This window comes from Macrobrachium rosenbergii, chromosome 27 (genome assembly GCF_040412425.1).
Source record: "Macrobrachium rosenbergii isolate ZJJX-2024 chromosome 27, ASM4041242v1, whole genome shotgun sequence".
In the NCBI taxonomy this organism is placed as follows: Eukaryota; Metazoa; Arthropoda; class Malacostraca; order Decapoda; family Palaemonidae; genus Macrobrachium; species Macrobrachium rosenbergii.
In genome coordinates, this window is record NC_089767.1 from 17,255,085 (window position 1) to 17,327,173 (window position 72,089).

At 37.2% G+C, this 72,089-nt stretch overlaps 2 protein-coding genes across 2 annotated transcripts; both read right to left on the reverse strand.

The window, feature by feature from the left end:
• Positions 1–11,953: 11,953 nt before the first annotated feature.
• Positions 11,954–19,444, reverse strand: LOC136853290 (uncharacterized). The gene is made up of 5 exons (XM_067128652.1): positions 18,656–19,444; positions 17,387–17,496; positions 15,760–15,869; positions 14,502–14,623; positions 11,954–13,875 (listed from the first exon to the last, which is right to left on the reverse strand). Exons 1-5 carry the CDS (start codon positions 19,442–19,444, stop codon positions 12,700–12,702), a joined length of 2,307 nt encoding a protein of 768 aa, XP_066984753.1. The 3' UTR covers positions 11,954–12,699.
• A 9,977-nt stretch (positions 19,445–29,421) lies between these two features.
• LOC136853291 (uncharacterized) lies at positions 29,422–37,714 on the reverse strand. The gene is given in 6 exon segments (XM_067128653.1): positions 29,422–29,977; positions 29,980–30,333; positions 31,868–31,995; positions 33,608–33,717; positions 34,995–35,104; positions 37,076–37,714. Coding segments are annotated over 6 exon segments (1,704 nt in total). The 3' UTR covers positions 29,422–29,614.
• Positions 37,715–72,089: the final 34,375 nt, after the last annotated feature.

Genomic DNA, 72,089 nt, shown 5'->3' on the forward strand with positions numbered 1-72,089 from the left:
AGGGCACGGCATTCTAAGAAAGGTTATTAGGACCCCTGTCTCCCTACTCTGCCTCTGCTCCTTTATCGTCTTCTATGACACCTTAAAACGATATGTATTCTGCGGCTGGCTTAAAAATACTCCCCACTCTTAACGAAATTTTTTCCTTGCAAGAAATCTATTTCAGTTCATGACGATCCTCATAACTAGAATCCCCTTTTCCTACCCTTAATGGAATAAATAGTCGTTTCTTTCTTATATTTTTTCCTTGTGATTATCCCTCCTTGATTAAATGAGCAGTGTTCTTTGTTTTGGGCTCGTGGGTATGTTCTTTGTTTGTCTGTACCATCTACAAGCATACACACAACACACATATATATATATTTATATATATATATATATATATATATATATATATATATATATATATATATATATATATATATATATATATATATATATATATATATATATATATATATATATATATATATATATTCAACTAAGGCCACAGGGAAAAAACAAAGGAGGATTGCCAAGCGCTTTCATGTTATTTCAACACATTTTCATGGCACAATAATTGTTCCTCGAAAATGAGTTGAAATAACACTGAAAGAGTTTGGTACTCTTTTATTTTTCTTGTGGCCTTAGTCCGAATATATTGTCACAAGCTATTTATTGACATATAAATACACACACACATATATATATATATATATATATATATATATATATATATATATATATATATATATATATATATGTGTGTGTGTGTGTGTGTGTGTGTGTGAAGAGAAGGGTCCCTAATGGCTTAATTAACGATAATTTCGGAAAACGGGACTTTATTGTAACAGATGTAAAACTGTCCACCGATTTATGTAAACCGAGTTTCATTCTATTGAAAATACACGCCACTCCACCGTCCCCTAAACCCCACGAAACAACGGGCTCTAATATCTGAGTAATTACTTTATTAAAGACAAGAATCCTACTGGAAACTAGTATCTGGGAAGATACCAGCGGAAATGAACATAAATACCCAGTACGAGTGTTACTTGCCAGGTCATTCCATAACTGCAGCCTAATAACAGTCTGGTGATTTGACCATCTCCAACAGCCGTGTTCCATAGTTGATCTAAAAGACAGGAAAACCCGTGATCGATAGCTGGCGTGATGTTCCTTCCAGAAGACCCGATCGGCACAAACAGAACAGTGTTAAGTGTCCTCAGCGCGTGAAGTCAGTAAGAAACTGAGCGGAAATATTCGAGAGATATAGATTGTCATTTCATCCTCAGCAGGAAGCCTACGTTTCAGAAATGCCGAATTCAGGACAATCCTTCGAACCCTTCGATTTCCCGATCCCGGGCTTGATAAGGGAATTTAGAGAACCAGAGTTCAAGACCATGTTCGACCTAGACTTCACGAAGACGGAGAGGTGGATTATTTACGATACAATCAGGTGTTACTACTACTACATGAAGAGCAAATTCCGCGGACACATGGTCTCCTGCAGGCTGGTTCCCAGGACGCGGCGGGACATGGACAGCGACGGCGAGGAGAACTACCCGAGTGACGACGACACTGATAGGCCGTGTGGGGCGTGTACCGTCGAGGATATCCTCGAGCGAAAGTTCCAGCGCCCCGCGCATCGACCACGACGCCAACAGGGTCCTGCTCGACACCAGCCGGGCCCTGCTCGACACCAGCCGGGCCCTGCTCGACACCAGCCGGGCCCTGCTCGACACCAGCCGGGCCCTGCTCGACACCAGCCGGGCCCTGCTCGACACCAGCCGGGCCCTGCTCGACACCAGACGGGCCCTGCTCGACACCAGCCGGGCCCTGCTCAACACCAGGCGGGCCCTGCTCAACACCAGGCGGGCCCTGCTCAACACCAGCCGGGTCCTGCTCAACACCAGCCAGAGCAATTTCGCGGAATACACCTGCAATTTCGTTACCGTCCAGGTCTTTTACATCTGGCGGGACAAGCTGAAGGGGAAAACCAATACCAGGACATTTTCCGTCGTGTCATGCAAAGGTGAAGGCTGGCGGCTTAACAGACGGATACAAACAGACGCGAAAACGGCGATAGAACAGTTTTGTCCGATGCTCAGTGGAGGCACACACGTCGATTACAGTTTATATTTCCAAAGGACTTGATAATGTCTACAAGTGGTGAAATCCCCTCTCAAGATTTGTAAAGTATAGCGGGTGTTTATATGGAAACAGAAAAGTGACGAGTATTTTTATCGGAAGGGCAACCACTTGTATATACATATTTTTCCTTTATCACGACTAAGAGCAGTTTCCTTGTAAAACTCATTAATTTTTTAAATATATTTTGGAGTAAACTGCGATGGAGGCTTTTATTTTGGATCGACTATTTTAATAAAAGTAACAAAGACTGGATTCGCTTTCTTCTGTTCCTATATTTCGAAATTAAAATTAATTTTTTCTGTTGATTTAAAGTAACAAAAGACTTTTTTTTTCTACTGATTTAATTCAAGGTATCACGAATAAGTGCATTTATGAAAGGTGATTTTTAAAGAAAAGTAAATTTGCGAAGTGCATCGAGGAACCAGTAAACAAAAAACTTTAAGATTCACAAAACGAAAATTATTCCTCTCTCAACAACGGGTTGTTGTCAGCCAATGACAGCTTTTTGAATTACCTCAACAGTTAAGAGGACTCTTTTGAAAGAAATCAGCTTTTTGAATTACCTCAACAGTTAAGAGGACTCTTTTGAAAGAAATCATAGAAAATCTACACAGTAACTTGAATTCACAGATTAAAAATAAGTTGAAAAACGTATGATTTAAAAAATGTTTGAGAGTCTACACAGTAACTTGAATTCACAGGTTAAAAAGTTTAAAATGTATGATTTGAAAAATGTATGATTTGAAAGCAGTTACCATGTATGAATTCCATTCTGAAAATTCTATAGCACAGCTGGTCGTTTGAGAAAATCCTTTTACCCGAACCCAAAGTGCCTTTGACTGCTGACAAGTAAATCAAGAAATTTGCTAACTAGCTGGTCACTGATATACATACGTCATGAACAGAACATATCGAAATAGTTAATACATTGTATTTTCTTGTGCCTCAGAATTTGTTGCTGTAGCATTAAACGCTATTTTTCTTTCATTCTGGTGCAGTGAAAGTCATTTGATATGGCACCCCATAATGTTATTTAATTGTTGACGATTGTATGAAATAGTTTTAAACAATGTGTCTTAGTAAATCTTATAAGACACGCCAAGAAATATGCATCTTATAAGACACGCCAAGAAATATGCATAACTTGTACGATTCACTCAGCTAACACACACACACACACACACACACACACACACACACACACACACACACACACACACACACACTGTACTTCTACGATGGTTCCCATGTTTGGCAGTAATAGTTATTAAAAATTCATCAGTACTAGACAGATTATTGGTTAAAGGATGCCTGTTTAATTGTTGTAGAAACATGAACTTGAACGATGTTGGTCTTTTTAACACTGAAACAGACAAATAACTGAATAGTTTGATTCTTAAAGATTCGCAAGTAAAACAAGCTGTGGAACATGTTACAAACTGCTAATTTTGAAGTGTGATTTTAGTAATTGCATATTACACCTGCTATGTTTAGCTTGGAGAATTTTTTTTTTGCACAATTTAGTGGTGTAACTTGTTTCTGTTATGTTACCTTAAATTTTGTAAACTCTGTTCTTAAAGCTGACTTTATAATAATAGCTGAAAGTATTAATATATCCTTTTATTTTTTCATGTGAGACTATTATCGCATTCATACACACATACATAGGTATATATATGTATGCATATATGCATATATATGTATACATTACATATGATATATATGATAAAGTAACTAGAAAGAACCACTCAAATTAGTATTTCGCTCATTATATAATTTTAGAAAAAAAAATATTTGGAGGTGTTTAGTCCAGTTAGTAAACTTAAACGCCGGGTGTAGAATTGGTATGAATAACATGAAGGATAAATACACAAGCTAAAGGAAATGTAAAATATAAATGAAAAAATGAATTGCAATACGAAATGGTCTTTGCTTAATTCTTAGAATATATAATCGATTAACTGCAGAACGTTATTTTGAAGAACAAAGTCGTTTTTGCTGATACATATCCGGTGATTTATATTTTCTTAGTGGTCACTGTCGGACACTGAAACAGTGGAACCCCGTAGGAGGGCAGTGCCGTCAGTGTACCTCATGCGGTGCACTGTAGACATTACTTAAGGTTCTTTCAGCGTGCCTTCGGCCCCTAGCTGCAACCCCTTTCGTTCCTTTGACTGTACTTCCTTTCATATTCTTTCTTCCATCTTACTTTCCAACCTCTCCTAACAGTTGATTCATAGTGCAACTGCTTTGAGGTTTTCCTCCTGTTACACCTTTCAAACCTTTTAATGTCAATTTCCTTTTCAGCGCTGAATGACCTCATAGGTACCAGTGCTTGGCATTTGGCCTAAATTCTATTCAATTCAATTCAATTCAATTGAAACAGTGGAAAGAGTCAAGAAAATGATCGCTCAATTTATGAACAAACATTTAGCCTTCGCCGGGAAGAGAAAGGGAAGAAGAAGCCCAACATCGAAGTCCAGTTTGCACATCAAGAGTAAAATTTGATTTGACTTTGGATTAGCCTTTAATATGAAAGTTAAACGTAAAATACTTGCCTTCTTTTGAGATTTATGCTTTTTAAGTTACGGCTAAAGCACTTGGTAAGCTTTTTTGTTTTTTATCAAATTCAGTTAACTGTTTAGTGAATTTATAACAAGTAGTTCTATACGCAGAGTTTTTTTTTTTTTGCCTCAAGAATACGCGCTCATTTAAAATATCTGCAAAGATGTAAACAAACATTGTTCTTTGCGAATTACCCTTCCTTTCATGATCTGGGAGCCACAAATCAACTATGAGATATTCAACGTCTCCAAAAAGCTTTTAAAGGTTCCATTTTTTTGTGGAAGATCATCACATATATTTCATGGGATAAACTTCGCTGTTGTTTGCGAAGAAAAGTCCCGGTTGAAGTATAAGGGTGAAGGAATTAGCGAGGTCTGTCTACAGACCTTGGAAATTAGCATACGTCAAAAATTCGTAGCTTGCATTACCGACCCCTGAACCATTGTAGGTTTATTACTTTCAATCTTTTTTTAATCCTTCGGGAACTGTAGAAAAGTTAACCATGAACTGATGACTAAATTAGCTTTGTTTGTCACTTGTGAAAAATTTATAGTAAATTATTTCTTAATTAAAGATTTGTACTGAAAACAGTTTTGGAAAATTAAGATATTTTCTGAACGGGTGTTTCCTACAGTTGTTCCGAGCAATTCAGGTTCATTAGCGACGGTGCCCTTCTAAAATCTCTTACTGGAAATATAACAATTAGGCATAGTTAAAAATGATCTAAGACATGAAAGAATATTCAAGGCTGTTTCACTCATCTGCAAAAATTTGGTTGAATTTGGGATTTTAAGTATTCAGAGACGCTACCGGGGTCTAAGCGATGTCAGGCAGGGCAGCCGATCGAGACTACGGTCTACCCCAAAGCCAAATCAAAGTCCTCCTAAAGAGGGCACCGTGCTTACCCCATACAAAAAATGGGAAAAAGCACGTTTAAAAGAAGAAGAAGAAGAAGAAGAAGAAGAAGAAGAAGAAGAAGAAAAAGAAGAAGAGACGTTCAAAATATTGTTTACATGGAAAGGTGGCAGACCTTATCAGCTCCTCTCCCAAATCTCTGAAGTCGTTTTGTCAAGGTCAGAAAGCGTCACTCACTGCTGCCTTAGTACCACTCGTCAAACGCGTGGTTACGATATGCCTATTAATATTTACGTTGGATCGTGTATAGTAAAGTGAATTATATGTGGCGATAATGAGTCCCTGTATTCCTGAGTTCCTGTCCTTCGTTGGTTTTCGAATTATTATCAACTAAAAATTCCCCTTCGGTAACATATTTGAAAATATATTATTTCCGAGGTAGAGCGAATTGATATTAAAGGAGTAAAGCCTTCTGATTGTATATGAATCACGGTGATGTGATAAAAGTCATATATATATATATATATATATATATATATATATATATATATATATATATATATATATATATATATATATATATATATATATATATATATATATACACTGTATGTATGAATGTGTGCGTGTGTGAAGCCTCTCTCTCTCTCTTCACTGTCCGGACGCAAAATAAATGGTTATACATTTCAGCTCTTTGTGATACCAGAAAAAATATAGTGTGATGTCTCATTACAGGGAAAATCTTTAATACAGTCATCTTTGTTATTAGGGGAAAACCTAGCAGTTTCTAATCAACGCCTGAGTAAAATTTATGAGTATACAAAAATTTCCAATACTTTTGTAGTTCTGTTTTGTAGATAAATTCCTCAATGAGCCTACATTAATAAGTTTATGGTATTCATTTATTGATAATAAAAATTTCCATCTTTACATCCATGCACATGTCCTTCAATCTACAGAGAGAGAGAGAGAGAGAGAGAGAGAGAGAGAGAGAGAGAGAGATTTTGCATTCATGTATTGATCTTACTCAAGGGCAATTTCGAACAAAGCTTTTCTCACAATTCATGGTTGAATTATACTCTGCACGTGTAAGCAGTTACAAGTAAAAAACCCGTTTGTTCTTCCAGATTAAACGATGTCTTTAAAAACTGGTTTTTATTTGTATCTGTTTTCATCTTAAGTTACTTCTAGATTTGCGAAATACTCACTTTATTGTAAGCAGTCAAAAATAAAACTCGCGTGTGTTTCCAGATTAAAGCATGTATTTAAAATGATTTTCTGTTATTTGTATTTGTTTTCATCTAAGTTACTTCTAGATTGAAGAAAAAATCACTTTATTATTGAAATCAGAATAGGAAATTGGTCAAAGAAAAATAAAACACACTCAGGGTATAATTTAAAGTATCTGCTTTCTGAATGACAGTTTCAAGTTACTGTAAGATAAAGCTGGCTTTGCTCATGCCCGTGAGGTTTCAGACAATGGAGGTCACTTATACATGCTATCAAAAGAAAACGGATGGGGTCAGTAGGGAGAAGGACCATTTATTGAACTCCAGTGTCCTAGGATTAAAGGATTAGCGAAGGATTGCTATTTCAAGGATTTAAATAAGGCCAGCTTTCGCATTTTTACTTTACGTTGGTTAGAAAATTCTCTCTTTCTCTCTCTCTTTCTGTCTGTCTGCCTGTCTCTATCTGTCTGTCCGTCTGTTTGCCTCTCTCTCTCTCTCTCTCTCTCTCTCTCTCTCTCTCTCACTCTCTCCCTACACACCTTTCATTCAGTTCCAATTGTGAAAAAAATCTTGCTTGGATGGTTAAAGAAATTTGGATGTTTTTGGTACTTGAGAGAGAGAGAGAGAGAGAGAGAGAGAGAGAGAGAGAGAGAGAGAGAGAGAGAGAGAGAGAGAGAATTTCATGAACAGAAAACAAAGGATAATAGTAAGTAATCATAAGAGACGGTTTTGCAAAAATAGAGTTACCGAAGATGAACTATTCTTTTATATTTATATTTATTCATTGGCAAATTTGACAATTGACTGAACTTAAAAAAATAAGATAATTTTTAACAATTAAATCATCCACCCTGTGCATATCCTGAATCGATCTTTTTTATATATAAAATTCTGCTTATCTGTCTTTAATATTTTTCTTCAGAATATTTCCTGACTTCTTTGCTTACACGTAGTATAGTTTTCAAGGCCGCTATCCCAAGTTATTCTATGATTCAACTAAATGATGGTATTTGACCTAATATTATGGTACATTTACATTAATTATGGTACTTATCAAGACGCAATATATTCTCTCATTTTTATTGAAAGCTCCATGATAATGCTCAGAACAAATTAAATCAACCACCCTATGCATATCCTGAATCGATTTTTTATATAAAATTCTGTTTCTCTGTCTTTAATATTTTTCTTACGAAATATTCCTGACCTCTTGTCTCTGCGTAGCATAATTTTCATGGCCGCTAGCCAAAATTATTCCATGATTCATGCCAAATGATAGTCTTTGACCTGGTATTATGGTACATTTACATCAATAACGGTACATAGTAAGGCCAAATACATACTGACTCAATTTTATTGAAAGCTCAATGCATGATAAAATTCAGAAGAACAAAATAGCTTCAGTAACAAACAAGCAGCCTTTCAGTAGTAAGCACTTCATTTTCATTGATCATTCAACTATTCAATTCAAACTGTACTTAGAAGATTTTATTTCTCAGAAAAGATGTTTCCAGAGATACCATGACACGAAGGCTATTTCCTCTTTAAAAACTAAATTAATTTGATCGTCGATGCCTCTTTAGAAGGTCACAGAAGATGAAACAAAGAAACAAATGAAAACGCATAGAAAAAAGTCTACTGTTCGCTACCGTGAAGAGTATTTGTTTACCTAGAGTTCCTCATAGGTTCAATAAGAACAAAATTATATCAGTGGAAAAAAATCATGAATGAAAAGACTGAAATAAGCAGTTTAAGTTTTATTCTAAACAGCAAAACGTTTATTATTTAGTGAAGACCGCGCTTCACGCCCAAGGTCTACTACTGTTCAGCAGGACCCACTTTGAAGATTGCCCCAGGGGCGCCTCTGGGAAGCCTGCACCTTCCTGGACCTCCGAGAGCTGCTAAGCAATTAGTGGATTACTGTTTGGCAGAAGTTGGGACTCTTAAAGAGAGAGAGAGAGAGAGAGAGAGAGAGAGAGAGAGAGAGAGAGAGAGAGGTTGTATATTGATCTTGCAGGTAGTGTTAGACCAAGGGTTGTGAACATGGTACATGGTACGCAGACATCGAATTATGATGTATATATACACCATAATTGTACCACAGCCTTGCATCATGGTACATGTACCATAATCAAGTTAATCGTAGCAGTCACAGCTGCATATTTATTATGCTGGGGCCACTTTTAGTACAAGTGCATTCTTTTAAATAACACTAATGAGAGAGAGAGAGAGAGAGAGAGAGAGAGAGAGAGAGAGAGAGAGAGTCATCGGCTGGAAAATAGAATAACCGACATCATTGTGTGTAGCTTGAGTTTGTCTACTAGGTTAAAGTTAAGTATATCTTAGTTTAACCTGACCACTGAGCTGATTAACAGCTCTCCTAGGGCTGGCCCGAAGGATTAGACTTATTTTACGTGGCTAAGAACCAACTGGTTACCTAGCAGCGGGACCTACAGCTTATTGTGGAATCCGAACCACTTTATGACAAGAAATGAATTCCTATCACCAGAAATAAATTCCTCTAATTCTTCAATGGCCGGTCGGAGAGTCGAACACTGAGCCAACAGCGTGCCAGCCGAGAGCTCTACCCACCCCTCAATTGTCTACCGAGACATACCGTAATTACAGTATACCTGGATATATCTGATTAAATTTTGACTGTCCCTTTATGCACCTTTTTCCAACAACAGGTTTTGATAGGGTAAAAAGAGCAGTCAGTGAAAATGCTTTCTATGGGAGAACGTCACCGAAGACTTTCATGACTGAAATTGCCCTGGCAGCAACCTGGCCTGGAGTTCAACAGTTTCTGTGCATTTTTCACCTCCTTCAGCAAGTGTGGCGGTGGCTGCTTGACTCTAGGCATACCATCAGGAAGGAGGAGGATCGTCAGGAGCTGATGACTGTTGTGAAGAGCCTCGTGCATGCAACATCGAAGGAGGATGCTAAATCACGTGGAAGTGAGTTCTTCATTGGAGGGGTGGCTAGAGCTCTCGGCTGGCATGCTTGGCCCAGCGTTCGACTCTCCGTCCGGCCAATGAAGAATTAGAGGAATTTATTTCTGGTGATAGAAATTCATTTCTCGTCATAATGTGGTTCGGATTCCACAATAAGCTGTAGGTCCCGTTGCTAGGTAACCAGTTGGTTCTTAGCCACGTAAAATAAGTCTGATCCTTCGGGCCAGCCCTAGGAGAGCTGTTAATCAGCTCAGTGGTCTGGTTAAACTAAGGTATATTTTTTTCACATGGAAGTGGCCATTAAGGCATCCAGTAACCTTAGAAGAGTTGTTATATAAATAGAGAGTTTACGAAATTGGGAATTCCTTATTGTGCATGGGTCAGAAATTTTGTCGGTCGTTCTGTCTGTGTACACTTTTCCTTTTCCTAATTTGGTGTGTGGGTGTGTGTGTGTGCGTGGCTTTGTGAGTATGGGTTGCCTTCTATGGTAGGCACTGATACATAGTTTGAGAACAATTTATTAGCTACATCGTAAAAGCCAGCTTATAATAGTCTTTGTGACATACACACCATCCTTTCTCTTATTTTTAGTTATGCACTGTATTTAGCATAATAAATAAGAAATAAATACACAATAAATAAACATGAATTAGTATAATGAATAAGGCATAAATACACAATAAGTAAATTCTGATTGTTTGAATGCATTTTTATCATATAATATACTAAATAAATGCACAGTATTTAGCATAATAAATAAGAAATAAATGCATAATAAATAATACATAGTAAATATGATTTGGTATAACAAATAAGAAATAAGTACACAATAAGTAAATATGATCATTTGTAGGCATTAATATTGCATAATATACCAAAGATACGCACAATATTTAGTATAGTAAATAATACGCAATAAATACCACAATAAATGTAAATACACATAGGACATATGGCCATTGCGCCATGTGTGCTAGTTTGTTTGAGTCACCCATATAATCGTGAGCGCGCGGCCGTTTTCTGTCGTCTGGCCGAACCGTAATATAGTCTGACGTCATCTTGCCTCGAGTGAATTGAAGTTTAAACAGATACGCGCCGGTTATAAAAATTCATCACACCTTCGTTACTTATGATGGATTTCTACAATTAAACACGCAGATATAAATGCATACATACATTATATATACTGTATATATGTGTGTGTGTGTGTGCGCGTGTGTATAATTAATGTTACATGACAAGACCATAGTAGCTGTAATGAATACATGATAGTCACTTGTTTAATAAGCATTACAAATACCTGCTTTTTATTTATCTGTAATCAAGGATTTTAATACAGTCGTGTGCGTGAATGCACAGATCATTAGACATAACATTTTCTGTTATGTGCTTACAAATGGAAGGTGGACGTCCATGCAATAAATGCATAAATTTTCATGCAAATGTATGTTTGAAATATGCCAGGCTTCATATGCAAATATATAGCCTACATTTCCCTTCGTAAAACCATTCAAACCTGTGAATGGATATATGAACGCACTATAATCGGGGACAATGTTGTCATTAAAATATTGCTTTAAACAGAATATGAGAACATCAAGACAATGTGACGACGCTTTCCTCACGCGTTTGCCGGAAGGGGAATTTGCGCAGGAAAGTAATTATAGTTTTCGGTACAAAAGGCTAATTAAATTCTTACCTTATCATAATCCGGTCGTAGACATCGGCTGCAAAGTGTATGTTGCATGTTCGTGCAGTCTCAGCGTTAATAGGATCTTTTCGTTCATCCTTGTGGCGTCGTCCAGAGGAAATCCTTAATCTTCCGCTATTTTCAAAGCACCTGCAGTACAAGAGTTGGGCATATAGCTTAAATGATCACAACTGCAGTAAAAAAGAGAAAAATAAAAAGCCCCTGTTACGGACAGTATAGATATCAAATATGCGGATGCAAGGTCTACACACTGTGTTTGTTTGCAAACAGGCCGAGTAGTCAGAAATCACCAAGGATCGTGAGGCGACAGCGTGACGTCACGGCCTCTACCTGTGCACTTTTTAGATCCCAATTTTAGGTCAGCCGTGAGAAGAGCTTGTATTCTCTCTAGACCTTGATTGTGACAACCTTGGGAATACGTGAAACATAATAAAGCAAAATTAAAACTTTAATAATTGAAGTAAATCTAACAAGATTCGCAAATTTTGCAAATAAGGTAGAAAAAAACTAATTAAAAAATTATGAATTTACAAGACTTCAAATAGTAATTCTTAAAGGGTAGAGAGAGAGAGAGAGAGAGAGAGAGAGAGAGAGAGAGAGAGAGAGAGAGAGAGAGAGAGAGTTAATTGGAAATACTTGATTTTCAAATATGATTTAATTTTTGCTTACATATCCTCATGTGAGTGATAATTATTTATCGTTTTCAAAAGAAGTTTTAACTCTAAACTCCCCTGATGATGAGAAAAACAAAACCAGGAAATACCACAGAGGATAATAACAGGTCAAAACATTTTGGACACAAGGTACCCCCTTATAATGTTAAATCCTCTCTGATCAGTCACTAAAGAAAAGGTCAATCCAGGTCACTTTCATCCTCAGAGTATGGCCTTTAGTTTTGTTGTCGGTCCGTAACTGTTTAGAAAATGCTGATTTTTAGTTTTTTTTTTTTTTTTTTTTTACGAAATACCATGTTTTAAATCTCTGCAATAAATTTGGAACTTATGCAATGTAAATTTTATTTTCTTCACATATAGGCTAACAATTCCGTAAGAATATAGATAGAAAAAATTATTGATATGGTAAAAACATTGTTTGCAAAATTCAATGTGCAGGATATGGTTCGTTTCATTTTGTTTAGACTGGGCAACTACAATAAACTTGTCATTACTAACTTCGTAAATTATGATAAAACCTGATGTAACTTTAAATAAAAGTAACTCCAGCCATTATAAAAAACAATGAAATACATTAATCATGAACAACAATAGTCGCCGCCTGCTTCAAGCACAGTATTGCATAAGAGGTTAAGCATCATTGTAACTAAGTCACTGTAAGTGACGTCACCGGCATGCACATTGTCAGTACATAGAAGAGATGAATTTCGATAGAGAGGGTGCTCAGACAACCCTCTCTCAAACATTTCTTGGCATTCCTGAATTTCAGCCAAGTTCAGCGGAAGCATGGAATCCCACCACCAAAGTCCCCAATCCTCTGTTGAGGGGATTAGATAATCATGGAATGGGCCTAAATATTCAGTTGGAGGGATTACTTGTTCAGCAAATGTGGCTAAATCTTCTGCTGGAGGGGTTGTAAGATCAGGAAATGTGGCTAAATCTTCTGTCGGAGGGGTTACATGATCAAGATGTTTGGCTAAATCTTCTGTTGAAGGGGTTGTAAGATCAAGAAATGGGGCTAAAACTTCTGGTGGAAGGGTTGTAAGATCAGGAAATGTGGCCAAATCTTCTGGTGGAAAGGTTGTAAGATCAGTAAATGTGGCTAAACCTTCTGTTGGAGCGGTTGTAAGATCAAGATGTGTGGCTAAATCTTCTGTTGGAGGGTATGTAGGATCATGAAATGTTGCTAAATCTTCTGTTGGAGGGGTTACATGATCAAGATGTGTGGCTAAATTTTCTGTATGAAGGGATATATGATCAAGATGTGCGGCTAAATCTGTTGCAGGACTTGTATGATCAAGAAGTGCAGAGGCTTCGAGAGCCAAAGTTCTTGAAATCTGCTGACTTATCTCAAGAGGTCTGACAGAAAAGTTTTCCTTTTCAGACTTTGGAGGCTCAGTATTCGGTTGTTTTGATAATGACTCCGAGGAAGATGACTCATTTTCGGCCTCTTTTGTTCCTTGGGAAGGGTTCCCAACATCAGGTACTTCCGCGTGGGCAGAGCTGGAATTCCCAAAAACATCTTCAGTGTTGTGGAGAGAGATTCGCAATAATTCTTGTGCTTTAGCCAGGCGAGATTCAAATAAGGACTTGAAACCGTGGTCGTGATAGTGTCGCAAAATATACAAAAATATGCTTTCGCTCCCGTCTATATTGAAATCGGCCGTGGAACCACGAACATTGGGAAAAAGCTTTTCTGCATTTGGTCTCTGTCGGCTCTGGGACAAAACCAGCACCCTCGTCCTTTTAGATATCTGAAAGAAGTAAAGAAGATAACGGACCAGGGAGAGACAATGAGGTAGGAAAAGAAAGTCAAATATAAACATTGTACAGTTGATGATTAATGAATAATATCTATATTTTTGGGGATTTTAAGTCTCTAAGTTGCTTGTGTGTTATATTTGACATATGGCTCTGGTGAAAATTGGGCACAAAAAATGTTATGATAAAAACAAGAAGGTTTAATAGAAGTGTTGGGAAAAACGAACTTCATCGTAGTGACGACAAAGTTCAGTAATTACTGGAATGAACATTTTTTTGGTAGCTATGTTAAAAATTTTGTTATTTTTATGACAGCAGTAGTATAATCGAAATTCGTATCGACAAGTTAGGTCTAAAAGAATAAAATTTACAACCAATTTCATTTTTATACCGTCACTGCGAAAAAGTACGAAGAAACAAGATTAACATCTTGGCTAAGCCCAATTCAATTATAAACTCTTAATCAACTCGGTATAAAAATGCTACAAAAATATCACTGCCTGAATGCAAATCAATAGTAAGTTCCTAACATTCACAACGAAGATGTAAAGAAATTAAGGCGGCCCAAGCACTACAAAATATTTACGTTAATATTATGAAATTTACAATTTCTCCTTACCTTGTCTAAGAGAGGCACCACTTTTGCGTGCAGCTCCAGCAAAATCGCCAAAATATCGTTGGTGTGTCTCGGTGGGAACGTTCCGAAGATGTTATACGAGGTGAAGACCCAGGAAGTATAGCCTGAGGAGGGAATTTATATATCCTTATGTAATGTTGACTAATGAACATTTCTTGAGGTTAGATGTCGTCTGTGAATTCTGCTGTTCAGACTAAGTTGCTACAGAGAGTCTTCCAGAGTCCATTGTTTTGATGCTAGTCATCAAGTCTTTTAGTCTATTGTTTCACTGACAGATCAAGTCATTTGGTATGCTGTTTTATTGCTAACCACCAACTCTTTTGGTCTATTGTCTTATTTCTAGCCACCAAATCTTTTGGTCTATTGTTTTAGAGATAATCATCAATACTTTTGGTACGTTGTTTTAATGCTAGCCACCGAGTCTTTTGGTCTATTGTTTTATTGCTAGCCCCAAGTCTTTTAGTCTATCCATTTATTGCTAACCATCAAGGCTTTTGGCCATTTGTTTTATTGCTAGCCCCAAGTCTTTTAGGCTATTGTTTTACTGCTAACCATCAAGGCTTTTGATCTATTGTTTTATTGCCAGCTCCAAATCTTTTAGGCTATCGTTTTATTGCTAACTATCAAGGCTTTTGGTTTATTGTTCTCTTGCTAGCCCCAAAGTCTTTTAGGCTATCGATTTATTGCTAACCATCAAGGCTTTCGGTCTATTGTTTTATTGCTAGTACCAAGCCTTCTAGGCTATTGCTTTATTGCTAACCATCAAGGCTTTTGGTCTATTGTTTTATTGCTAGCCCCAAATCTTTTAGTCTATCGTTTTATTGCTAACTATCAAGGTTTTTGATCTATTGTTTTATTGCTAAACCCAAAGTCCTTTAGGTTATCGATTTATTGCTAACCATCAAGGCTTTTGGTCTATTGTTTTATTGCTAGCCCCAAGTCTTTTAGGCTATTGTTTTATTGCTAACCGTCAAGGCTTTTGATCTATTGTTTTATTGCCAGCTCCAAATCTTTTAGGCTATCGTTTTATTGCTAACTATCAAGGCTTTTGGTTTATTGCTTTACTGGGCGCCATGAAGTCTTTTAACCCACTGCTTCATTGCTAACCATCAAATGTTTTCTTAATGAATAAAAAGCTTGTCTTTCCTGACAAGCTTGTATTAAATTATATTTTCTAAAATTTAGCAAATAACAGCAGTTACAGGAATCTTAGCTTAAATCGTAATTCGATTCGTCATACCAACGATCAATAGATCCGGTGGTTGCTCCTCTAAATTGGCCCACTTCTTCAGCTGCTGAATTTCGGAAAGGTCTTTCAGCAGGACCGGCATATCCCTAAACTTGCGAAAACTGTAAAATAATATATTTATTTGATTATTTATATAATAAAATAAATATATTAAAAGTATATAAATATATAAAAAATAAATATATAATATATAAAAAAAAATTTCAAATGATAATGGAAATGAAACAGAAGTACTCTGTGGGAACGATATATTATCTTTACTGGATTCATCACCAATTTCTGGTTTTAAAAGCAAGTTTGATATATATTAACTAGGAATGTTGTAATGTTAATAATAGCAGCAATGTATTAATTAGATTCATCACATGCTTCCATTTTCCGAAAATGTCCATACAAGCGACGCACCAAATTGAAGTTTCCTAGCTTATAAATGAGAGAAACGAACCTTCAAAATAAAATTGAAAAGTTCAAGACAAAGTTACTAAAGAGAGAGAGAGAGAGAGAGAGAGAGAGAGAGAGAGAGAGAGAGAGAGAGAGAGAGAGAGAAATATATAAGCCATATCGCCAATGACAATTACATTTGGCATATTTCAAACTTCTCATTTTTATGTATAGGTCTCATTTTAATTCTCTTCTTGAGGCAACAACCGTATGATACCCCAAGTCAAAATAAATGGTTAACAAAAAGGGCAGAGCCAGTCCTCTCTCACTGACACACTTGGCAATTCCACCTTTTTAATTGTCTGTCCGTCCGCACTTTTTTTCTGTCCGCCCTCAGATCTTAAAAACCACTGAGGCTAGAGGGCTGCAAATTGGTATGTTGATCATCCACCCTCCAATCATCAAATATACCAAATTGCAGCCCTCGAGCCTCATTATTTTTTATTTTATTTAAGGTTAAAGTTAGCCATAATTGTGCGTATGGCAACGATATAGAACAAGCCACCACCGGGCCGTGGTTAAAGTATCATGGGCAGCAGCTCATACAGCATTACACCGAGACCACCGAAAGATAGGTCTATTTTCGGTGGCCTTGATTATACGCTGTAAAGAAAACTCGATTGCGCCGAAGAAACTTCGGCGCATTTTTTACTTGTTTAGGAATGTCCCAAAAGATGAGGACTGATAAAATGTTGTTATTTCCTCTCTATAATGCACTAGACAGGTATATCCCTGAACCTCTCTCCAAACATTGAGTGGGCAACGAAAACTCTCAGGTTTTTCTTTAGTTTTTTAAAGAAAAAGAGCAAAAGTATAAATCTACTTGTTTTGACATAAGTAAGCAATACTTTTAAGTCTTCGTGGAGACTCTAATAAATAGGTTGATTTCAAGTGATCTGACTTGTCCAAAAATGATTATAGCCATGAGCTTTCTCGGCGAAGCAAGGTAAACTTATGGTGTGCATGTAATCTTAATGAACTGAGGCTCTTAACTGACTTCAGGTAATTTAAATGAAGCATAGGAAAAAATTACATCAGTTCTTACTGATGGAATGATGAAGAACATTTATGTACCCGAATTCCATTACTCTATGTTGTGATAAACACCATAACATTGTAATCACTACTATATAACTCAGACTTAGTTCCAATTAATAAAAGGAACTATCAGACTCACCTGAATGTTATCCGCAGGCTTGGCAAGGCTGGAGAAACAACTTCGGCATCTGTCCATTTGTTAAAAGTCATCAGGTCATTTCTAGCTTCAGTCCAGAGGCGTGTCCTGTTCTGGAGATAACAGAACTGATTCACATGTAGACACACACATATACATATACATACATAATAACATAATACATACACACACTTATACAGACATTTATATATAATTTATGCATATACACGCATATATATATATAAATATATATATATATATATATATATATATATATATATATATATATATATATATATATATATATATATATATATATATATAAATATATATATATATATAAATGTATAACACATATATATACCTATATATACATAGCTCTGCTCTGCGATTTGAATTTGTCGTAACAGTTCAGTTTATCATAGTGAAAGCGATAGATAATTTCTGTCAGCATCTTGGTAGCCGTATTGAATTTAAAAAAAAGGAGAGTAAATATATTAACAGTTGTTATTCGAAAAAAGATATTTTTTTAAACTTCAGACTACTGTAAAAAAAAAAAACTCTGATCATAAAAATTAACAGTCAATGAACACTGAAACCTTATTTTCTGCTATGAGATATTCCACAATTTGTAATTATTTTTTTGTGCATGATAATAATTATTATTGGACTTGACAATGATAAGTTACAGGCAACAACCAGAGAATAGACAGGCTAACCTTCAGAGCTCTCACTAACAAGGTATGGAAATATCAGAAGTTTCTTCGGCGCAATCAAGTTTTCTGTACAGCCAGTAAAGCGTGTAATCAAGACCACCAACAATAGATCTATCTTCCGGTGGTCTCGGTATAATGCTGTATGAGCCGCGGCCCATGAAACTTTAACCACGGCACGGTGGTGGCCTATCCTATATCGTTGCCAGAAGCACGATTATGGTTAACTTTAACTTTAAAGAAAATAAAAACTACTTAGGCTAGAGGGGCTGCAGTTTGGTATGTTTGATGATTGGAGGGTGGATGATCAACATACCAATTTGCAGCCCTTTAGCCTCAGTAGTTTTGAAGATCTGAGGGCGGACAGAAAAAGTGAGGACAGAAGAGTGCGGACGGAGAGACAAAGCCGGCACAACAATTTTATTTTACAGAAAACCAAAAAAATAAAGATTTAGGCTTTTATAAAGCAATGACAGTTAAGAACATTTTGTATGAAAGAGTTAACCTAACCAGAAAAAAGTAATATCTTATTCATATTAACAAGTTAATCTAAGCTCACCTTCGCTACAGTGACGAAATGAAAAATGTCGTTGGTTTGATCCAAGAACCGATGTAGAAGATTTCTTACTTTCGAGTCCCCTAAAAAGTGAATGGAGAGATTACCTTTGACGTCGAGCCGTTTTTGGAAGCAAGTGAAGACCTGGCGTTTGTCCTCATAGTCTCTGATGGAACAGGGAACGAAAGGAAGAATCCCTTCGACGATTCTGGAAGAGGTTCTCTGTTTAACATATTTCGTCCTTTGATTAGTTTTGTGTGCAGGTTCGTCTCTGGAATGATTTTGCTCTTCCTTCGAATCGCGTTGATTCTCGGAGGATGAATCGTATTCAGCAACGCGGGGTAACAGTTCAGCCAGAGGCTGGTAGTTCTCACCAAACAGATTTTCCGGCTCTGAATATTTCAACTTTCGAATAGTTGTTAAAACTTCATTGACCTTGCGGTCAATGCCTTTCACTTCTTCCTTTCCTTGTGTGCCTTCCTTTCTTTGTAATACATTTCCAACCGTTTCGTCGGGAAGAATCTTTTCCGAATAAATATATTCAATCTTCTCTTTAGGTGCTGGACTACCGATGCTAAAGAGAGCTTTACAATGTCTGTGCTTCCGATCTCCTCCGAATGTCTTTATCACCACTGCGTTTGTTGTCTGGCTGACGCTAGATCGGTTCTCAGTCTCTGAGACGTAATTCCTCAGAAACTCCTTTTCCAGATCATAACAAACGTTAACATATGAGATGAATGTAATCGTAACAATGGCAACAGCCTTTAACAGGAACCGCTTTTTGGTCAACATTCTCTAATGGGAATCAAATGAATTCTTTTCCTTGCAAATCACTCAAATTCTTCTCCTGATCAAAGAGGCGTTCCTCTCAATCTCTTTTATGTGCGTCGTCCAGAGCTTCCTCAAGCACTGCAGAATAGAAGGGCATGGGGTCTTGTTGCCACGAAGCAAAGGCGAAATTTACAATCATATTTTCCTGTTAGGAGCAATATAGATTATCCCGAGGGCTCATTCTTTCCTGCTCATTCGAAGATGAATAATCTTATCCCCATTGTGATCCGCGTGCTTCTGACTACAAATATAGCTTGTAATATATATATATATATATATATATATATATATATATATATATATATATATATATATATATATATATATATATATATATATATATATATCAGAATAGTTGAATGAAAATAAAATAAAAAAGCAGATGAACAACAAGTGAAAATACATTTTCCTCTAAGGAACCGCACTACCCCTGCACCTAATTCAATTTTGGCAAGATGCACAGTCACACCCGGAAAGGATAATTTTACTTCGTTATTTCCTATAACTTTATCGTATGATTCCTTTCGTTCACCGCCTCTCGTACTCTAAGACTAAATTCAGCCTTTCGGTGTTCGGTTAACTGAACAAGGCTAAATTCAGTCTTTCGGTGTTCAGTTAACTGAACAAGGCTAAATTCAGACTTTTGGTGTTCGGTTAACTGAACATGGCTAAATTCAGCCTTTCGGTGTTCAGTTAACTAAACAAGGCTAAATTCAGTCTTTCGGTGTTCGGTTTACTGAACAAGGCTAAATTCAGTCTTCCGGTGTTCGGTTAACTGAACAAGGCTAAATTCAGTCTTTCGGTGTTCGGTTTACTGAACAAGGCTAAATTCAGTCTTTCGGTGTTCGGTTAACTGAACTAGGCTAAATTCAGCCTTTCGGTGTTCGGTTAATTGAGCAAGGTTAAATTCAGCCTTTCGGTGTTCGGTTAACTGAACGATGTCGCAAAAAGTCTCTTGCTTGTGTGAACAGGAATATATGAACACATAATTGCATGAGTCAGCAAAATCATAAGAAATTTTCTTATTTTTTATGATGAATTTTGCCTGAAATGATAATCATATATATATATATGTATATATATATTTATATATATATATATATATATATATATATATATACATATATATATATATATATATATATATATATATATATATATATATATATATATATATATATATATATATATATTCAGAAGATGAACAATATTCACATGGAACAAGCCCACAGGGGCCATTGCCTTGAAATTCAAGCTTCCAAAGAATATGGTGCTCATTCGAAAGAAATAACAGAGGGTAATGGGAAATACAGAAAGAGGAGATTAGTTATTAGAAAAACAGATATATTAGCAAATAAATAAATGCATAAATAAGTAAAAATGTAAGTAAATTATTAAAATACAAGGAGAATTGTATTAGTTTAGTAATGCATTGCATCTTTACTTGAACTTCTGAAGTTTCAATCGCACGAAATAGGACAACTCATCACCGCCCACTCATCGCCGGCCCAACTCATCGGCCGCCCAACTCATCGCCGGTAAACCCATTGCCGGCCAACTCATCGCCTCGACTAACGCTAAAAATCGAAACTTTCTAAAAAATAATCAAAATAGAAAGAGCACAAAAAAAGAAACATTCAAAGAAAAAAAGAAAAAAATCAGTGGAAAAAGAAAAATTCAGTGGAAATGAAAAACTTTTATTTATTATAATACTGGCAAGATTATTAGTAAGTACAAAATATATTTAACCGAACTATATAACTGTCTTCGAGCCAATTCATAATTGGCATATGCTCTGTAGATAATTCGTTAGCTAAGGCACCCACATAGCATTCTATATGTTCAACAGGTACAATGCAAGGGCCAGTGTCATCCTTACTTGTAACGGAAAACTTCCTTCGTTATTATAAGAACTTAGACCCGAATCTGACTCGGGTTAAAGAAGCAACCTTTTAATTATACGATAGGAAATGCTAAATTTCTTTCATTATTTTAAATAACCTTGACTATGTAACTTTCTGTTTGTTAGGTAAAAGAGTATAAAGTACTGGGATGACACCTACTTTTTGAGCCAGTTCAGTATACACCTGAAAAGATAACTTTGGAGCTATCTTGAAGGTTCCATCTACATATCAAACTTCTGATGAAACCAAATGTTGCACCCAGCTTCTCCTTCCAAATAGCAAGATTCTGTCTCCTCCGGTACCACTGTCTTTTGGTAAAAAATCTTCTTTCTGGTTTGGCCCTATTTCGTAGGTCGCATATTCATCAGGGATTGCTCACTGATGGTCAATTGGTGTCTGGCGGAGGGACGCTCATTTCATTCCGTTTCCGTCGAGTAGTTTCCTTTAGAGCCCACGGACAAGGAAGCAGCACTCGCACCGTTGGGAAACATTAGTCAAAACTTCATTCATTACTATACTTGGGTTTTCCATTGTCTCCTCAGCTCGGGTTTTAATTTTTGTAATCGTCTTTGCCAGTTCTACTCTTACTGGTGAAGAGTCATGGGTGTGAGTATTTATGAATTTCACTACGTTTCCAAATCTTGTGTGGATTCTTGCTTTGCATGTGCTGAATTGTTCACATCGCCAAAACATCAGATCACTGTCTGTTTTACTAAATTGGCCAAAAATGAGCATACATCCATTATGTGAAAACTTCTCTTTGACTCGCTGGCTTAAAACTCCCTCCATTGTAAAGGGCTTTTTGGAATAATTTTAAACTGAAGTTGCCAGCATCGAAAGGTTATTAATGACTAAAGGTATCGTTTAAGTTGACAAATAGTTGATTTGGTAATTAGGTCATTTGTGGGTAATTGGGTAATTATTGTTGTTGTTATTTACTGCGTTTTAAATAAAGGTGTCTTTTAGTGAATTTCGATTTTTAGCCTAAGTTCGTTGAGGCGATGAGTTTGCCGGTGATGAGATGGCGGCGATGAGTCATACTAGACTCCCAATTGCACGACGCCCTCAGGGAGGAATAAAGGACCTTTGGAACTGAGAAGTTCGACAGCGAGGCCCATTTACTGCATATTGGTGGTGCTGTCCAGCAAATCTTGTCGCTCTCGGCAGGAAAAGGGCATCAGGGATCAATTGTGAATGTGAAAGATCTCTGTTAATATATAACTTTTGAAAAATTGACAAACAAGAGACCATCCGTCGATGGTCCAAGTCATAAGTATTACTATTAGGAAACAGAAACCTACCACCACGAACCACTTTATCTAAAAAGAGATAAATCTCTGGCAGAAGCAGACATCCATACCGGAGAACAGCATTCTAGTAAAGGAAGGTCAAATGACCTAAAACAGGTTGGATTGATTTTATCACTGTTATAAATATATATGAGACATTAAGAACAATAACCCACTTTCGCGCAGCATTTGTTGAAACTCTCATTAGATGTTTCTCAAAATAAAGATGTAAGACAAAAGTTACACCTAGAATAGTTAAAGCTTCAGACTCATTCAGCAGAGTTCCATCCATCTGAAGGGGAGGATGGGGTGGAAAATCTGTATGAGATCTACTAATCAATAGTGTTTTCGTTTTACTGGAGTTCAGCCTCATACCTCACCGACTACACCGTTCAGTGATCATGTCCATGCCCCGATTGAGGCTGAGGGCAGCCTCATTCCTCTTAAGTGGAGACTTTACGACATCCACAAGTGTTGCATCATCGGCAAACTAAACAATCTTGTTTTCTAGGCCAACAACCATATAACTTCTATACACTAAGAATAACAGTGGACCAAGAACACTACCCTGTGAAACCCCAGACACAATAGGTCTTGGTTCGTTAAAGATCCCATCAACAGCAACTCGCAGCTACTTAACCTGTGAGGAAGTCTTGAAGTAATCCCAAAGCATATCCAAGATTCTGAAGTTTATACATAAGTGCCTTGTGATTTACTAAATCGAAAGAAGCTCTAAAATCTATTTGAATTACTCTGCACTCAAAACCCTTATCAAGGTTCTCTTGCTAATGGCACGTCAAATCTAAAAGAGCATCGCAGGTACCTAAATGCTTCCTATATGCACACTGACCAGGTAAAATACAACGACCCAGTCATAGTATATCAGACAGGTAATACAAAAAGAATTAATTAATTCTAGCCACTCTACACGTTTGTTAAACAGACATGGCAACCATATGCCATCGCGGTCATGCTATATTTCATATGCGGTCAAAACACGAGATCGTTAAGATATAGCCTACATTTTTATCCTTGCTGCATATAACCCCCGATGTAGATGAGTTCAAGTCTTTGGGTTAACATCAGTAGGTTAAATAAACCATTCATCACTTATGAGAAAAGACACTGGTTACGAGGCCCCTTGTTTCTCTAAAATGAAGTATTTTAATACGTTATAAACAATGCCTGGTAATTCTAGAGATAATACGTGACTTTTTGAACTCCGACTGGAAGGGAGGAGTGCTTTTATTAGTTGAAAACCAAGCGGGCTTCGGTCCGTATTTTCTTTGGTCTGAGAGTGAAGACGCTGTCGGTGGGGACATCTGTTTCCTCTTGGACTATCCATACTGTCCAGTGACACTGGCTACTTCCGGGGACCACCCTCGTTGTTGTTTTGATCGAGCTGACCTTTTGAATGCCCTCGCTGACCACGTACCCGTAGTGGGCTAGTGCCGTCAGTGCACCTCATGCAGTGCAATGTAGGCATTACTTAAGGTTCTTTGCAGCGTCCCTTCGGTCCCTTGCTGCAACCTCTTTCATTCCTTTGACTGTGCTTCCGTTTATATTCTCTTTCTTCCATCTTACTGTCCACCCTCACCTATTAATTGATTCATTGTGCAACTGCGAGGTTTTCCTCCTGTTACCCCTTTAAAACCTTTTCCTTGTCAATTTCCGTTTCAGCACTCAATAGCCTTAGTTGCCCCAGTGCTTGGCATGCATGCCTAAAATCTATAAATCAATCAATCAATCGCTGACCACGTGTCGGTGAAACTGAGGATTGGCAGCTGCGACTAAAATGATGCCATATCTCTTTATTTTTATAAAAATATATTAAGTATGTACTGAAAATTTTAAAGTCAAATATGTTTTCGATATCAACTTTGAACGAGTTAATGTATTTTTAATAAAATCCAATTGAGGAGGTTTAACAAGTCCAAACTTTTAATTATAACACTGAGACTTTTGGCATGCACCAGTTACCTTAGCCGTCTTAGTGTGCTTGAAATATTTTTCATATACATTGATACTGACCAATAATCAAGATTACAAGTCAATATGTAGATCAACATTTTAATTTCCAGGTAGTGGGTAGTGCACCTCACGGGGTACATTGTAGGCATTACTAAAGGTTCTTCGCAGCGTCCCTTCGGCCCCTAGCTACAACTCCTTTCATTCCTTTTACTGTACCTCAGAGCATATTATCTTTCTTCCATCTTGCTATCCACGTTCTCCTGACAATTATTTCATAGTGCAATTGCGAGGTTTTCCTCCTGTTACACCTTTCAAACCTACCTACTCTCAATTTTCTTTCCAGCGCTGAATGACCTAATAGGTCCCAGTGCTTGGTCTTTGGCCTAAACTCTACATCCCATTCCAACATTTTAATTTGCAGAAAGTCTTGATAAATCTTAACGGTTAGGTATCCAAAGAATAAGGGCGTATTCCACAAATGTTTTTGTTACCTGGACCGGGCAATCTAATTGTCATTCTTTTACTTTCCTGCGATTTTGAATGCTGAATGAAATAATGTATGAAATAATAGTACTTCTAAAAGTAAAATCCCGACAGAAATTTAAAAAATACCAATACTGATGAAAGTAGATCCATTCGGAAATAAAAAATGAAACAGCAAAGCAGTGAATCGCCATATTCTGACAACTTGCACCTAAATTTTTGGTCTATATAATTTAGTCGGACGTGAATGGTCTGCAAGCCAGAATCCTTTTATGTGAAATGATTATAATCATGGTTAAACTCATGTGTTAGTGTCTTCAACACAATGGACGAGATGTTAATATTTAGATTTTACCAAGTTGTGATTCGGTCCGTGAATACTGGCAATGGACTCGTGTTAATTTCAACAGAAAATGGTAATCAAAGGCTTTTTATTTTATTATTCTACCAAAACATTTCATGCCCTCGCCACTAGCCACATAGCTATATAAAATAGATAATATAGAGCATTTGATTAATAAAATCTGATAAAATACCATAGCCCCTACTATTTCTAGATGACTTTTCCCTGAAAGAAGACACCAGCAACTCATAATTTTTCATATACCCATTTCATTATGTCTTTAGTTGACACCTCCTTGTGCTCCATACATTTATTAAAATGATTTGAGTAGCCTGTTGTATAGGATTTATGTTCCATCGATCATTGGCCCCTAGTAATAACATATGTAATAAAAACCTCATTACATATTCATGGCTTTATTCTGCTCATATCCGAGCACAAAGAATTACAGAAGTCGACAGGGTAGAGTATACTCGGAATGTCAGCAATAAACACACACACAAAAAAACCAGAAAACAAAACTATCATTTGTTAACGACAAACATCTGATGTAGTCAATCATTCTGACAAGTTATCAACATAAATGTCAATTAATCACATTCACCCAGGTTTTATAAACGTTATTATATCCTAGGAAACTAACTAAACTAACCTAACCTACCATCTTCTAATAATACAAGCACATTACTATATTACAAGAGTTTCTTGTTTACAAACCGGTATAATTAATGACAGGACGACGTATGAGCTGTGAGCCCCTAAGGGCAATTAACGAATTATCATCGCTATTTGAAGTTGCAGTGTGATCACTGACAGATTATTCTGTTTCTAGCGTTTCAGAAGGGCCGTTTTAGTTTTCTGTAAAAGAAAACTATTGTGCCGGCTTTGTTTCTCCGTCCGCACTTTCACTGTCCGCCCTCAGGTCTTAAAAACTACTGAGGCTACATGGCTGCAAATTGGTATGTTGATCATCAATCCTCTAGCCTGAGTAGTTTTATTTTATTTAAGGTTAAAGTTAGCCATAATCGTCCGTCTGGCAACGATATAGGACAAGCCACCACCGTGCCGTGGTTAAAGTTTCATGAGAGGCGGCTCATACAGCATTATACCGAGGCCACCGAAAGACATATTTTCGGTGGCCTTGATTATACGCTGTACAGAAAACTCGATTGCGCCGAAGAAACTTCGCCGCGTTTTTTACTTGTTTACTGACGGATTCAACTTTCTCCTCAAGTACATTTTTATCAATGTTTTCAACAACGAATACATGATCTTAAACAATTTGACAAGTCATTAGCATAAATATCAATTTGCCACAACGTATTTGCAGGTTCAGTCAAATGCAACCTTTCCTTAATAATGATAGAAGAAAATAGACCTGGAAAAATACACATTAAATACCAGACAAGCTCACTTATAATGTTCAATGAGACCTTAATTAACTGACAGCTATATCACAACTGAGATTTTCAATGCTGGTATGCAGCATTCCAAAATTCCAACCTAATAGTAGTATAAAGAAAGTTTCATCGTCATGTGAAGAATTATTAGAACTAATTTATCGAAAGCGTAGAATCAATTATAATATATCGACTTCAAAGAGATTCATAACCTCCTAAAACCTTAACCTCCTGAGTTCATAAATTTCCAAAAATTGTAAATTTAACCTCGTGTATAAAAACATCCAAGTCGGTGCACAATCATTTACTGGCAAGATGTGGAAAGGAAACGATAAAATTAAAAATGATTTCTTGGATACTTTACGTCTACAATATATCACACCCACGCACAAGTACAATAAATCTGGAAAAAAATAATCAGAAAGATTATTGGATTATTTATAAGACCGACACCACATGCTTCAAAACATAATGAACAAACAAGTCACGATACATTTGTGATATCAAATGTACTTGGGAAACACATTGAGCAAAATTTTGCCACATCCAGTACATCTGAGTCTGAAAGCATGACTTTTAAAACGCCCTGTGATCTGTAATATAAAAAAAAGGTTTTTACAATTCAAGAATTATAACTTACTTTTTCCCCTGGTCAAGACAACACCGATCTTGAAATGGTCCAAGGCCACGCCCCCTTGGGAAAAATTACCTCAGTCCAGTAGTCAGCCAAATATCACACTAGTTCACCAACATGCAGACCAGTTTCTCTTACAAGTAGTGTCAAACAACAGGATAAAATGATGAGGTCGAGACTATAACAAGGGCGAACTGAAGAAAGGGCTTAATGCTGTTCCATTTCAGGGACCGCGAGTTATCGTTTTTCTCAAATATCTTTCAAATTAATTATTTGATCGAAACGGTACTTTGACAGTGTACAAGACACCTCCCGCTAATTGGTAATATAGTGCATTGTCAAATGGTTTTGGTTAAGGCGTTTGCTTTTGACTTACATGGTATTGCCAAGCATCGCCAAACTATGCATTCGAACGTCCTTTCTCCCCATCCCTTCCCTCCCTCTCCCTTCCCCTCCTCATCCCAACCCAGTTCCTCGTTGGATGAGTCGGTAGAGTTGTCGGCTAGCACTCTCCTAGGACAGAGTTCGAGTCTCCGGCCAGCCAATGAAGAATTAGAGGAATTTATTTCTGGTGATAGAAATTAATTTCTCGCTATAATGTGGTTCGGATTCCACAATAAGCTGTAGGTCCCGTTGCTAGGTAACCATTGGTTCTTAGCCACGTAAAATAAGTCTAATCCTTCGGGACAGCCCTAGGAGAGCTGTTAATCAGCTCAGTGGTCTGGCTAAACTAAGGTATACTTTTTTTTTTCCTCCCTCAACCCACTTTCCTGGCCTCCCCATCTCCGCCCCCTTTTCCTGTCTCTGGAGGATAGCGGACGTTCGATTAAGTAATTAGTCTTTAGAGGGAGGTGTCTTGTACACTATGTCAAAGTACCATTTCGACCAAATAATTAGTTTGAAAGATATTTGAGAAAAACGATAACTCGCGGTCTCTGAAATGGATAATAGTTAACAAGAGAAGGTGAAAAGGTCAAGTGATCCACTCAGGCTAAAGGTTAAAGAGGGGCTTTACTTGGTGTTGAGGGAAGACTTTAGTCAATTACAGGGACAAAACTTCGAAAAACTTTGAATATGCCAGGGCAAAAAGTGTTCTATGAGTCTGAAAGGAATCGCAGATTTTATATCACAGGGTTCTTGACGCAGGAAAGGCAAATGACCAAACGATAAGTCAAGAGCGATTTTGGTATGAAATAATGGGGACTGCACATGAGTGATGCATGGGTTGTCATTTATAAATACAGAAGAATACAGAATCTATAAAGAAAAGCTTCTCTTGGTCTGGAAAGTCGGTACAGATCGTAGTGTTTTGATGGTCTGTAGGTTTATGTCAGTGTTCTGCTGACAGAGGGCGTGTCAAAAGGGTACAAATGTGAAGAATGTTACTTTTTCAGTAGCTATTTCAGCGTGTTGCAGAGGAGATGGTATAACAGGAAAAATAAACTTATTTTTGCTTGGAACTGAAAAAAAACAAGTTCTTCTTTTGGGAATGGATTATCATGGAAATAAACGACGACGAACACTGGGCTAGAATTCCAAAGGCTGGAAGTAAGGGGCAGGAAAATGTAACTGAAATTCGCAGGCAGAAGACCAGCGAATGCAAAAGAATGAACAGCTGAGTTGGGGTCTTTTTTTTTTTATATCTTGATGTCATTTTAATCGGAATAATAGCCAGAGAGTGAATAAAATCGGGGACAATTGAGCCGAATGATGCAATTGTCACGATTTCTCTTGACAGTAGATAAAAACAGTTGCAGCTTTCATGTTCCTCCTGGAAACCATTGCATATTTGCCACATGAAGAAAGATCTGTCATGGAAAACAATAAATGATTTCCTCACACCATAAACTTCACGCAAAACAAACATTTTATTATTATGAAAGGATAATAAGTTTAAAACATTGACAAATCTGTCATTTCTTCCTTTTACTTTACTTGATTTTCTCGCAATAACTTTATCCTTACAAACATCACTCATGGTTTTTTTTATCGTACATTACCCTAACATGAATAATGATCTAATTTTAAAATACGTGACTCTAACCAATATTAAGAGATGAAAAGATATTCTGTACAGACGATAAATAAAACGTAAACAAAAAACAATTCACGAACAACAATAATCTTCACCTGTTTCTAAAACAGTATTGCATAAGAGGTTAAGCATCATTGTAATTAGATCATGGTAGGTGACGTTACCTGCATGGGTCGAATCAAGACACCAGAGAGCAGTACTCTGGTAGAGAGGCTGGTCAGTTAATCCTCTCTCGAACATTTCCTGACATTCCTGAATTTCAGCCAAGTTCAAGGGGATTAGGGCGTCCCAAAACCACAATCCCGAACCCTCTGTTGCAGGGATTAGATAATCACGAAATGTTGTAGTCTCTGAGGCTTTCTTCAACTTTTCCCGGTTACCTGATGGTATCTTGTTGAAAAAATATCTGCAACAGACACAGGAGACCCAGTTTTCGATTGTGCTGAATACGACAACTCTGAACTCAATGAAGATTCGTTTTCGGCCTTTTTTGTGCCTTGGAAAGTATTCCAAAGAGCAGATGCTTTTGACTGAGCAGAAAGGGACTTCCAAACGTGCTCTCGAAAATAGTCTTCTGAGATCCTCAATAGTTCCTGGGCTTTAGCCAGGCGAGATTCCAACAACGACTTGAAGCCCAGGTCGTGATAGTGCTTCAGAATGTACAAGAATGTGCTTTCACTCCAATCCAGATTGAAATCTGCCAGTGCGCCGCGATTGTCGATGAAGATATTCTTCGCATTTATTCTCATTCGACTTTGTGACAACACCAGCACCCTCGTCCTCTTGGATATCTGAAAGAATGAGGATTATGAAGACAATGTTGATTTTGGAACGGAAATGAACTAGAAGAGGAAATTATTATAAATAATTTGAATATTAAGAAGAATAAAAAGTTTAAATCCTTGTATCCATATCAAAACCAAAAATAAAGAAATTTAATTTTTTTATCAGTTCTGCTAAATGATACAAAAATGGGTTATTTCTGTAATATCTGACAGAAAATTCATATACATAACTACAATGAATAAATGTACAGAGAAACAAGAACTAGAAAAAAGTTAAAAACCTCAAAATCGTCTTCACACTTTTTACCTTATCCGAGAAGGGAACTACAATTAATAAATGTACCGAGAAACAAGAACTATACTCTATTGAATATTTAGAGAAGCAAAAATTGTTCTTAAAAATCGTTGAAATCCTCAGAAAAATAAAATGTTTGCATCTTCTTACCTTATCCAAGAGGGGAACTATAATTAATAAATGTACGGAGAAACAAGAAATATACATTGAATATTTAGAAAGCAAGAATTTTTCTAAAAATCGTTGAATTCCTCAGAAAAATAAAATGTTTGCATCTTCTTACCTTATCCAAGAGGGGAACTATAATTAATAAATGTACGGAGAAACAAGAAATATACTTTATTGAATATTTAGAGAAGCAAGAATTTTTCTAAAAAATCGTTGAATTCCTCAGAAAAATAAAATGTTTTCATCTTCTTACCTTATCCAAGAGGGGAACTATAATTAATAAATGTACGGAGAAACAAGAAATATACTTTATTGAATATTTAGAGAAGCAAGAATTTTTCTAAAAATCGTTGAATTCCTCAGAAAAATAAAATGTTTTCATCTTCTTACCTTATCCAAGAGGGGAACTATAATTAATAAATGTACGGAGAAACAAGAAATATACTTTATTGAATATTTAGAGAAGCAAGAATTTTTCTAAAAATCGTTGAATTCCTCAGAAAAATAAAATGTTTGCATCTTCTTACCTTATCCAAGAGGAACTATAATTAATAAATGTACGGAGAAACAAGAAATATACTTTATTGAATATTTAGAGAAGCAAGAATTTTTCTTAAAAATCGTTGAATTCCTCAGAAAAATAAAATGTTTGCATCTTCTTACCTTATCCAAGAGGGGAACTATAATTAATAAATGTACGGAGAAACAAGAAATATACTTTATTGAATATTTAGAGAAGCAAGAATTTTTCTTAAAAATCGTTGAATTCCTCAGAAAAATAAAATGTTTTCATCTTCTTACCTTATCCAAGAGGGGAACTATAATTAATAAATGTACGGAGAAACAAGAAATATACTTTATTGAATATTTAGAGAAGCAAGAATTTTTCTTAAAAATCGTTGAATTCCTCAGAAAAGTAAAATGTTTGCATATTCTTACCTTATCCAAGAGGGGAACTATAATTAATAAATGTACGGAGAAACAAGAAATATACTTTATTGAATATTTAGAGAAGCAAGAATTTTTCTTAAAAATCGTTGAATTCCTCAGAAAAGTAAAATGTTTGCATATTCTTACCTTATCCAAGAGGGGAACAACTTTTGAGTGCAGTTCCAACAAAATGGCCAAAACGTCAATGGTATGTCTGTATTTCGGTGGAAGAAATCCGTAATAGTTATTCAAGGTAAGGGCCCAGGCAGTATAATCTGAAAAATACGTTTGAATAGTTTAACATGTGATGAGTGGATATGTCTAAAATGGAAACGTCATTAAATGACAAAGGTTTTTCAGTCTAAAATCTAGACCACTATGAAAATGTCTACCGAAATCTAATGGTATATTGGCTGATCCAGGTCTTCCAGCGTGTACAGCCATGCACAGATGTGACTCAACATGATTCTTTTTGTATCGTCTAAAATCTCAGATGCAATGTAAAATGTCGTACGGTTGCCAAGTAGTGTTAATCTTCTTATTCCAATGTCATACATGTCGATAAGTTTGTGAACTCACAGCTAATATTATTTTCCCTATGTATGTATAAAAATGATCTCTTTTATATCCTGGTATCTTTCGTAATCAACGTGAAATAAATTGAATACACATACTTTTTTTGCATTGCTAAGTTCAAAGTACGGGTTGACAAGATTGGTAGTTCTATCAGTGCCAGCTCGCACAATTTACTGCTTGCAGTGGTCATTGTAACTACCTCTGCAGTATATGACGGTAGTTCTAATCAGCTCAACAGTTACAATAAAAGTTCTTCCGATCAGAGTAAAGCTAAGAGATTTTAGCAAGCACTATGAAAATCGTGATATTTTTCATAAAAATGAAAATAGAAAATTTTGTCCAACATGCCAGTTATTCGATAGAAATGTATACCAGGTGTGTTAAAAAATATCCGACCTTTAATCATAAAAAAAATACTCGTATTCAGATACAACAATCTTACACTAATCTCCTTCAGAGTAGTTCCTTTGGGCTGCCAGGTACTTCTCCCAACGGTTCTGCCACTGTTGGAAGCAGCGCTGGAACGCCTCTTTTGAGATGGTGCGCAGCTGGTCGTAGCAGTCTTCATGATGTCTTCTTCTGGGCCCTTTTCATTAAAAAACTCTAAGGGATCTGCACGTCTTATTTGACTCGATAAATTACTCCAGAATGTGTATAAATGTTTCGTTTTTCTCGCTCTCTCTCTCTCTGCGGGCAGCGGACAATTGGCAGGTCCATCGCGATAACGCACCCGCCCATTCTTCACATTTAATGCAGAGTTCCCTGGCCAAACACAACATACCTCTGCTTAATCAGGTTCCCTACTCTCCCGACATGGCTCCCCAAGCTGAAAATGCCCCTGAAAGAGACCAGACTTCAGTTCAGAGAAGACATCATGCAGAATGCGACGGACCAGCTGCACGTTATCTCAAAAGAGGTGTTCCAGCGAAGCTTTTAACAGTGGCAAAACAGTTGGGAGAAGTGTGTGGTAGCCCAAGGGGACTACTTTGAAGGAGATTAGCGTAAGATTGTTGTATCTGAATACCAGTATTTTTTTATGATTAAAGGTCGGATATTTTTTTAACACACCCCATATTATTATTAATACGGAGAGCTAAATAATGTGATGCTTCTCCTACATGAAAACAGGAAGCATTGTATAGATTTAGATATGGAGATTTAGAAGTGAGGACCAACCGGCTTTTGTGCCTTTTAAAAAGTTCATGCGATTAATATATAACTCAAAAGTGTCAGTACTATTCACCTATCGTTTAAGATTGAAAAGGCTGCTACAGAAATCCTCAAGTGAAAAGCCAAGTTGATTTGTCATACCAAGGATCAAAAGGTCCGGCGGCGTTTCCTCCAAATTGGCCCACTTCTTCAGCTGCTGAATTTCGGGAAGGTCTCTTCGCAGATCCGGCGAATCCTTAAACCTACGAAAACTGTAACATGATAAAAGAAACGTTATTTTGTTTCACTTATGGAATTCACAACCAATAAAGGAAATGAATACAAGGTGGAAGAAGCAATATACATTACTCGACATATTAAAGAATTCTGGTTCTAATGATTGTTTCCATAAATGATTAAAATATAATACTGTGTTGATGTTATTAGTAACAATCCCTTTGCGTTTTCGCCATCTTATAAAATTTTTAATTTAGGGTGAAATGCCAAATATCTGCTTCATTGAAAAGTGGTAATCAAAGTTATTAGGAAGAGAGAGAGAGAGAGAGAGAGAGAGAGAGAGAGAGAGAGAGAGAGAGAGAGAGAGAAATTATTCCGCTTGTGAGCTAAAAGCCAAAGCTTAGTTATACTGATAATAATTCCCTCAGACATATATCTAGCCTTATCATTGCTATGTAAAAAGTTAGTCTTAAATGTAAAGGGGAATTTTTGTAATTTATGTTAATTCCCAAAACCATTTTAATATCTGAATAAAACTTGCTTTCTGTGAATGTCACAAAAGAGGAGTATTTCTGATGACTTTTCCAAAGATTTTAAGTGACAACGGACTTGCATACAATTGGGACTACCCTTTACTTCCTAGTTTTCCCTGATTTTACAGCCTTCCCTCTAAATAAAAACAGCAGGTATAAATCTACTTTGTATTTCAAATGAAAGATATTATTATTATGATTATTATTTCAATAGACGAAACCTATTCACATGGAGCAAGCACACAGGGACCATTGACTTGAAATTCGAGCTTCCAAAGAATGTTGGTTTCAACTTCCCACCGCAGCAGACTCCATACTGCAGCGTAACTGATCATGATACATAGCCAGTGATTTTTCATCGGCCTGGGGGAGACGCGAACCCGCGACATCTGAGTGGCGCGTCAACAAGACACTAACCACTATACCAGCGGACTAGTATATACTTTTAAGTCCTTCTGGAGAACCTTGGAACTCAAATATCATCAAGTGATCTGAGTCATCCCAAAAGCAATACGTCCATAGGTCAGAGCAGCAAGGCAGAGTAACATATCGGCATTCTAATAAAGCAAAATCAGGACTTACCGTAATATTACTAAGCGGTGCTTCAAAATGGCCTCAGGTCAGTTCAGAGAAGCACATAAAAAACATTTTTTTTTTAAATTTCTACTGATGGAATAATGATAATTAGTCATGTACTACAATTTCACTCAACCATTCAACGTTCTATTAAAATTGACTTAAGACTTAGTTTCTAGGTAAAAAGGAACCAATATACTTGCTTAAGTGTTATTTGCAGACCTGGCAAGCCTGGAGTAAATACTTCAACATCCGACCACTTGTCACCCGTCATCAAGTCAACTTTAGCTTCACTCCACAGACGAGTTACATTCTGGAAAATAAAGAATTACATGTGTTCAAAATGCTGGAGAAGCAACGAGACCTTACACGAGTTATTTAGTAAAAAAGTTTTCCTTGACATTTGTTCTTGAGTGCCTTGGGAAAGAAAGAGGTTCTTAGCTTCGATACCTTAGCTATTCCTTTCTATGGTAAAAAGGTTTCCTTGACATTTATTCTTGAGTGCCTTGAGAAAGAAAGAAATTCTTAGCTTCTATACCTTTCCTATTCCTTTCTGGGTCCTGTTCCCTTCATGTTTACATTATATATGAAAACCTGTTCCCTTAACAGTGGATGGCTCTAGAGAAACAAGTAAAAAATGCGTCGAAGTTTCTTTGGAGCAATCGAGTTTTCTGTATAGCGTATAATGCTGTATGAAACTCTCAGCCACGGCCCATGAAGATCTCAGCCGCGGTCCATGAAACTTTCAGCCACGGCCCGGTGGTGGCATGTGTTGTTGACACCTATAGCGGTGCCAGACGCACGATCCGGGCTAACTTTAACCTGAAATAAAATAAAAATTACTGAGGCTAAGGCTAGAGGGATGCAATTTTGATACGCTTGATGACTGGATGATCAACATACCGATTTGCAGCTTTCTCGCCTCAGTAGTTTTTAAGATCTGAGACTGGACAGAAAAAGTGTGACGGACAGACAAGGCCATGTCAATAGTTTTCTTTTACAGAAAATTAAAAATAAAGTAAGTGACTTTCTGGTCCTTTGGAAGTGGAAGCCACTTATTATTAATTATCTGGTCATTAATACCAGTGGAAATCGTCGACCTGAATGTCAGGTCATCACCTCAGAAGACATGAAGTTATTCATCTCAAGGTGAAAGACGTGCTCTGGCAAAATCTCTCTCTGAAGCTGATCTGAAGGATGCTGTTAACACTTATAAATTAGACGCCATCTTAACACTACTGTCGCATTCTAACAAAGATGCGAAACGTAATCTCAGAGTGACTTAAAATCTATCTTCATTTGCCTGATATAATCTAATCCTATTTTCCATTACATATATTTAAGTCACCCAGATTCTGATCAATTTCTGTGCTTTCCTTAAGATCACTTAGAGTACTTAGCTAATAACTGCAGTGAAGTCACACCTAGTGTACTAAGTTGTCCTGATTAAGTTGCACTGTTTGAAGGTAAAGTTCCGGATGATTTTGCATAACTTAGATATTAATATGGATGCTTCTATTTATATTAAACATACTGTCAAATATCCTATATAGGCATGTTTAGACAACACCTGTACTGTTCATCGCCTAAAATCTCTAAAAAAACAGTAAGATACGAGGTAAACCTTTTGTTAAACAAAAGTCGCCTCGGGTTACGTTGCATAGGGAGTGGGTTGACGTTGAACGCAGGTGATTGGCTGCGACCATACAACTCTCTCTCTCTCTCTCTCTCTCTCTCTCTCTCTCTCTCTCTCAACAACTACACGGACTGGGTACAGACTCGGACACTGCTACGATAACTTGTTTTACAGCAATATGCATGATTTAAGAAAATAAAATGCATGATTTAAGAAAATAAAATTCATGATTTAGGAAAATGGTTCCTATAATCACAACACATAATTAAATACAGCCTATCTTGGATATCCTTCTGAAGTGAATTCCATCCTTACCAGCAAAACTGAAACGACGGTTTAATATTTCTTCAGCCGGTAACACCAAATTCACCTCAAATTTGTGCAATATATCAGTTGTATGCGCCATCTGGGACTCAAGATTAATTTCATGTAATACGAACGCGTATAAATTAAAGAAATTAACAAGCAGGGTAAACGAAACCCTTTTTTTGACTTCAGGAAATACTGTCCGTAACATATGGTTGGTAAATAACTATTTTGTATATTCTTTACTTGAACTTTGTTCAAAAGGTTCATAACACCGTAAGCAAATAATTCTCGGCTGATAGAATTGAAATTTTATTCAGATTAAATCTAATTTAGCCTCACCTTTGCCACAGTAACGAAATGAAACACGTCGTCGGTTTCTTCCAAGAACTGGTGTAGAAGATGTCGTATCTTGGAGTCCCCCAAAAAGTGAATGGAGAGAGAGCCTTTGACGTCGAGCCGTTTTTGGAAGCAAGTGAAGACGTGTCGTTTGTCCTCATAGTCTCTGATGGAGCAAGGAACAAAAGGAAGAATCCCTTCGACGATTCTGGAAGAGGTTCTCTGTTTAACATATGTTGTCCCTTGGTCGGTTTTGTGCTTAGGTTCGTCTCTGGAATGATTTTGTCTTTCCTTCGACTCTAGTTCATTCTCGGAGGATGAACCGTATTCAGCAACGCGGGGTAACAGTTCAGCCAGAGGCTGGTAGTCCTCACCAAACAGATTTTCCGGCTCTGAATATTTCAACTGTCGAATTTTCCTTAAAACGCCGTTGATCTTTGGATAAAGACTTTTTGTACCTTCCTTTCTTTGTAATAGATTTCCAACCGTTTCATTGGGATGTATCTTTTCCGAATAAATATATTTAATCTTCTCTTCAGGCGCGGGACTATCGAGGCTAAAGAGAGATTTACAAAGGCCGTACTTTCTGACGTCGTCGCTGCCTGCATCATCATTTGGTTCAGCGACATAAGTCTTTGGCATCACTGTATCTATTGTATGGCTGATACTGGATCGGCTTCCAGTCGCTGAAACGTAATTCCTCAAAAGCACATTTTCAAATTCATAACAAACATTGACAAATAAGATGGCTGTGCATATAACAATGGCAACAGCCTTTATCAAGCACCGCTTATTGCCTAACATCTCACAGAATATTCAGCTGGTCAAAAAAAAAAAAAAAAAAGCTTCTGTGACTGTTTTACTATACGTGCGTTGTTGAACGTACCCCAAAAACACTGACTAACAGAAGGGAAGACGGTGTTATCACTGAGCCCAAGTTATTTATGAGCAGGTTTTCCTGCCGCGATTACATAACTATCTGGAGAGCAAAGCAATTTTACGGTTTAGTTTCATATTTTGTCCTTATCCTCCTAAACGTTCCTACACATAGCTATGCATACATTAAAGTTTTTTTTTTTTTAAATCCAGTTAAATGGAAGCAGGGTGTGTGATGGAGTGACACGGTCACCACAGTTTCGTCCTTTACGGAAAAGCCGTTTGGTGACGCGAAAACGCTCCGCCCCTTTCTACGTCTATACATACTGTAGGTTCCCTGATTGACCGCTAGATGTCAGCAAAATCCAACCAAATAGAAGCAGGGCGCGTGATGGAGTACTGACACCAAAGTTTTGTCCTTTACGGAAAAACCGTTTGACGCGAAAAGCTTCGCCTCTTTCCACGTTCATACGTAGGTTCCCTGAGTGACCGCTAGATGTCAGCAGTGGAGGGGTATAAAGAAAATGGATAAAAACTTCTCTGGAAGGACATCTGATATTTTCAGCAGGTTTGCTCATTTGTGGATTATATATGCAACGAATAGCTGTACTGCTGGGTACTTGGTGGCGCTCAGTAATCCCATTTATAATACAAAGTGACATAATGTTAACACATGACGAACGGATCACAGCCACAAAGTAACCATGCCATATTGGGGTCACATGTTCCAAATCTCGTAGTGGGTATAGTAGATGGAAAAGCTCATTTTTATCTGTGTTGCACATAATTTTTCTATATATACATTCTATTTGTGTGTGTTAACATATGTATTAAGGAAATAGGAGCTAAAAAGAATCATTTATGCATCAAATTCTTACAACGACTTAAACTTAAACACGCCCACTCTCACCAAATCATCGAAATCTTTTCCATGCAATAATGATTGCTGTTGCAAATTCTTATAAGCAGCGCTGAAACCTTCGCGATAATCTCCTTCAGAATACTGGAGATGATTTTCGGAAGGAATTTCCAAGAAAAAGTACATCGACATTAACAGGTTCTTACGTCATCATCTGAAGTTGAAGTCACTGAAACATTTGGCTGACAGAGACATCCATTATCGACTTCAGTACAAAAGGAAGGACTGCACCAGTGGTTCTCAACTTATTCACCCTTTCACCATATATCAGAATGTCATTCCCGGCCCCCCACCCCCCTTTCCAAAATTGTTTTTCTCAAAAGGTGCATTCCAAATAATATGCAACAAAATACTAACACAAACACTCAAGCTACCGGAGAGAAAGCCCAGCGTGACTTCTCAGTAATGCGGATCTATGCACACTGCGTTTTGTGTGGTCCTAGAGCCAGTTTGAGCCTGCCAATCTGTGGTCACAATCACCCCCCACACATTTGAAATTCCCCCTAGGGAGGAATCCCCACCGGGTTGAGAACCACTGGACTATACAGCGGAAGGAGTAATTTGATGATAATGAATCATTTATTACTATCATTCGACAATGCCGATGATATAATTTTTGGTATTATCACAACTATCATGTGAAAGTATCGTAGGATATTATTATTATTATTATTATTATTATTATTATTATTATTATTATTATTATTATTATTTAACAGTGTAGCAGGAAATATTTTCTGGTATTGTTATGATTATCATCAGAAAATAATGATTCTTAAACTGGAAAAAAACAATTACTCCACAATGACGAAGGATATCATGTTTGGTATTGTCAATATTGTCATTATCACAGTTATTATACGACCGAGTTGTAAGATATTATTATTATTATTATTATTATTATTATTATTATTATTATTATTATTATTATTATTATTATTAAGAAAATGATGAGGCTTGAAAAGGAGAAGCAATCCACAGTTATATAACAGGTCTAATATATTTGTTTTCAAAAAGAGACTCTTCACAGAGAACCTTCGAGAATCTATACTATTTTCCTTGTCAGTCCGACCAAGAGAGGAAAAGTAACCAACAATTAAAAAAAAAAGGAAAAATAATGGTGACGGTGATGGATCGGGTAGTGGCGACGTTCCCTGAAGATACGCCTGGAAGGCTCCTGGAAGGAAGCTGGAACGCCTAAGTGGTAACCAAATGATGCGGTAGCCTGGAGCACGGGTCCTGGAAGTAGCTTGACCCGGCGCTACTGTCATTCTGCTCTTTTTTGTTAAACTCTTTTACCCTGCAAATAAAAGCATACAAAAAAAAAATAAATAAATAAATTGATAAGTTACCTGGCTCTACCTTTGAATGCAAGTTGAAATGGAATAAGGAAAACGGTAAATAAAACTACAATGAATATAATTGTTCAATATAAAGATACCATTAAGCATCTTATTCATAACCCAGTGCACAGAATCCCAGCAATAAACACATTGGTGTGTATTGAATTCCTTGTACTGAATTTGATATGAAATAACTTACAATTTTCAACAGGAAAAACAATGGATGATTTATGACCCTCCATGGGCGAACCAAACCACATTTTATAGCTGCACATTCCACAAATCTTTTAGAGCCCACATCCCCGCTTATAAAAACTACCTTCGATCGTCCTCAGTAAATAACATGGTCGAGTTTCAAACTGTGAATGATTAGGCACTGTTTTTCTCATGTAAATCATATGCTCTTTTGTGGGCAACTATCTGCCGCTTCCCTATAAATTTCACGTCACATTCAGTACAGGAAACTTAATACGCACCAATAAGTTTATTAAGAAATACTCATAGTAGCAAGAGTCTTTATTGGAGGAACAAATCCACAGTTATGTATGGGTACACATAGTTGAAAACAATTCTCTACAGAGAGCTTTCGGGAATCTGTTCTGTTCCCCTTTACAATCTGAAAAGAAGAATCGAACAGGTTCCCGAAAGCTCGCTGTAGAGATTTAATTTTAAATATATGTACCCATACATAACAGCGGATTTGTTCCTCCAATGAATTTATTGTTAGTATTCTGAGCAGTAACTTATGAATAAGGAGATTTTTAATGGTATCTTCATATTAAATGAGTATACTCGTATTTATAGTAGTGAGTTTTATTTACCGTTCGCCTTATTCTATTCAAATTTGGATTCAAAGGTAGAGCCAGGTAACTTATAAATCTATTTTTTAATTTATTTTCGTATTGTTCTTCAGGGTGAGTCCACACCACAGTCAAACCTGCCGTAAACACTCGTCGGCACCGTTTCGCATACTATGACAAACAGGTTTTAGTTGGCTTATCATAGACAAGCCAACGACCTCAAGTGAAGGAGAATTCTCTAGCCAGAGGGTGAATAGCCAAGTGCGCTTTGTGGTCGGGGTGTTCATTGCTATACAGATGAGCCTCCTGTGTAGGTGTATGAAGCAACTTATGTTTATCGGATAAATTGTAAATGTAGTAGTGGCCCTCAGCATTTAAGAGGAACGTCAGCATATACCATTTACAGTATATATATATATATATATATATATATATATATATATATATATATATATATATATATATATATATATATATATATACATACATACATACATACATATATATATGTATATATATACATACATATATATATATATAAATAAGGATGTATGTATGTATATTAACTTTATCACTTACTGTACACAATCATCTATGCATTAATACAATTACTAGCAGGACCTCATTGAAACTGGATGGTATCTAGCGGAGATATTTATTGAATAAAAGTTACAAGCTTTCCAGGACTAACAGTCCGCATTATCAAGATCCGTATACGAGTATTCTACGGATACTTGACAATGAAGACTGTTAGTCCTGGGAAGCTTGTAACTTGTATTCAATAAATATCTCCGCCAGATACCATCCAGTTTCAATGAGGTCCTGTTAGTAAATATATATATATATATATATATATATATATATATATATATATTAATCCATTTACCACTTATAATTCCCTTTCATCAGATATTCCCGAAGTAGCGTGAATTGGATATTAAAACGACCACATAGCTTAATGAGTATATATATACATTATGTATATATATATGTATATACACACACACATATATATATATATATATATATATATATATATATATATATATATATATATATATATATATATATATATATGACTATTTATCACATCACCGTGATTCATATACAATCATAAAGCTACAAACGTCCTTTAATATCAATTCATCTATCGGATAATATATTTTCATATATGTTACCGAAGGAATTTATAGTTGATAATAAGTCCACCGTCCGTGTCGAACCAGCGACGGACGAGGAATCAGGACTACAGTGACCGACTGGTTAGTGTGTCACTGTAGTCCTGATTCCTCGTCCGTCGCTGGTTCGACCTCACGGGACGGTGGACTTATTATCAACTAAAATTCCCCTTCGGTAACATATATGAAAATATATTACTTCAGGTAGAGTAATTGGATATTAAAGGACGTTTATAGCTTTCTGATTATATATATATATATATATATATATATATATATATATATATATATATATATATATATATATATATTCATGTACATATATTATATGCGTGTATGTGTGTGAGTGGTGTGTGTATGTGTGTGTGCGTGTGTGTGTTTTGCGTGTGTGTTTTTGAATGATGAAAGAAATGTATTCTATGAAAGAATGCAATATCTTTTGGTAAAATGCCCAACAACACAGTGAAAAATAATAGTAAAAGTCAGACTGGATTTATTGAGAAATGAAAATAAAAACATCGGAACAGTTAATCACCATAATCTGACTACCTTCACATAAACGTTCGGTTATTAAATAATGCAATAGAATGTGTTTGGATTTCAAGCAAGAATCCTTTTATGTGAAAACACCGATTGTTTTCAGACTATGATCCCAAGTGTTAAAGTTTGCAATACACTGGACAAAGATGATAAAATTTAAAAATTCACTGTTTGGTGACTCAGACTATGAGAACTGATAACAAACTTGGAACAGAGTTTTAGTTCGCAATATATTCACATTACAAAATGGCAATTCAAATTTCTTTATTTCACCATTCTGTCATGATATTATGTCCCACAAATAGCCATATAACTGTACGTCATACATATGATTAACTGATCTTTATTTACATGGCATCTGGTTAATAAAGTATAACTTATCACAGCCACTGCTGTTCCAAGTGACCTTTGTTTAAAGAAGACAACACATTTTTTAAACACCCAAATCATAATGGAATTAAGTGACACCTCCCTATTCTCATTAATTATAACTAACAGATTCGAGTGGCAAGTTTTAAAGGATTCATGATCTATCGATCATCACCCAATAACAATAACATAGTTGCACAATAAATCAAATAAAGCCTTTTATCAGTAATGTTATAAGAGAGCAGACTGAAAAACAAATACACTTTAGATACGGAGAAACACCGACTTACGGTGGAAATCAACTTACAGCGTGTCGCTGGAACGGATCCCCTGCCGTAAGTCGAGGACCAACTGTAGCCCACTACACAATTTCGACCGGAAGTCTTGAAGGATACCATAATGAACTGACAACTTCATCACAAATTGCACCATTAATGCTGCAGATAAGTACACTGTAATGTTGTCACCTAAAAATAGTAGAAATTAGGTTTCATGCTGGTCTAAAGATCTATCAGAAAGAATTTATCGAAAACATAGAATTAATGACAATGGATCGACTACGGAAAAGATTGATAACCTCATAAAATGTTACCCTCTCCAAGTTGACAAATTTCCAGACATTGTTAAATTATCATTGTATAACAAAACACTGACACCAGTGCACAGTCAACTATAAGAAAAATTTGGAAAACAAGTGAAATGTGGAAAATTTTACGGAAAGAGTACATCTATGTGTAAGACATTAGGCAAAAAGTATTTAAAAAAATTGACGGGTCACATATAAGACAACCACCGCATCCTTCAACATATATTGGCCTTACAATTCACGATACATTTGTAATGACAAATTTACCCTAAAACCACAAAACATATTTTCAATTATAAAAATCTTGACGGATACATCTGAGTCTAAGTGTACAACATTTAAAACAAACTACAACTTGTAATAAAAAAAAAGTTTATTCTTTTCTCTTGTAACAACTCAGCTTCAGGTCAAGACAACATCGATTCTGAAAAGGCTAAAGGTCAGTTTCCCTGAGCAAAATGTTACCTCAATCCTGTAACCAGCTATGGTCAACAAACCTCTACCTTCAGAGAGGAGACATACAATAATCATAATCATATCATTAATAAAATCAGCCATAGAGCTCAGCAGTTCCTCAAAATGTAGACCAACATCTCTTACAAGCTGTCTTTGTCAAATTATAAAGATAAAGTTAAATAAAATGATAAACTCAACCAAAATGGGGGTCACTGATGGTTCCACCGCTTAAGGACTGCTGAAGAGCAGGAGCCTGGTTTAGCACAGGGCTGGCTGAATCTAGATAGGTTCCACTGGTGGCGAATTAAAGAAAGGGGCTAATGCTGTCACAGAATTACAAATAATGGAAAAGGCGAACAGATGAAGGGTACCATTCAAGCTAAATGTTAAAGAAGTGCTTAATTTGGTCAGGAAGAAACCTTTAGTCAATTAAAGGCCAATGCATAAGGATCTTGAATATGCCTAGGCAAAAATGGGTGCCCCATGAATCTGAAACGGAATTGCAGAGTCTTGCAATGAAACATATTATATTTTTTTTTTTTTTTAGCTGATAGGTAAGATGGGTGAAAGAAGAGTGAGGGCAGTTAGCTAGCTAACCATGGTAGGGAATAGTTTAGAAAGTTAAGTATAGTAAGAGTAATGTAAAGTGTGGTTTGGCCACAATTTTATTTAGATAAAGGTACAATTTTTCTTACTATGGCCTTAATATTAACATATTACAACAATGATTTTGCACTATACTGACATAGTGAATTGTACAGATTATGTATTTTACATTTTATTTCTTAACAGTATAATTCTATTCAGATAAGTTGCAATTTTTCTTATTTTACTCTTAATATTAGCTGTTATAATAATGATTTTACAGTTATTTACATAGTAAAATCTATAATTTATGTTTTCCACAAGGCATTTCCTAGTAGTATAATGGTTGAGGTTTATCACGATGAATATACGAAGATACTCTTCTCCACCATCTGTGGTCTGTGTTGTCTGGATAGTTTCTCTCTTCTGCTTCCGCTTCCTCCGTTAATTCTCCATTGTATTGGACTAGTTTACTCCATATTTTGGTTGCCAGTCTATACATTCTCTGATTAATTGGTTCTACTTTGTATTTTTTGTGTATTTGCTCTATATTCAGATTATTATCTTCTTGATTGTTTCTCACTGGGGACCTCTGTATCTTATTTTGGAATTTTTGTGATGCCCTTATATTTGAAGTCGATGCTAAACTCGTGGGTATTTGTGGATATTCCATTATTGGTCTTATTAGACTTTTATAGAAATGGATTTTGATATTAGTGTTCATATTCCTAAACCTTTTTAGCTTTGTATTTTGTGTTCTTGCTATTCTTAGTCTTTCTCTTACATGTCTTGATATTCCTCTTTGTCCGAATTGCGTTCCTAGTATTCTTGTGCTTTTAGTAAAATTCACTGGTTGTTGATCTAACATTATTTGTGCAATTTTGTATGCAGATACTGATACTAGTTGAAATTTAGATTGATTTGATTTCATCTTCCACTTCTTTTCAAATTGATTCATTCTTTCAATTTGGTCCATTGTTTCTTGTGCTACTTGTCTTTTCAAGGTTGGGTCCCTTCTTGTACGTTTTTCTGGGTGTATAACTATTTGAGTTATATCATCTGTAAAGCACACATCAGCACAGTACTCTTGTGGTGAAGTTACATTTGATGTATATAAAATGAATAATGTTGGACTTGAGTACAGATCCTTGTGGGACTCCACTTAGTAATGGGAATGGATTTCCTACGTAATTTTGTGACTTAATTGCTGCTGTTCGACCTTTAATGAAGTTGCATAGTATTTTCTCAAAAATTCCTGGAAAGTTGGGATGTAGTATTTTGTACTGAAGTCCTTGCATTCACACTTTGTCAAATGCCTTGGTTATATCTCTATATACTAGGTTGCATAGGTACTTTCTTCTTTGTGATAGTGCAATGCTTTCTATATTGTTGCTATTGCAATTTGGGTTCCTCTTCCTTTTCTAAATCCATATTGATTTTTATTGCGTAACTGATTACCTTCTAGGAACAACTCTAATCTGTTGTTAATTATTTTTTCAAATATTCTACCAGGCACTTCTAGTAATGATATTGGTCTATAATCCTCTACCTGACACGCATCTTTTCCTAGTTTGGGTATCAAAATCATTATTGCATCCTTGAATATAATTGGAAAATATCCCGTTGAGAGAGGCCCAATTGTAAATCTCTTTTAATGTCTCAAATGAAATGTCTGGTAAATTTTGAATTATAACCTTGTTAATTCCGCTTCTTCCCGGTGCCTTGTGTTTAAGAATTTTAATTATTGTTTTGATTTTCCATAACTCTATTTTCCTTGTTAGTGACAGTCTTCATTAAGTCTGCTAACATCTGCTGCATGATGCGAATTTGTTCTGTCTGTGTTTTTCAATGAATACATTAACTACTGCCTCATGTTGGTTGTCGAAATTTTGGTTATCCTCCTGCGTTTATTTGGAATATTTCCTGCCAGTAGGCTTTGTGCATTGCTTCTTTCTGTTGGTCGTCATATATTTTTTCATTCCTATGCTTTATGCAAGGTGATGCATTAGTTTTGTTTCCCATCAGTCTTGAAACGGAGCTCCAAAGTTGTTTTGGATTACTGTACTGTATTTGTGTATTTTTTATTAGGTCTTCCCAATTTTGGTGATATAATCTTGAGTTTTCTTGTACTAACTGTTCTTGTAGCGATACATATCTTCTCATTAATGTGTTGTTCCACCCTGTTACAAGTACTGTATTTTGAATGTTGTTGTAGTGCCACTGTATTAATTTTAACTTTTCACTATTAATGGGGTGTGGAAGTGTAGTGTATTTAATCATGGGAATATGGTTTTTTATAACTTCCTCTATATTTTTGTACCATTTTTCAAGTTCTTCGTCTACTGTTTCTTTTGTTATTTCTATTTCATTTGAATTTATTGTTGGTTGTCTACTCATTTTACCTTCTATTTCGTCTGTGAAGCTTTCCCAACTTGTTCTTTTCATATTTGGTTTTTCTAAGGATGGAATCACTATTGGATTTGCTGACAATGTAATTATTATTGTTGGTTGTCTACTCATTTTTCCTTCTACTTCATCTTTGAAGCTTTCCCAGCTTGCTCTTTTTATATTTGGTTTTTCTAAGGATGGAATCATTATTGGATTTGTTGACAATGTAAATGATATTGGAAAATGATCGGAGGAGGTTGCTGGTCCTTTTGTAATGGCAATATTGAGGAGAATTTTGTTATTTCCTAATATTATATCTGGCTTTCCTTTTCTGTTACTTGCTACGAAAGTATCAAAATCAGGTCCTAAATGTATGATATACTTTTTATTTGTTAATCTGACTATTTCTTTACCTGTGTAATTAGATTGCCTATATCCAAATGGTTGGTGTCTGGCATTTAGGTCCGCAATGAGAAACGTTGGTTCTTTCCTGTTAATTAACTTCATAACATCTGGAAGTGGGAAATAATTTCTTCTTGGCGACTTGTAAAGCTGTAGCGATCACTATTGGTCCTTTGTTAGTTTGAATTTGGACTGATAAAAAGTCGTTTTGGAAGTCGTCTGTTATTTTATGTCTAATGTTATTCTTGATTGCTGTTGTTATTTCTGCAAGAGGTTCATCAGCAAAGTTTTGCATGCATGTATTATACCCAAACATTTTCATAGCTTCATTTCGTTTCATATCATGCTCGTTGATTAATATTATGTCAGGGTCTTCTTCTCTATATATGTTAGACAATTCAAATTTCTTTGTTTTCCAGGATTTCACGTTATGGTGAGCTATTTTAATTCTTCGTAGAGTTGCATCCATCCGAGTTACAGTGATCTACTGATTATGTGTTATTTTTCTTTCATCATGTTTTCTGGTATTCCTGGCTACTTGCGTAGTATGTTTTGATGCTGAAGTTAATCCTTGTGGATTTTGCAAAATGGGAAAATTGGAGAAATCTGAGAAGCTCTGTAGTGAGGCTTGTATTTCTTCTGTTAATTGATGCTGTGTTTCTTGCAAATTACTTATACGTCCTGAGGGAGGAATTGGTGAGTTTGAGCCCGAATTAGGCTCATTTCCGGGTATAAAATCTTCATCTGATGAGTCGTTTTCTGAGCTTTATGCTGTGTTTTCTTCTTATTGTTTGCAGTCTTGCGCATCCTGAGTTGCTTGAAATTCTTCTGCTTTGTGCGGTTTTCTTGTCTTTTATTCCCTTTCATGGTGCTTGCTATCATGTATATTGTTTCTTCAGAGAAATGTATTGTTGGTAAATTGTTATCTGCCAATATGCTGTTTATTACTGAGGGGTAGAATCCTTCTTGTTGCAGCCCCAGTTTTATTGCTGAATTTATTATCGTAATTTTTGTCTATTCTTGTATGCTGCTTATATTTTTTTGGACGTTATTTGCATTAACCTGGCAATTTCCTGTATTAGTGGCTGTTACTTTAGCATAACTTCTTGTACCGTTGTTTGTAATGGATGTTGCATATCTGATCGGTCTGATCTCTTGCATTATTTCTTTATTAGATCCTTTCTCACTGGGCATTTCGCTGCTAAAGTTCTATGTTGGTGATTGCAGTTAACACGCTTCTTTGTATTTTCTTTGCATTCTCTGTATGTATGATCATATGATGAGCATTCAGAGCATATTTTAAAGTCTTTATCTTTAGGACATTCCTTATACAGATTTTCACAAAAGTAGCATTTATAGCAAAACGATAATTTCACAAATATATCCTGTTCAGTATATTGACTTGGAATGTATTGGTAGGCTATAAAAAGGCCTCCTTCTATGGCTCTCTTTGCCATCTTCTTCGTTTCAAACTTTATTTTCATGGTGTGGGAATTATTGGGAATTTTATCACATCATCCACGTTAGCCCAATCATTTTTCCTCTCAATGCTTTCTTTAAGGTCTTCTTCTCGTTATTCTGCCGTTGTAACGTCCAGATGTTTTGCTACTGTAGTTTTCATGGCATTGTATTCTGGGGGGAGTCTATCCCTTCAAACTGTTCACTGAGAAAAACAGTCCTGTTTCCCGACTTTAGAATCTTTTCTGAGTCATCTTCGTGAACATGGACAAAGAATGCTGTGTTGACTCTCTCCCCAATGGCGCCTATACACGTCCATAGCTTGAGCCGTCTACTTGGTTCGTCGTGCGGCCTGGGACTATTGTCTTTTATCTTGATCTTCATTTTGTACCATAGCATTGACTTTCTTGAAGTTTTGCCACAAAGAAGGGTGACACATAAACCTAACTATGCTGGCACTGAAAAAGAGGCCAGAACGATGCCGATGACCTAGAATCGAGGATAGTTTAAAAAACCTCACGAGCTACTTTCCTCGGGTACTAGGCAGTCATGAAGAGACGCCTTACCTCTACGGGCCATAGAGGCAGACTAAGTTCATAATGAAAAACCGGTAAATGACCAAATGATAAATCCTGAATATTTTCGCTCTAGTAAAGGATCTCGCACATGATTCATTAAACGGGTTTAATCTAGGAATACAGAAGAGTACAGAACCGATACAGAAAAACTTCTTTTGGGCTTTTGTGTCGGTACAGATCGTACTGCCTTTCAGGTTAACGCTCAGTTGATAAAGGTGGAATCAAAAGCGTAGAAAAACCCATAACGTAATTATTATCTACTAAAAAACTCTAACCATCATTGAACATGAGAATTATATCCAGTCAAGAAGACGAATAAAATATAAACTAAAATTATCTTCATGAACAGCAATAATCTTCATCTGTTTCTAAAACGGTATTGCATAAGAGGTTGAGCATCATTGTAATTAAGTCACTGTTGGTGATATCTATTGCGTGTGACGGGTCGGCACACCTCAGAGCACTGCTCTTGTAGAAAGGCTGCTTATCGTATCCTCTCTCGAACATTTCGTGACATTCCCGAATCTCAGCCAAGCTCAAGGGAATTAGGGCGTCCCAAAACCACAGTCCCGAATCCTCTGTTGAAGGGAGGAGATAATCACGAAATGGTGTACTCTCAGATGAGGCTTGCTTCAACTTTTCCCGAGCTGCTCGAGGATACCTTGTTGACAAAACGTTTGCATCAGACACAGGAGACCCAGTTTTCGATTGTGCTAAATATGACAACTTTGAACTTGAGGAAGATTGGTTTTCGGCCTTTTTTGTCCCGTGGAAAGAATTCCAAATAGCAGAAGATTCTGTGTTAGCAGACTGGGACTTTCGAGCGTAATCTTTAACATAGTCTTCTGAGATTCGCAACATTTCCTTCGCTTTAGCCCGGCGAGATTCCAACAAATGCTCTAAGTCCAGGTCGCGATAGTGTTTCAGAATGTACAAGAATGTGCCTTCACTCCAGTCCATGTTGAAATCAGCCATTGCACCACGATAATTCATTAAGAGTGTCTCCATATCTAGATTCAGTCGACTTTGTGACAACACCAGCACTCTTGTCCTCTTGGATATCTGAAAGAATGAGGATTATGAAAACAATGATTATTTTGGAACGAAAATGTGCTAGAAAAGAAAATCGTTATAGGCATTGCTGATTAGAGAATATAAGAAATATTTACATTTATGATTTGCATGCTGTGGAAGTCTCCATATATTCTTCGGAAGCTTGAACTTTCAGTCAATGGGCCTTGTAGTCCTGTTCCATATGGATAGGGGTTTATCTTCTAGATAATAATAATAATAATAATAATAATAATAATAATAATAATAATAATAATAATAATAATAATAATAATAATAATAATAATAATAATAATAATAATAATAATAATGAACAAGAAATCCACAGTGGTGTAAGTGTGAATATATATTAGAAATTTATGTACAAAATGAGAGCTTTCGAGAACCTGCTCGATTCGCCTTCTCAATCTGACTGATTGAGAATGGGAATCGATCAGGCTCTCGATAGCTCTCGTTTGTATTTAGATTCCTAATATATATTCACGCTTACACCATTTTAGTGACTCATGCTATTATGAGATTTTTATGAATAATAATAATAATAATAATAATAATAATAATAATAATAATAATAATAATAATAATAATAATAATAACAACTGACTATCTCGTATTATTGTCTCATATGAGAGCTTTTTGTGTTAGGAAATAATTTTCAGAAAATTATCTTCTACGACTACTGCTGTTGCTATTCGTAATAGTACAAACATTGATAGTTATAAAAAAGTCTTTGCAAGCCTGAAAAGTTCGCTGGGCTAACGAATCCACAAATCCCCAAAATGTCCCTCGTCCAGATCCTGCCTGACCTTTCCTGATATCTTACCATGGGTTTTAAGTCATGAGGCCCTCCTTTGTTAACATTTCCGTTAAAATCCAAAGGTAACACTTTGCATAAAACTACTAATAAAAAGAAAAGCAATGCATAAAGTAAACCGACTGATCCAGAATATTTTGATACATTAAAATATGAGATTATAAAAGAAAACTAACAAGCTCAGGATGTCATTCATCTTTTTTTTTTTGTTTACTAAAATTTTTTGCTCAATTCCAAAAGTAAAAAAAAAAAGAAAAAAAGCTTTCGGATCAGCCCAGTTAAATCATACAAAGATGTGTTAATTATTGTAATACCTCACAGAGTACTCACACACAGAGCCTAAACTCTCAATTAATGAAGCAGAGAAAACAAAAGTATTCCATGAATGAAATGAAATCGAAAACTCCAAAAGTATTTGCATACTTCTTACCTTGTCCAGAAGGGGAACTACTTTTGCGTGAAGTTCCAGCAAAATCGCCAAAACATCTGTGGTGTGTCTGGTCCCCGGTGGGGTAATTACGTTATAGTCGTACAAGGTAAGGACCCAGGTAGTATAGTCTGTGAAAGAAGTTTAACCACTGAGCCTTCTTAACTTTTTACTGCAAAGCAAGAATATGGAGTAATTCCTTTTCAGAGGTGCAAAACTAAAGCCTTTTCAAGTCGTTTATTCCAGATATTCTTAACATCTCTTAACTTCTTGAATTCTTCACAATTTTTGGGCATGCTTACCACGACAAAGCCTTAGATCTACATGCAAGAATATATAGTAATTCTCTTTCAGAGATGCAAAACATAAGCCTTTTCAAGTCGTTAAATTCCAGATATTCTTAAGATCTCTTAACTACTTGAATTCTTCACAGTTTTTGGACATGCTTGCCAGTACAAAGCCTTAGACCTATATGCAATAATGTGGAGTAATTCATTTTCAGAGATACAAAACTAAAGCCTTTTCAAGTCACTAAATTCCAGATATTTTTAACATCTCTCAACTTCTCGAATTCTTCACTCTTTTTGGACACGAATGTCACTGCAAAGCCTAAGATCCAAACGCAAGATTATGAAGCAATTCAGATGACTGTAGCAGATATGAACCCGCATCCAGAGTATCAGAACGAGGTCACGTTGCCGATCTGACCACGAGAAGTTTGAATAACTTGGTATATTATCAGTGGTGATGTCTAAAATTGGAACGTCATAAACGGCATCAATTGTTCAGTCTAGAGTTTAGACGACTAAAATCTGTCTAATGAATTATTACCAGAGCCAGGTCTCGTAGTCTCTATGCCAACTTGATAAAGAGAAAGCAAGCTGACTAGGAACCATTTAATTCCAGATTTCGATGGAAGTAAATCTGTTGACAAAGACTGAGAGATGTGACGAAAATCTTGAAATTAACGACTCGAAAAGGCCATTGGTCTGCATCTCTGAGAATGAAGCTTGCAGTGTAACCAACTTTCCTGTCCTCAATGGTCTGTTTGTAAAGTAAATTCAGCTGTGATCTCTCTTATTTAATGTTCTTAAGAACAACAGAAAAGTGGGAAAATTCGAGGTTTAGAGTAAAATGTATCGTATATTGATGAACATCGTAGGAGATTATTTACAAGGAAAATTAGAGCACTAAATAATTTATTTTAGTTTTTCGTGAATATCAAACTAAACATAAGTAAAGAAGATGAATAGATGAAAAATATGTTGTATATTTGATAAATGATATGAAAGGTAATTAGGAAACAACACTGGCGAAAATAGAACACAGCTTCTACAGATGATTTAGGGAAACTAGCGAAAGCATAAGTCTATTTCGAAAATAATCATCAGAATTATAGGGTGAGCTTAAGAACAATAATACAGATTAACCTAACAATTTTTTTTTTTACTGAATATTTCTTGGGATATGATGGGCCACTTAACTGAGTGAGTTATTCAGCAAAACTAGATCAAGTGAATGCTTTTGTAGATTCTACAGAAACGCGTGGAAGACTGACAGAAGGATAAGACGTAACCAGTATCACTGCAAATGATGTGAATCGCTGATCGCATAACTCACTTAGCGATGCAGTTATAGGTGACTGGGCATATTGGTCGTAAGGTAAATTGATGATCTGATTACAGCCAAGGTGGCAGACTGAACAATGATGTACATTTGCAACTTCATGTTGCCTTGTGGAATTGACTGTAATAAGTGTGAAACCAAGAGCCGAGTGTTCTTTAGGAAGCACATCACTTAGAAGTTTATAGAAATGATACTGATTCTCAGTGTCGTAAGGTCATTAATAAAAATGTTAGTCTTCATGAACATTGACATGTAAAATGTAATACTTTTCGTTCGAAGGCCATCCTGTCCTTTGGAAAAAGTACAGAATACTTCCAAAAATTGTAGATGCATAGAAAGCTCGCATTCCTTGACAAGCTTATTCTTCTCTTAGATTTTCGGAGGTCTATGAAATTCAGTAATAAAATTCAGAATTTTGTGCTATTCGAGAGGCTTCTCATTCACTAAGAATTAGAAACGCTACTTCGTCCAGATAAAAGCTTAGCGTTTTTGGCTGCTAAGTTAAACCTGGAATTTTTCTTGAAAATTTTAAAAGCCAAAATCTTGTTTCGTTGCTTTATTACTTCATAAAATTAAAAAAGAATCCTTTGGCCAGCATGTTGTTTAATCAACAGAAATGTTTTTAAGGATTAGGATGGAAAGCTTAATTAACCGGGGTTATCAGAAAACATAGTCTCTATAGAGACTTTAGGGACATTATAAAGATTCATGAGGGAAACTAAAAGCAAGGATCAGTCAGCTAGCGTAACTATAAGAAAAAAAAATTCATAAGAATCACATAAACCTCCAGAGCACCAGTTTCCTGACTTATTTGTCATTTAAGTATTAAAAAGGTGTTTCAGAAATCTTTTAATGGAAAATCAAGCCGATTTGTCATACCAAGGATCAAAAGGTCCGGCGGTGTCTCCTCCAAATTGGCCCACTTCTCCAGCTGCCGAATTTCGGGGAGGTCTCTTCGTATGTCCGGTGAATTCTTAAACCTACGAAAACTGTAAGAAGATAAAAGCAGCAATATTGTATTTAACATATAAAATTCACAAACAATAAGGGGAAATAAATATGAGTGTGTTTACATGTATTTAACAAATGAAATTCACAAACAATAAGGGGAAATAAATATGAGTGTTTTTTGAGAAGGAAGCAGTACTGGTTACTTGATTTATTACGAAATTCTGATTCCGATGATTGTTTCGATAAATGATTGTGATAATTGCTTTGTTTATATTAATAACAACAAAAATGTTGATGGAATGCACATTGTTTTGGCCTCTTTATAACATTCTGAATCAAGACTGGATTAGCAAATATCTTTCTTCTTGATTAGCTGGCAAACAAAGTTGATATAGAGAGAGAGAGAGAGAGAGAGAGAGAGAGAGAGAGAGAGAGAGAGAGAGAGAGAGAGAGAGAGAGAGAGAGAGAGAGAGAGAGAGAGAAATTATTGTTCTTGTAAGCTAAGAGCCGAACTTAAGTTAAATGATAACATCACCAACAGACATATTTCAGAACTTATCTTTGCAATATAAAGGAATGGTTTTAAACGTGAAGGGAAGTTTACATCCTTTTATAACTTTTCCAAGAGCCATTTCGATCTTAAGCCATGAAGAAGATTGTCAAACATGTCACCAAAGATGACCATCTCCCATGAGGTTCTCTCCAATGATCTTGAATAACAACGGGTGCGTTACCTCCTATTTTAATTTCTTCCAGGTTTTTCCTGACTTTTATCCTTTTTTTTAAATTTTCGTTTTGAATCAAAACATTAGGTATAATTCTTCTTGGTATTTCAAATGGAAAAATATGATTTCAAGTTCTCCTGGAGAATCCAAGAACTCAGATATCTTCAGCTGATCTGAGCTATCTCAAGGGCAATACGTTTTTGGGTTGTATTAGTGGAATGGAATATGAAATTTAGGCCAAAGACCAATCGATTGGACCTATGAGGTCATTCAACGCTGAAAGGGAAATAGAGAGTAAAAAGGTTTTAATGGCGTAAGAGGAGGAAAACCTTGCAGTTGCCAAGTTAAGAGGATGGAAGTAAAAGGAATGAAATGGGTTGCAGCTAGGGGACGCTGCAAAGAACCCGAAGTATTGCCTGCAGTGCATCGCGTGAGGTGCACTGACGGCACTACCCCCTACAGGGGGTCGCATTATTAAGACAGAATAAAGTCATGTCATTCTAATAAGGCAAAGAAAGAATAATATTTAAGATTACTTAAAGCTTCAAAATGGTCTCTGGTCAGCTCAGAGAACCGTATGAAAAACATCATCCCTCACTAATGGAATGATAGATATCTGCATATTAACATTTCATCCAGATATCCAGTGATATGATTCTCAGCTACCAGTCGAGAGGGCCGGGGCTCAAATTCTGCTGATCACTGATGGCTCGGATTGAGCCACTGTACAAATCTGGTAGCCCATCAACCTAACGGTCCGAAAAAAAAACCCGAGAGGTTCAGTAGGAGAATAGGTACTAGCCCTCAGGCTGGGGAGTTAAACAGTGGGCATAGCGACACACTGGCCACGTGTCATAGGCATTGAGTACTGTCCCCCACTGGCTGTCAGCCTAAGAAAGAGGAGATCAGTGCCTGCTCTATGAGCCTACACAGGCCCAGGAGGACTTTAACTCTTTTTTTTTTAACTAACTTAATTAATCTTAAGTCTTACATCTGGATAGAAAGGAGAGTATACTTCCCTGAAAGTTATTCGCAAGCGTGGCAAGGCTGGAGTAATGGCTTCTCTTAAGACCCTGTTTGGGCCGTGGTGCAGGTCTTTTGTGCACTCTAATTAAACTTTAGGTATGCTCAGTGATGTACACAGGTAACTGGCAGACAATGGTCAATGGAAAACGAAAACACTCGGGAAAACTCAATAATATTTATTAACAAGCAAAAAAAAAAACACCAAGTCAATTTTGCAAGTACCTAGGACTCACACTAGTCCTTAATTTATCCCGTGGGATAACCTAACAGCTAAAGAGCTAAACCCTAGACAGAAATGATAATAAAAGAAGAGATGCACAAATAAAAAAAAAAAAACTGACAAAAATAATGTGTTTTTCAGAGGTTGGCCAGACCCAAACTTAATACCAATAAATACCTATATCTAATAGTGGAGGAAAGAAGGAAAAGGTCGAAAAAGAGAGAAAACACTTAAATTCCTACCTAAACAAATTACAATCTAAACACACACCATCACTAATACTAAATATAGAATTATCGTAACAATATACGTATATATATATATAAACTTAAAGATAATAAAATAGAATTATAATTACACAGTTCAAACCTCCTCACTCAGAGACGAAAAGCCGTGATCCAAAATAAACTTATCGCCTTAAGGGAGGCCGTGTTCTCGACACAACTGGACTCAGCTAACAGGAGAGGGGACGAACACACAGGTAACCACAGATGAGGGGGAAGCTGGTGGCGAGCTTGCCCGCCAACACAAAAACAGACTCCTACCTGGTGCTTTTCTCCTACTTGCCACCTCACGAGCCAGATTGCTCCTTCAACTGCAGCTTATAAGGGCGTCCTTGAAATTATCATAGAAAGCTGCTCAAAACTCCGGGAGTACCGGGAAAAAGCGACGGCACCCAACTCCTTGGACAAGGATATCCACCAAGGTGGCAGCACGACAAAGTCGCAGGTGACAAAGACAGCTGCGACAGCTACAGGACACAAGACGTCGCAGGTGACAGAACTGTACCTGCGAAGGGCAGCTTCAAAAACAATTTCTGGTTTCAAGGAGTAATCCACTAAACGCCAACTGCAGATGTTTCAGGAAGCAAAGTACGGCCCGAACTGTTCAGACAAAACCCCGTCCTCCAATCGTCACCACACGGGAGTCGCACCACTCTCAAGAAAAGGTAAACAAAAGACCACAATCGTTAATACGATAGTTCAAACACTTTAACGAGCGGGGGAGGAGGCGCAAACTAACGAAACCAAAACAAAGCTTTCCATAAACTGCCTTAAAAATACGTCCTTACATATTAATTCCTTAAAACTAATACACTTAATACTAGATTACTTGATATTGCAAAATTGAATAAGTGAAACTCTTATATTTACGTTAACTCTAATACCTTCCTCCCCGGAGAAAAAAAAAAAAATTTTACACAATTTTTTTTTTTTTAAATAATATCGGAAACTGGAAATAAACACTAAAGTTAAACTACAAAACAAGAACACAGACCCTGAAAAGAAGAAACAAAGGTCATTATACAACAGACCTAAATACAACAACAGAACAGGACTAAAGTTAATGGCCTAAAAATAAAACTAGATTTATACACTAAACTTAAAAAAAACTTCGTACCTTGGAGATAAATAACTTAAGACTAAACCTAGATAACCGACAACAATAATATAATGCGACCACCATGGGGATAGTGCCACCTCAACCAAGGTCACCACTCATACACCAGCCTGTAGCGCCTAAAAAACGGCCATGCTGTGCTACAGACTCGTGAGCCCGTGACCTGGTTAAATTATTCTGAAAACATAAATATTAGTCAAACGAAAATAAAGACCAAAACCTTAATAGATTAACCTTAACTCAGTCTAGGTCACCACTCATACACCAGCCTGTAGCGCCTAAAAAACGGCTGTGTTGTGCTACAGACCCGTGAGCCCGTGACCTATCTAAGCTATGTACGACAACAAGAAAGTTTACACAGATCGGATCCAACCTTCACACAATGCATCAAACAAACATCCAACCAGAACAACCCAATCCGAGTCACAAAACTCAAGAAAACAAACTTACAAATTTTAAACTAAAGAAATTCACGTGCACACATATCAACTTACAATATACCAAAAACTGTTTTTATACAAACCCACAGGAGAAACGAGCAGGTCAGCGTACGAGGGAGGGGAGGCAAACATTTCAAATTCGTGAGAGAGCGTCAGGAATCTTATTTTCAGACCCCTTTATATGTTTAATAACCAGCTTGAATTCCTGAAGCAAGAGAGCCCAACGCAAGATCCTCTGATTGGCTCCTTTCATACGTTCAATGAAAACAAGCGGATTATGATCGGTCCAGATCTCTATAGGAAGAGAAAAATTAGTCACATAAGGTTTGTAATGCATCAGGGTACGGACCAAAGCAAGAGCTTCTTTCTCTATGGTTGAGTACCGCCTTTCAGCCGGCAACAACTTTCGGCTAAAATAAGATATAGGGTGTACCTCACCTTCATCATCCCTTTGGAAAAGGACCCCACCAATGCCAATGTCACTGGCATCAACAGCTATTATATAAGGTTTCTGAAAATCTGGGGAAGTCAAAATAGGTTTAGAAATTAGAACTGTTTTAAGCTTATTAAAAGCTTCCTCACATTGATTAGACCAACAAAACTTTTGACCCTTCTCTAAAAGTTTAGTAAGAGGCTGAGCAAGGTCTGAGAAATTTCGTAGGAACCTCCTGTAGTAACCTAACATACCAAGAACTCTTCTCACCTCTCTAATATTACCTGGCCTCTTCAAATTAATAATAGCCTCGAGGTTAGCTTGTTTCGAGCCACCTGACCCAAACCAACCTCGTGACCCAAATAACAAACCTTAGCCTTACCAAATTCACACTTGGCTAAATTAATAACCAAACCAGCAGACCTAAGGGCCTCAAATACCTTACGCAATCTTACCAAATGCGTACGCCAGTCATTACTATATACCACCAAATCATCAATATAAATTTCAGTTCCTTCTAAACCACAAATGACCCTATTCATAAGCCTCTGAAAAGTGCACGCTGCATTTTTCATCCCGAATGGCATCACCCTACATTCATATAAACCAAAGGGAGTAACAAATGCAGAGATCTCACGGGCTCGATCAGATAACGGAACCTGCCAATAACCCTTCAGCAAATCGAGCTTAGTAATAAATTTGGCAGATCCTATCTGGTCGAGGCAATCATCTATACGAGGCAAAGGAAATGAGTCATTCTTTGTGTGAGCATTAACCTTCCGATAGTCCACACACATGCGGAACTTACCGTCAGCCTTTTTAACTAGAACTATAGGGGAGCTCCAAGGACTAACGGATGGTTGAATGAGGTCGTGCTCAACATATACTTAATCTCCTTATCGACTATATCCCTTTTCACTGGATTCAACCGATAAGGACTTTGTTTAACTGGGGGCACTACCTACATCCACATCATGCTGTAGGAAATTAGTACGACCAGGGAATCCTGGAATAAATCTGGAAAGGAATAAATTAAATTAAGTATATCCTGTCTCTGATTAACATCTAAATGTTCCAGACCTTCCTGCAAAACTTCTAAATTTTGTACATTAGCAAAAAAGCATCTGAAGATACATGACACACTAAATCATCTGAAACCTCAGGAGGAAGTTCCTCAGTCACAGATCCCGGCTCATAAACAACTGCCAGAGGATCAACACTCTTACAGTGATATGGTTTTAGCCTATTAATATGAAAAATTTTACACTTCCTGCTTGAACCCGGAGCTTCAATTTCGTAATTGACCTCAGACAATTTCCTCAATACCTTCCATGGACCCTTATACCTTGGTTCAAGAAAATTGTCCGGGTCCATACTCAAAACCAAAACCAGTTCTCCGGGCTCAAAGGAACGAGCTTTAGTTTTCCTGTCAAAATTAGTTTTCATTACCATCTGGGAATAACTCAAATTATCACGTGCAAACTTCCACGCACTAAATAACCTCTTCTTCAAATCCTCCACAAACTCTCCAATTTTGACATCTCCCCTTCGATCGGACACTAGCTTCTCGCTAAAAATTTCTAATGGACCACGTACCTTATGTCCGAATACCAGCTCGAAGGGAGCTACACCTGTTGAGGCATTAGGATGATTCCTCAGAGCAAAGAGGGCAAATGGGAGTGCCTTATCCCATTCATTACCATGTTCATAACATTACCATGTTCATAACAATGTTTCTTCAGAATGGATTTGAGTGTCTGGTGAAACCTCTCCACCACTCCTTGACTCTCCGGATGATAAGGTACGCTGGTAATGTGCTGAATGGCCAGTTCAGCACATTTACCCCTAAATACCTTACTCGTGAAATTCGTACCACAATCGGTCTGAATAACCCGAGGGAGACCATACCTGGAAAAGAAATCCATTAATTTTTCAAAAACTATTTTAGAGGTTATTCGTCTCATAGGGAAAGCTTCAGGAAACCTAGAGGCTCTATCCATAATTGTTAATAAATAAACATAACCAGATTTAGTTTTGGGTAAGGGACCAACCACATCTATCACCAATTCCGAGAACGGTTCTCCTATGGCAGGAATAGGATTTAAAGGGGCTTTGGGAATAACTTGATTAGGTTTTCCCATAACCTGACAAACCTCACATTCCTTTTTACGAATTGCTTCACAGATGATTTCAAACCAGGCCACCAAAAATATTGTGCCAACATTCGAAAAGTTTTCCACACACCAAAATGACCTGAAAAAAATTATCGTGAGCGAGACTCATTACTGATTCACGGAACTGAGAAGGGACTACGATTTGCTCAATCCGAGACGTCTTGCTCAGATCATCAGTGGGTGGTCGACTAATCCTGTATAACAAATCTTTAATTAGGCAAAACCGAGGCTTGGTCAAATCATCAACATCACCTAAATGAAAGTCAAACTCTTTTTTCTGGGCTTCAATAAAAGCTAAACGGTCCCAATCAGATTTCAAAACACTAACAATATCATTATTACTACTACTATCTACTGACCCGGGCCTTTCTATATCTACTTCTAATCTACTAATCATCAAGTCATCATCATCATTAATTAAATCCGCAGCTCTTGCTGCAGCACGGGTTGTGACAGCTACAGGACTGGCATGAATGGACAATATAGGAAATAATTCCTGACCTTCGCTATTGAGCATATCATTGCCCAAAATACCATCAATACCAGGGATGGGGAGACTATCGACAACGGCCAACTCGGTTACACTATCGTATCCAGGAAAAGATAACCTGACATCCACCAACGGAGCAGAAACAACAGTGTTCGGGAACCCTCCCAGAACAACGTAATTACCTGAACACACTTTTAAACCATTTAGGGTCTCACTCAATACCAGAGACCGAGCTGAACCAGTGTCCTCAAAAACTTTACCTTTGATAGTTTTAGATCCATGAATTATTTTACCTGGCCACACATACTTGTCAAATTGAAGTCACAACTTATTGCTAGGAGATGAACTACTGCTACTATCATCAACACTACTGCTAACAACTACTGTCTTCTCAGCCTTATTATCATTAGAACTAGACCTGTTGGAAATTAAAGAAATTGGGTTCTGTCCATTCCTCTGGAGATACCTCCTACGGGCATTACACTGGTTCTGGAAATGACCAGGTTTGTCACACCAGAAACAGGTTCCTCTACGTCCAGTGCCTCTATTATCATTATTATTGTTATTATTATTATTGCTACCTCTGTTAACAAAGACCTTTGAGAAGAAGGAAGCCCTCCTGAGACTCCACCAATACTCCCATTACCTGGAAAAGAATTGTTATCCACAACTTTTAGGGAATATTGAAGGAAGACGAAGAGGTTTCTCCTCTCCTTCCATTACTGTTAACCCGAGAAGAGGGATTATTCAAAACTTTATAACCAAAGTTACTATTTCCAGCACGATGAGTTAACACATTCATCCGCCAACTGAGCGGCACTACTCAATTTCATGGCCTTGACCTCCTCAAGGTGGACCCTCAACTCCCTACTACAGGCCTTTTGAACTCTTCAAGGAGCAACAATTCCCTCAATGCAGCGAAAGAAACTACCTGACGGCTCTTCAGCCAGTCATCAAACTGTTCTTCCTTGACCCTAGCAAACTCAACAAAGGTCTGAGAAGGGTGTTTAGGATAGTTCCTAAACTTGAGGCGGTAGGCCTCAGGGACCAAGTCATAAGATTTGAGAATTAAAGATTTAACCTTTTGGTAGTCCAGAGCAATTCCTTCCTCCAAGGCATTGTACACCCTGATTGCCTTACCCACCAACCTACACTGTATCAACACTGTCCACATCTCGGTGGGCCAGGACAACCGGGTGGCGACACGTTCAAATGCCTTAAAGAACTCCGGGACATTCTTTTCGTCAAAGACAGGCACCAATTTTAGTGCTGCACCTAAATTAAATTTATCATTATAATGTACTCTTAGGGAACTGACCATATTTGACCCTGCAGCTTAGCCATTTCCAAATTTATTTTTGCCATCTCCAACTCGTGACGCCTCATCCTCTCGTTCTCCTCAAACTCTATTTTCTTCAACTCAATCCTTTTACAAATTAATTTATATTCCACCTCCTCCTCAGACGCTCCCAAAATATGATCAGAAGCCAGAGGTTCAACTGGAGCAGGATTTGGGGAGGCAAAAAGGATTAGTAGACACATTAGACCTTAGGTAAATTGAGGGACCTTCATAAATAATACCTGTACGGGAGGATCCTCAAACAAAGTCAAACCTGCTCTCATACTCAACTTGTCCTCCTCAGAACCATTACTAAACAGACTACCTTCACCATCACTTTCCTCTCCACTAACCAAATGCTCCGCTTCAGCCAAACCCTGAGAAATCCTATCCCTAACCACCACCAATAATTCCTTCTTAGTGTCCGCTGACTTCAGCGGACTCTAACCACTGGGCACAAGATACCAAATGTTTTTACTTAAAATAGACAAATACTTTATACAGTCAGCTGACCCCAAAAATTCAGCTGGATCAAAGACAAACTCTTCCATCTTAACAAAAACAAAGAAATCAGGGAGAAAGGCAAAACTACAAAATAATAAATATTACAAAGATCACCCAAGCGTCGCTCCACAGACCAGAACCACCAAGTACCCTGAGCAATCTATCCTGTCACGGTCGCCACTTTGTAAGACCCTGTTTGGGCCGTGGTGCAGGTCTTTTCTGCACTAATTAAACTTTAGGTATGCTCAGTGATGTACACAGGTAACTGGCAAAAATGGTCAATGGAAAACGAAAACACTCAGGAAAACTCAATAATATTTATTAACAAGCAAAAAAAAAACCAAAGTCAATTTGCAAGTACCTAGGACTCACACTAGTCCTTAATTTATCCCATGGGATAACCTAACAGCTAAAGAGCTAAACCCTAGACAGAAATGATAATAAAAGAAGAGATGCACAAATAAAAAAAAACTGACAAAAATAATGTGTTTTTCAGAGGTTGGCCAGACCCAAACTTAATACCAATAAATACCTATATCTAATAAGTGGAGGAAAGAAGGAAAAGGTCGAAAAGAGAGAAAACACTTAAATTCCTACCTACAAATTACAAACTAAACACACACCGACTAATACTAAATAATAAATTATAGAATTATATAATAATAGATATAACAATATACGTATATATATATATAAACTTAAAGATAATAAAATAGAATTATAATTACACAAAAAAACCTCCTCACTCAGAGACGAAAAGCCGTGATCCAAAATAAACTTATCGCCTTAAGGGAGGCCGTGTTCTCAACACAACTGGACTCAGCTAACAGGAGAGGGGACGAACACACAGGTAACCACAGATGAGGGGGAAGCTGGTGGCGATCTTGCCCGGCCAACACAAAAACAGACTCCTACCTGGTGCTTTTCTCCCTACTTGCCACCTCACGAGCCAGATTGCTCCTTCAACTGCAGCTTATAAGGGCGTCCTTGAAATTATCATAGAAAGCTGCTCAAAACTCCGGGAGTACCGGGAAAAAGCGACGGCACCCAACTCCTTGGACAAGGATATCCACCAAGGTGGCAGCACGACAAAGTCGCAGGTGACAAAGACAGCTGCGACAGCTACAGGACACAAGACGTCGCAGGTGACAGAACTGTACCTGCGAAGGGCAGCTTCAAAAACAATTTCTGGTTTCAGGAGTAATCCACTAAACGCCAACTGCAGATGTTTCAGGAAGCAAAGTACGGCCCGAACTGTTCAGACAAAACCCCGTCCTCAAATCGTCACCACACGGAGTCGCACCACTCTCAAGAAAAGGTAAACAAAAGACCACAATCGTTAATACGATAGTTCAAACACTTTAACGAGCGGGGAGGAGGCGCAAACTAACGAAACCAAAACAAAGCTTTCCATAAACTGCCTTAAAAATACGTCCTTACATACTTAATTCCTTAAAACTAATACACTTAATACTAGATTACTTGATGTTGCAAAATTGAATAAATGAAACTCTTATATTTACGTTAACTCTAATACCTTCCTCCCCGGAAAAAAAAAAAAATTACACAATTTTTTTTTTTTTAATATCGGAAACTGGAAATAAACACTAAAGTTAAACTACAAAACAAGAACACAGACCCTGAAAAGAAGAATTGAAACAAAGGTCATTATACAACAGACCTAAATACAACAACAGAACAGGACTAAAGTTAATGGCCTAAAAATAAAACTAGATTTATACACTAAACTTAAAAAAAAAAAAAATTTGGAGATAAATAACTTAAGACTAAACCTAGATAACCAACAACAATAATATAATGCGACCACCATGGGGATAGTGCCACCTCAACAAGGTCACCACTCATACACCAGCCTGTAGCGCCTAAAAACGGCCATGCATGCTACAGACTCGTGAGCCCGTGACCTGGTTAAATTATTCTGAAAACATAAATATTAGTCAAACGAAAATAAAGACCAAAACCTTAATAGATTAACCTTAACTCAGTCTAGGTCACCACTCATACACCAGCCTGTTATTAGCCTAAAAACAACTGTGTTGTAACTACAGACCCGTGAGCCCGTGACCTATCTAAGCTAAACAACAAGAAAGTTTACACAGATCGGATCCAACCTTCACACAATGCATCAAACAAACATCCAACCAGAACAACCCAATCCGAGTCACAAAACTCAAGAAAACAAACTTACAAATTTTAAACTAAAGAAATTCACGTGCACAAATATCAAAAAATATACCAAAAACTGTTTTTATACAAACCCACAGGAGAAACGAGCAGGTCAGCGTAGAGAGGAGGGGAGGCAAACATTTCAAATTCGTGAGAGAGCGTCAGGAATCTTATTTTCAGACCCCTTTATATGTTTAATAACCAGCTTGAATTCCTGAAGCAAGAGAGCCCAACGCAAGATCCTCTGATTGGCTCCTTTCATCCGTTCAATGAAAACAAGCGGATTATGATCGGTCCAGATCTCTATAGGAAGAGAAAATTAGTCACATAAGGTTTGTAATGCATCAGGGTACGGACCAAAGCAAGAGCTTCTTTCTCTAGTTGAGTACTTCTTTCAGCCGGCAACAACTTTCGACTAAAATAAGATATAGGGTGTACCTCACCTTCATCATCCCTTTGAAAAAGGACACCACCAATGCCAATGTCACTGGCATCAACAGCTATTATAAATGGTTTCTGAAAATCTGGGGAAGTCAAAATAGGTTTAGAAATTAGAACTGTTTTAAGCTTATTAAAAGCTTCCTCACATTGATTAGACCAACAAAATTTTGACCCTTCTCTAAAGGAGTTTAGTAAGAGGCTGAGCAAGGTCTGAGAAATTTCTAACAACCTCCTGTAGTAACCCAACATACCAAGAACTCTTCTCACCTCTCTAATATTACCTGGCCTCTTCAAATTAATAATAGCCTCGAGGTTAGCTTGTTTCGGAGCCACCTGACCCAAACCAACCTCGTGACCCAAATAACAAACCTTAGCCTTACCAAATTCACACTTGGCTAAATTAATAACCAAACCAGCAGACCTAAGGGCCTCAAATACCTTACGCAATCTTACCAAATGCGTACACCAGTCATTACTATATACCACCAAATCATCAATATAAATTTCAGTTCCTTCTAAACCACAAATGACCCTATTCATAAGCCTCTGAAAAGTGCATGCTGCATTTTTCATCCCGAATGGCATCACCCTACATTCATATAAACCAAAGGGAGTAACAAATGCAGAGATTTCACGGGCTCGATCAGATAACGGAACCTGCCAATAACCCTTCAGCAAATCGAGCTTAGTAATAAATTTGGCAGATCCTATCTGGTCGAGGCAATCATCTATACGAGGCAAAGGAAATGAGTCATTCTTTGTGTGAGCATTAACCTTCCGATAGTCCACACACATGCGGAACTTACTGTCAGCCTTTTTAACTAGAACTATAGGGGAACTCCAAGGACTAACGGATGGTTGAATCAGGTTGTGCTCCAACATATAATTAATCTCCTTATCGACTATATCCCTTTTCACTGGATTCAACCGATAAGGACTTTGTTTAACTGGGGGCACTACCTACATCCACATCATGCTGTAGGAAAATTAGTTCGACCAGGGGAATCCTGGAATAAATCTGGAAAGGAATAAATTAAATTAAGTATATCCTGTCTCTGATTAACATCTAAATGTTCCAGACCTTCCTGCAAAACTTCTAAATTTTGTGTACATTAGCAAAAAAGAGCATCTGAAGAACATGACACATTAAATCATCTGAAACCTCAGGAGGAAGTTCTCAGTCACAGATCCCGGCTCATAAACAACTGCCAGAGGATCAACACTTTTACAGTGATATGGTTTTAGCCTATTAATATGAAAAATTTTACACTTCCTGCTTGAACCTGGAGCTTCAATTTCATAATTGACCTCAGACAATTTCCTCAATACCTTCCATGGACCCTTATACCTTGGTTCAAGAAAATTGTCCGGGTCCATACTCAAAACCAAAACCAGTTCTCCGGGCTCAAAAGAACGAGCTTTAGTTTTCCTGTCAAAATTAGTTTTCATTACCATCTGGGAATAACTCAAATTATCACGTGCAAACTTCCACGCACTAAATAACCTCTTCTTCAAATCCTCCACAAACTCTCCAATTTTGACATCTCCCTTCGATCGGACACTAGCTTCGCTAAAAATTTCTAATGGACCACGTACCTTATGTCCAAATACCAGCTCGAAGGGAGCTACACCTGTTGAGGCATTAGGATGATTCCTCAGAGCAAAGAGGGCAAATGGGAGTGCCTTATCCCATTCATTACCATTTCATAACATTACCATGTTCATAACAATGTTTCTTCAGAATGGATTTGAGTGTCTGGTGAAACCTCTCCACCACACCTCGACTCTCCGGATGATAAGGTACGCTGGTAATGTGCTGAATGGCCAGTTCAGCACATTTACCTCCTAAATACCTTACTCGTGAAATTCGTACCACAATCGGTCTGAATAACCGAGGGAGACCATACCTGGAAAAGAAATCCATTAATTTTTCAAAACTATTTTAGAGGTTATTCGTCTCATAGGGAAAGCTTCAGGAAACCTAGAGGCTCTATCCATAATTGTTAATAAATAAACATAACCAGATTTAGTTTTGGGTAAAGGACCAACCACATCTATCACCAATTCCGAGAACGGTTCTCCTATGGCAGGAATAGGATTTAAAGGGGCTTTGGGAATAACTTTGATTTGGTTTTCCCATAACCTGACAAACCTCACATTCCTTTACATAATTGCTTCACAGATGATTTCAAACCAGGCCACCAAAAATATTGTGCCAACATTCGAAAAGTTTTCCACACACCAAAATGACCTGAAAAGAAATTATCGTGAGCGAGACTCATTACTGATTCACGGAACTGAGAAGGGACTACGATTTGCTCAATCCGAGACGTCTTGCTCAGATCATCAGTGGAAGGTCGACTAATCCTGTATAACAAATCTTTAATTAGGCAAAACCGAGGCTTGGTCAAATCATCAACATCACCTAAATGAAAGTCAAACTCTTTTTCTGGGCTTCAATAAAAGCTAAACGGTCCCAATCAGATTTCAAAACACTAACAATATCATTATTACTACTACTATCTACTGACCCGGGCCTTTCTATATCTACTTCTAATCTACTAATCATCAAGTCATCATCATCATTAATTAAATCCGCAGCTCTTGCTGCAGCACGGGTTGTGACAGCTACAGGACTGGCATGAATGGACAATATAGGAAATAATTCCTGACCTTCGCTATTGAGCATATCATTGCCCAAAATACCATCAATACCAGGGATGGGGAGACTATCGACAACGGCCAACTCGGTTACACTATCGTATCCAGGAAAAGATAACCTGACATCCACCAACGGAGCAGAAACAACAGTGTTCGGGAACCCTCCCAGAACAACGTAATTACCTGAACACACTTTTAAACCATTTAGGGTCTCACTCAATACCAGAGACCGAGCTGAACCAGTGTCCCTCAAAAACTTTACCTTGATAGTTTTAGATCCATGAATTATTTTACCTGGCCACACATACTTGTCAAATTGAAGTCACAACTTATTGCTAGGAGATAAACTACTGCTACTATCATCAACACTACTGCTAACAACTACTGTCTTCTTTTCCTTATTATCATTAGAACTAGACCTGTTGGAAATTAAAGAAATTGGGTTCTGTCCATTCCTCTGGAGATACCTCCTACGGGCATTACACTGGTTCTGGAAATGACCAGGTTTGTCACACCAGAAACAGGTTCCTCTACGTCCAGTGCCTCTATTATCATTATTATTGTTATTATTATTATTGCTACCTCTGTTAACAAAGACCCGAGAAGAAGGAAGCCCTCCTGAGACTCCACCAATACTCCCATTACCTGGAAAAGAATTGTTATCCACAACTTTTAGGGAATATTGAAGGAAGACGAAGAGGTTTCTCCTCTCCTTCCATTACTGTTAACCCGCGAAGAGGGTTATTCAAAACTTTATAACCAAAGTTACTATTTCCAGCACGATGAGTTAACACATTTCATCCGCCAACTGAGCTGCACTACTCAATTTCACCGCCTTGACCTCCTCAAGGTGGACCCTCAACTCCCTACTACAGGCCTTTTGAACTCTTCAAGGAGCAACAATTCCCTCAATGCAGCAAAAGAAACTACCTGACGGCTCTTCAGCCAGTCATCGAACTGTTCTTCCTGACCCTAGCAAACTCAACAAAGGTCTGAGAAGGGTGTTTAGGATAGTTCCTAAACTTGAGGCGGTAGGCCTCGGGGACCAAGTCATAAGATTTGAGAATTAAAGATTTAACCTTTTGGTAGTCCAGAGCAATTCCTTCCTCCAAGGCATTGTACACCCTGATTGCCTTACCCACCAACCTACACTGTATCAACACTGTCCACATCTCGGTGGGCCAGGACAACCGGGTGGCGACACGTTCAAATGCCTTAAAGAACTCCGGGACATTCTTTTCGTCAAAGACAGGCACCAATTTTAGTGCTGCACCTAAATTAAATTTATCATTATAAGTACTCTTAGGGAACTGACCATATTTGACCCCTGCAGCTTAGCCATTTCCACATTTATTTTTGCCATCTCCAACTCGTGACGCCTCATCCTCTCGTTCTCCTCAAACTCTATTTTCTTCAACTCAATCCTTTTACAAATTAATTTATATTCCACATCCTCCTCAGACGCTCCCAAAATATGATCAGAAGCCAGAGGTTCAACTGGAGCAGGATTTGGGGGAGGCAAAAAAGGATTAGTAGACACATTAGACCTAGGTAAATTGACGGGACCTTCATAAATAATACCGGTATGGGAGGATCCTCAAACAAAGTCAAACCTGCTCTCATACTCAACTTGTCCTCCTCAGAACCATTACTAAACAGACTACCTTCACCATCACTTTCCTCTCCACTAACCAAATGCTCCGCTTCAGCCAAACCCTGAGAAATCCTATCCCTAACCACCACCAATAATTCCTTCTTAGTGTCCACACCTTCAGCGGGACTCCTAACCACTGGGCACAAGATACCAAATGTTTTTTACTTAAAATAGACAAATACTTTATACAGTCAGCTGACCCCAAAAATTCAGCTGGATCAAAGACAAACTCTTCCATCTTAACAAAAACAAAGAAATCAGGGAGAAAGGCAAAACTACAAAATAATAAATATTACAAAGATCACCCAAGCGTCGCTCCACAGACCAGAACCACCAAGTACCCTGAGCAATCTATCCTGTCACGGTCGCCACTCTTAAGACCCTGTTTGGGCCGTGGTGCAGGTCTTTTGTGCACTCTAATTAAACTTTAGGTATGCTCAGTGATGTACACAGGTAACTGGCAGACAATGGTCAATGGAAAACGAAAACACTCAGGGAAAACTCAATAATATTTATTAACAAGCAAAAAAAAAAAAACCAAGTCAATTTTGCAAGTACCTAGGACTCACACTAGTCCTTAATTTATCCCGTGGGATAACCTAACAGCTAAAGAGCTAAACCCTAGACAGAAATGATAATAAAAGAAGAGATGCACAAATAAAAAAAAAAAAACTGACAAAAATAATGTGTTTTTCAGAGGTTGGCCAGACCCAAACTTAATACCAATAAATACCTATATCTAATAGTGGAGGAAAGAAGGAAAAGGTCGAAAAAGAGAGAAAACACTTAAATTCCTACCTACAAATTACAATCTAAACACACACCGACTAATACTAAATATAGAATTATCGTAACAATATACGTATATATATATAAACTTAAAGATAATAAAATAGAATTATAATTATAATTACAGTTCAAACCTCCTCACTCAGAGACGAAAAGCCGTGATCCAAAATAAACTTATCGCCTTAAGGGAGGCCGTGTTCTCGACACAACTGGACTCAGCTAACAGGAGAGGGGACGAACACACAGGTAACCACAGATGAGGGGGAAGCTGGTGGCGAGCTTGCCCGGCCAACACAAAAACAGACTCCTACCTGGTGCTTTTCTCCCTACTTGCCACCTCACGAGCCAGATTGCTCCTTCAACTGCAGCTTATAAGGGCGTCCTTGAAATTATCATAGAAAGCTGCTCAAAACTCCGGGAGTACCGGGAAAAAGCGACGGCACCCAACTCCTTGGACAAGGATATCCACCAAGGTGGCAGCACGACAAAGTCGCAGGTGACAAAGACAGCTGCGACAGCTACAGGACACAAGACGTCGCAGGTGACAGAACTGTACCTGCGAAGGGCAGCTTCAAAAACAATTTCTGGTTTCAAGGAGTAATCCACTAAACGCCAACTGCAGATGTTTCAGGAAGCAAAGTACGGCCCGAACTGTTCAGACAAAACCCCGTCCTCCAATCGTCACCACACGGGAGTCGCACCACTCTCAAGAAAAGGTAAACAAAAGACCACAATCGTTAATACGATAGTTCAAACACTTTAACGAGCGGGGAGGAGGCGCAAACTAACGAAACCAAAACAAAGCTTTCCATAAACTGCCTTAAAAATACGTCCTTACATATTAATTCCTTAAAACTAATACACTTAATACTAGATTACTTGATGTTGCAAAATTGAATAAGTGAAACTCTTATATTTACGTTAACTCTAATACTTCAAAATCTGTCCATTTGTATTCCTTTACTAGGTAACCTTTAGCTTCAGGCCATGGACGAGTTATATTCTGGAAAAACAGAACTGTTTGTATCTGAAATGCTTCCACTTATGATAACCTTTTCACCAATTCTCTTAGGTGTCTACCTGCCTTATATACTTAACAAACAGTTCCTACCAACATCTTTAACCCTCCTCCTTTCACTTGCATTTAACACTTACACTTCACTTCC

Coding starts and splice junctions, on each gene's coding strand:
- LOC136853290 (XM_067128652.1), bottom strand. CDS start 19,444: ATGTTGACCAAAAAGCGGTTCCTGTTAAAGGCTGTTGCCATTGTTACG. Junction 15,870..17,386: donor AGCCTGCGGATAACATTCAG/GTGAGTCTGATA, acceptor ATTATTTTACAG/TTTTCGCAAGTTTAGGGATA. Junction 13,876..14,501: donor TGGTGCCTCTCTTAGACAAG/GTAAGGAGAAAT, acceptor TACTTCTTTCAG/ATATCTAAAAGGACGAGGGT.